The sequence below is a fragment of the Vipera berus genome (assembly GCF_964194415.1).
Source record: "Vipera berus genome assembly, chromosome: Z".
NCBI classification, from domain to species: domain Eukaryota; kingdom Metazoa; phylum Chordata; class Lepidosauria; order Squamata; family Viperidae; genus Vipera; species Vipera berus.
In genome coordinates this window covers 26,428,864-26,495,466 of record NC_138205.1, presented here as the reverse complement: position 1 = coordinate 26,495,466, position 66,603 = coordinate 26,428,864, and the positions used below count along the sequence as shown (strand labels likewise).

General features: G+C 37.5%; 7 protein-coding genes across 7 annotated transcripts; 5 read left to right on the top strand and 2 right to left on the bottom strand.

Annotated features, from left to right (window-relative positions):
- Positions 1-530: 530 nt before the first annotated feature.
- On the bottom strand, positions 531-1,653 carry LOC308678851 (olfactory receptor 5B21-like; the record flags this gene model as incomplete). Its single annotated transcript, XM_081346086.1, has 1 exon — positions 531-1,653. The coding sequence occupies exon 1, from the start codon at positions 1,560-1,562 to the stop codon at positions 531-533; it is 1,032 nt and encodes a 343-aa protein (XP_081202212.1). The 5' UTR covers positions 1,563-1,653.
- A 4,263-nt stretch (positions 1,654-5,916) lies between these two features.
- LOC308678850 (olfactory receptor 2AP1-like) lies at positions 5,917-6,954 on the bottom strand (the record flags this gene model as incomplete). The annotated part of the gene is made up of 1 exon (XM_081346085.1): positions 5,917-6,954. The coding sequence occupies one exon, from the start codon at positions 6,952-6,954 to the stop codon at positions 5,917-5,919; it is 1,038 nt and encodes a 345-aa protein (XP_081202211.1).
- Positions 6,955-17,721: 10,767 nt separating this feature from the next.
- Positions 17,722-18,687, top strand: LOC308678848 (olfactory receptor 6C74-like; the record flags this gene model as incomplete). Its single annotated transcript, XM_081346079.1, has 1 exon — positions 17,722-18,687. One exon carries the CDS (start codon positions 17,722-17,724, stop codon positions 18,685-18,687), a length of 966 nt encoding a protein of 321 aa, XP_081202205.1.
- Positions 18,688-23,563: 4,876 nt separating this feature from the next.
- Positions 23,564-27,806, top strand: LOC308678847 (olfactory receptor 6C75-like; the record flags this gene model as incomplete). Its single annotated transcript, XM_081346078.1, has 2 exons — positions 23,564-23,887; positions 26,841-27,806. 2 exons carry the CDS (start codon positions 23,564-23,566, stop codon positions 27,804-27,806), a joined length of 1,290 nt encoding a protein of 429 aa, XP_081202204.1.
- A 9,358-nt stretch (positions 27,807-37,164) lies between these two features.
- LOC308678846 (olfactory receptor 6N1-like) lies at positions 37,165-38,103 on the top strand (the record flags this gene model as incomplete). Its single annotated transcript, XM_081346077.1, has 1 exon — positions 37,165-38,103. One exon carries the CDS (start codon positions 37,165-37,167, stop codon positions 38,101-38,103), a length of 939 nt encoding a protein of 312 aa, XP_081202203.1.
- Positions 38,104-54,845: 16,742 nt separating this feature from the next.
- On the top strand, positions 54,846-55,679 carry LOC308678845 (olfactory receptor 6E1-like; the record flags this gene model as incomplete). The annotated part of the gene is made up of 1 exon (XM_081346076.1): positions 54,846-55,679. A coding segment is annotated over one exon (834 nt), but the record flags the coding sequence as incomplete, so codon positions are not given.
- A 9,336-nt stretch (positions 55,680-65,015) lies between these two features.
- LOC308678844 (olfactory receptor 6F1-like) lies at positions 65,016-65,954 on the top strand (the record flags this gene model as incomplete). Its single annotated transcript, XM_081346075.1, has 1 exon — positions 65,016-65,954. One exon carries the CDS (start codon positions 65,016-65,018, stop codon positions 65,952-65,954), a length of 939 nt encoding a protein of 312 aa, XP_081202201.1.
- Between the last annotated feature and the right edge of the window lie 649 nt (positions 65,955-66,603).

Genomic DNA, 66,603 nt, shown 5'->3' with positions numbered 1-66,603 from the left:
TAATCATAAGTTTTATAATTTAACAGAAACAATGAAGTTGATCAGAGATTATAATTATTGCATAATTAATATAATTTGAATATGATTGAAATGGTCATATAGTAATACTGCATTTACTAGTTGATATCTGTGTAATTTATAAGAGATTGACAGAATTTTTCAATTGATCCACTTAACTCCCTTTAAAAAATGACAATAATGAAAATTTGGAACAACAGAAATGAAATTTTGAATGTGAATTTAATATTGTGATATGCAAAAGCTAAATTGATGAATTCAGAATTTAAAAATCGACTAGTTGGTTAATTTCTGTAGTAGGAACATGTATACAGACTGGACATCACAAGTTAATATCTGCCTATTCTGACATAAGAATTCCTGGGTAAGAGGGCTCATATTTACTTTCTATGCTTTTTAAAAATTTCTGAAAAGAAATATTTAGTAGTAGTATCAATATTATTATCACTATTGTTATTATTTATATGGAGTTTAATAAGCAAACATTTGATTTAATAAGTATCAAGAAAGATTTATTTCCTTTTTGAGAAATTTTCCAATTGCCTAGTGATGTTTGTTTGCAGAATCCTACTATTATGACTGCTTAACTGATTTCTAACCCATGCTATGACTATAGACCTCTGAAGAGAATCTTTTACCTCTTTATTTCTTAGGCTGTATATGAGAGGGTTGATCAAAGGTGTTACGATTGTATAAAAGGCAGAAATGAGTTTGTTCCAGTCTCTCAAGGTCTTTGAATCTGGCAAAGTATATGCAAGAGTGATAGATCCATAATAAATAGTTACCACAATGAGATGAGAAGAACAGGTAGAAAAGGCCTTTTGTTTTCCAATAGTAGATGGGATTTTAAGAATAGTATATATTATATATGTATATGACAATAATGTTAGTGTAAAGGGAGGTAGGGTGAACAAAGATACAAAAGTTAAAATTAGGATTTTTAAAAGAAGAGTATTGCTACAAGACAACTGCATAATTGGGTAGGTGTCACAAAAGAAATGGTCAATTTCATTTGGACCACAGAAGACTAACCGTGACATTAATATAATTGTTATAGTACTGGCAATGAACCCAGTTACCCATGATCCTGCTGCCATATGGAGGCACAACTTACCATTCATTACAGACACATAATGAAGTGGTTTACATATAGCCACATATCGATCATAGGACATTGCTGAAAGGAGATAACATTCCACAGCTGCTAGGTAAGCAAAGAAATAATGTTGTACAAAGCAGCCATTGACTGATATTGATCTATCTCCATTGAAGAAACTAGCCAGCATTCTGGGTAAAATAGCAGAACTATAGAAAGACTCTAAGCAGGATAAATTCCCAAGGAAAAAATACATAGGAGTATGAAGATGTCGATCAGTTGCTACCAGTAGAACAATAAGGACATTTCCAGCAATGGTCATGATGTAGATTATAAGGAACGCCAGTGGCAAAATAATCCTTATGTTCTGAAGATGCCTAAATCCCAGCAGAATGAATTCTTTGATAACAGTTTGATTTTGCAGTCCTAGAGTTTCAGCAACCTGCATCTGTGAAAAACAACAGAGTAGCAATCTTTAATTGCTGCATTACATAATGTCACTGCTTCTTTCCATTACTCATTAATAGAAAACACCTTCAATCTGTAAATAAAACAAACAAAAAAATAATAAGTCAGTTGTTATCAGTAGTGGCACAAAGTATTAGAATTATAGGTAAAATCCTTTATATGTAGCTTTAAAAAAAGTTGTTTCAGAAGACAAAACTCTGAATAAATAAACAAGCAAATAAATAAGAGTACCAAATTAATAAATAGAACTCATATTTTTATTGTATTATGGTTATTGATCAAAGGTTTCCCCTCCTCTGGAAACTTCAACATATTTGTATAATAGGAAAATATGCTGATTAAATCAAATTTCTATTTAATAAGCTTATTTAGATGTTACCATATGCCTTTTCCTTTCTTACAGGAATTATTTAATAGTCAGTTGCTGCTAATGAATTCATAGACACTGCTAAGTTTTCTGAAGAATGACCAAAACATTTATTACACTTTAAACAGAAAATAGTGATAAGCAACTAGAAAATAAGCTATGGGTAAAGTAACTATCAACTCTTTATTTTATATTGAGTTATAGTATATATTACAAAGAAGACTTCTATTTTAATATAGTTTTCAACAAAAGAAGTGCTTCCTTGGGAATTCAATATGGATATAGAAAGGGAAATTACAAAATCCAATGGGAATTTACTGTTCATGGGAGAGATTGTTATGCCATAATGAGTACAGCAAAAAATATCCTTTCGTTCCTTAATTTTTTGAAATGACAACAATATATTAACAATCTAGTGGACAGTTAAGAATAATTTACAATTCCTTGTTTCTGACTCAGAACATTAACCTTTTCTAAGTCATAGGGAACTATGACTCATTGATAATATAAATACCGGGTGAGGCATTTGAAATTATAAAGATGCCATAATTTTAAGCAGTCACAGTCACAGAAGAGAATTCCCAAACATTATAGAAAATAATATATAGGGATATATATCAAATTTTTATTTTGATCATAGAGCAACATAAAGTAGAAGTAAGAAAAAACCAATTTAATAATACCCCTGGAACTTAAAAGAGGTGAAAAGCAACTAAAAGTTAGAGTTCCTAACATAATACTATATAATTAAAGTTAAAATATACTGTATTTTTAAAATAGAATAAAAAATAAATTTTCAGTTTACTCATGCATAATACCCTTCCCTCCGCCCAGTACGCTCCCACAGAGAGGGCCTCCTCAGGGTGCCACCGGTCAGAGAATGCCGGCTGGTGACCCCCAGGGGGAGAGCATTCTCGATGGGTGCGCCAATCCTCTGGAACCGCTTACCAGCCGAAATCCGGATGGCCCCCGACCATCGCACCTTTCGGCGAGATTTAAAAACCTATCTATTCCAGCAAGCCGGCCTGGCCTGATAGATTTGGGGTTTTATTTGTAGATCTGGGGTTTTATTTGTTTTATTGTTGGTTTATTGTATACTTACTTTGCTCTGTATACCGCCCTGAGACCTCCGGGAGAAGGGCGGTATATAAAATGAATAAATAAATAAATAAATAAATAGATAAATAAATAAATAAATAAATAAATTTAGCAGTTTGCAACTTTTAATTTCTGCTAGGCTAAATCTAGCAACATTAAATGTAATAAACAGTTCCTTATCTAACTAAAGAAAAGACCAAAAATGGGGGTCCTCTCCCAAGATGGCTGCTGAATAGTAGGATTTTTTTTTCTGCTGACAGTCTGCTGATTTTGCTGCCAAAGTTGGTTCTTTTGCAGCATTGCTCCCCAGATTTAAATATGAGTGCTAAGGAATAACTCAGGACAACTTTTGGATGGCTGTGGACCCATCCAGGAAGGAGAATCTTGAAGACAGCAGTTCCCTGTAGGAGGAGCCAGAAAATCAGGGTTTTCTATCCATCTTTTCCTCTCAGCAGAATGTACTCTTAAGGAAATCTGGGTTTTAATTACACTCTTTGAAGCTTCTGTTTTGTTTGTGCTTTGTCTCTAAAAGTTAACTGGTTCATTGAATGCTGATTTATTTTAACCCTTGTTGGATTGTATCAGTTCTTTTGTCTCTTTTTTGTTTCTTTTCTTTTCTTTTGTTTTTCCTTTGATCTATTTGGCTTTCTATAAGGAAGTCATCTCAAGTTTCTGGGTAGTGAAAGTGCTTGAATTTGATTTACATTTATATATGACTTTCCCTACAGGTGTTTTGCATTTTATTAACTTGCAAAAAATGTGGTTTGTTTTTTTAAAAAAAAATCTTGGATCAAAATAACAAAAATATCCTCCCTATTTTTCTATTTATTTTTCTCACTGTGAGAAATATTACTTTAATGTTAATTGTTTTCTCTCTCTGAAGACTTTTTAAAAAATCTTTCATCACTAAGTTGCAAGAGAGCAACAGTGTATCAGTTTACAGACATGGAAACGTGGCTGGCATTTGAAAAAAGAACATTTGGTAACTTAAAATACCAAGGACAAAACATCTTTAAAAAGTTTGGCAAAATAAATATTCAGATGCAAGTAATCATAGATAAACCAGATTCACAAAAGGAATTTGATTTGAAAATAACAAGATTTGGTGAAGACTGAAAGATATATGGAGCTACAGAATTCCTATACAACAGCCTACCACTGATAAATTGGTTTACCCTAAGAAGATTGATGAAGACTGGGAAATGAATTTATCACATTTAACTGGACAACTTCATTTAGACTCTTTTGGGAAGATAGATCAAATTTGGAGAATCGATTTATTATATTTAATCAAACAGCAATTGATAAGAAATGGTATTAAAAACTAACATAAACATTTGGTCCAGGATGAATTAGTGTTAATTTTTGGGATAGATAAGAAGCTGTGATAAGCCTTTTATGAGTTTATGGAATAATAGTTTATTAACAAAGGGTTTTGAAATTTTACTCTTGTCTTTGTTGTTGCTGTTGGTCTACTTTTAACTATTTTGTCATATATGGTAGATAAATGACAGGTTAATAATTAGGAAATAGAATTAGAAATTTAAAAACTTTTGGGGACTACTTTGTAAGTGGTGGGAAATTAATATTCTTACAATATATTTATCAGTATTCAACTAGGGGAACAATATGTGCACATGTGTTTGTGTGTTTTTAATGCATATTTTTAATGTTTTATTTGTTTGTTCCTGTAAAAAGTAATTTTGTATTTTAATTTTATTTGAATAAAATAAAAAAATATGTTAAAAAGTCAAAAACATTCATTATGATCTGTAACACATAAAGGAGAATACAATTTTCTGAACTATATTGGTAATAAGAGCACTATGAAAAACATGTGTGATGGTCTTGATGGTATTAACATATGGACAGGTTCTCAGATACATGCTGTAAGTACTTTGATAAACTTCCATTAAGAATTTCAGAAGAAAAAACCATGCATTTCTTTTAAGAAATAACCTATAACCATTTATACATTTTCAGGATTCTGAAAATTCAACTGTATTGGAAATGCACATAGAGAATATACAATATATTTCCAGAGTATGGAAAGAATCTGTTTTCTTTTGAAGACAGCAATCTTCATAATCTTGAGCATTTTCTGTTTTGTTTCTCTACATCAGGGGTGTCAAACGGGCAGCCCATGGCCCTTATGTGTCATGGCGAAACCACGCCCACTCCATTTTCGGCAATGGAAAAAAAGTCACGATACGTTGTGACATGTCACGTGATGTTGCGAGTTTGACACCCCTACTCTATGTTATTAATTAAATATTTTTGTCAGATAAAGAAAAAATAGGGTGTTTTTTAAAAAAATAACTTGTTTAAGAACACAGTTTGCATTTACTGTGAAGATCTGTTTAGTACTTCCTGAATAAATGGATGCACATCTTTGTTTCTGAAATGTGAGGTTTCATTTTCCAAAGAACAGAAAGGTGCTAAAATTCATAATTAAGGATTGTGTTGCCAAAATATACTTTCCCTTTTCTCTCTCTATCTGTATATTGACGCACAAAAACAAATAGACATCTTTAATATATAAAAGGGACTTTATTAGGAGAAAGAGTCATGAACGTGTATATAAATTTGAATTTTTTGTAGAATTACAAAATAATTCAGAAGCATGATATCACAAAAAACTGCAAAAACTCAAATTTGTCCATGCCTCCTTCCTACCTTTACTTATGATGTGGTGTTATGAATGGATAAAGGAAAATATTCAATAATAAATTATAACCAAAGTCTAAAATAGGGTGGATCTAGTTCTACACACCCACTGTTGATATTGAAAAATAGATGGGCCAACATTTCACAATTTCAGCTAGAAAAATTCATATCAATAACAAAAAAAGGTGAACTATGAAAAGGGCTAATTTTCATATTGAGGACAGACAATTCTTAAAGGCATAGACCTGCATAGCTTTGTTGATAAGGATAACAAATTGATAAATAACTGACATATATGTTTTTTCAGTGCTTTCTTTACTTCATTGTTTCTCAGGCTGTAGACAAGTGGATTTATCATGGGTGTCAAAACAGCATAGAAGACAGAAAACACTTTATTAAGGTTCCTCAGTGTATTAGTATTGGGTAAGATATAGACAATTGTTATGGTGCCATAAAAGAGGGTAACCACAATAAGGTGAGAAGAACATGTAGAAAAAGCTTTTTGTCTACTACTGCTGGAGGTGATTTTCAGGACAGCAGTGATAATGCAACCATATGAAATTACAGTAAGCAAAAATGGAGGTACAGTAAACAAAAAGGAAATAAGATAAATTAGAATTTTAAGGAGATGGGTATCACTGCAAGACAATTCTATGAGTGGGAAGACATCACAAAAGAAATGATTAATTTCATTTGGCCCACAAAAATCTAAGTTGGACAGTATTGCCATTGTTGTAGAAATAGCCAAAAATCCACTAAGAAAAGAGCTGCCAACTAACTGTACACAGAATTTACAACTCATTTGGTTTGCATAATGTAAAGGGTGACAAATAGCTAAATACCGATCATATGACATTACAGATAAGAGATAACATTCAACAGCTCCTAGTGAGGCAAAGAAATAGTGTTGAATAAAACACAGTTGGAATGAAATGGATCTGTCCCCAGTTTGAAGACTGATCAAAGCTTTGGGAAGAACAGTAGAACTATAGAATGTCTCTATGCAGGAAAAATTTCCAAGAAAGAAATACATCGGTGTATGAAGATGTTTATCTTTTATAACAAGCACAACTATCAGAATATTCCCAGCCAAAGTTATCATATAGATTAAAAGAAAGAGAGAGAACAAAAGAAGTTGTAGCTCTTGGGGATTCCTGAATCCTGTAAGGATGAACTTGGTAACATTTGTTGACTTTTCTATACCAATTTTCTTTAGGAGTTGCATCTGTGGATAAAACATATTTACATACAGTGTGATATTAGTATGAAAGAAATATCTTAGAAATAGCACAGAATCATCTTTCACTGACCTAATCATTAATTATTATATTAGGTACAGATTCATATAAGGATGCAAATGAAGGTAAATACTGCAGAGAAACCAGATTTCTTTTTATTGGGACTAATGGATAAGCAATACAGCAGAAGGAATTGTGAAAATGCCAGAATTCACAGAAATGTCAAAACTGACACGTTTCATCAGATAAAAAAAATAACAAATACTTTTTCTAAAAGATTAGAACTATGAAAGATTAGATTTTTTTGCTGAATGAAAGAAAATGAAATTATTATTTATAGATTTGAAGGTTAAGAAAGGTGTGTATTAAATGAGGGATGAAGGGACTTCCATCTAAGAAGAAAGGAGTGTTATGTCTTGAAAGACAGTCAGAATTCATTTATTTATTTTTTAACTTTTTTTTTCTTCTTTTCTTCCTTCCTTCCTTCCTTCCTTCCTTCCTTCCTTCCTTCCTTCCTTCCTTCCTTTTTAACTTGTAGATTCTTTTCTACTCTATGAAAGAATTCTTAATAAATATTTTTAAAAAGATAAGTTCATAGCAATCACAGTAGATTAATTAATTATAATATCTGTATTGTAAGCTACTAAGTGTATAATGCAATACACTTGCCCTGAGAAAATATTATTTTTGTGTCATAATGTTTCATAATGAGTTGCTTTTTTTTGCTGCTTGTGTATTATTTCCTAGTTTTATAATTTCAGATTGTGTATTATTTCCTAGTTTTATAGTTTCAATTTTTTTTATCACTAGATCAACTTCATTGTTGAAAATACATTTCTTTTTTTTTAAAAAAAAAAAATCTTTATATCATATACAGTAGTTTCTTTGTTTCTTTGAACTCCAAGCTCAGAAATTGGGTGGTCTTTATTTTTAAATACCCCAGGAAGAGAGAACCAAGATCTGGCTGCTTCCCAGTCTTTTTGACTCCATTCTATTATAAAACTGTATTCCTTAGTCAGTGAAGGATTTAAATCTTATTTGACTTGCTAAATAATCCCTATATGTTATCAATTATATTACAAAAACTTTAAAGCAGTATTTATTAGGTTACAACATCTGTTTAAATTCACATTGATTTTTAGCTAAGGTCCTTTCTACAGTTTCATTTAGCAAATATTAACAATTTACTTCTTTAAAACTTAATAAACCTGATAAGATTTTTTTTAAAAAAATTGATTGAGTGATTAATTGTCTTACCTTGTTTGTTGGTTCTATTCTACAATTTTGCATTTTGGAAAAAAATCCCTGTAATATTTTGATCTTATGATATACATCAAAAAAGTACATCTTGCAACATCATGTAGAATATAACTTAGTCATTTCTACAAATTCACTTTGAAATATATACATATCCAATGGGCTACACTACATTTAAATATATTCACTGAAATAGTGCAGTCTTTTATACTCCAGCTGTTTTACGGTCACTTTTCTTACACACAGGTTTGATTTAAAACTACTATATGCAATGGCACCAGTTATCACAAAGGATGAAATGTAGGGTGTGGGGAAGAAATCCCATTGGACCTAAGCAAAGTCTAATTAATAAAGGAAGAGGAAAGAAAAGTTAATGATGAAACTTAGACAAATTAAATATATATTAACTAAGGGGAATATGATCTAGGGTAGGGTTCCCCAGGTAGTCAGATGGGATGATCCACTATTGTCATTATTGTTATTATTCTTATTCATTGTGCTACTAATTAAAGAAGTATTTATTGAATTATTTTAGTATCATAAATGTTTGGGGGTGTCAATAAATAATCTGAAACTTTATGAAGGGATCAATGAGCTGAAGAGTTTGGGAAATACTGATCTAGAATGGGCAATAATTTTTCCCTCTAGGTCTGCACATTTAAAAAAAAAAATATTTTAAAGAATTTACCGGAGATGGGTGGCCAATAAATGTAAGTAAGAAAGCAGATGATAGATGACAGACAGACAGACAGACAAAATGGAGGGCTATATTGATGATCACTTTTTGGAGTGATGGAAAGTAATAGCTGAATTTAATGTAGTAAAACATTTAAAATTAGTTTACTATTATCCTGTAATAATAAATAATAAAATTTTGCCAGTACATCAAAACCAAAAAGTACAAGACAGGGCTTGATTGTTTTTCTTCTGGTGCCTTCTCCCATACCAGTAGCCCAAAACTATTCAATGTCACCTGTATTGCTTTATTGGTGTGAATCAGAACAGCCATAGATTACATAGATACAAACACTTCAACAAAATATATTTGAAGTTTGTGGTATGGTCTGTAGGAATCTCATTGGTATGCCCATTCTACTGAACTATTTTATTAATTCATTTTCAACAACTGTAGTTGCATATGTATTGACCTTTTATCTTTATTATTTTCTTTTGTTAACTTTGGTAAAGCATCATCTGGGTTCATAACAGTTTTAGAAAATGGATAAAAGGAAAAAAAAAATATTTCCATAATGCCCTGGTCCACATTTTTTGTGTGTGTTTGACATATCAGTAATTTGGACAGGATTTATCATGAGGTTTCTCATCTTTAATTATTCCTGACTTTAAAATATTTGTTTTAAACAACTACTTGTCCTGAATGATATGAAAACTAGTTTCAGTATGAGTTTCAATAAATTTGCTTTGAAACTTTGTGAAACAATCACTTTTGTTTCAACCAGAGCTGAGGTATCTGTTGACACAGAACCACAGTTTTCTTTGCCAAAACAAATAACTTCTCCTTCTCATCACTATCATCCTATAATTCACAAAGGAAGAGATTTTTTAAAAAACAACAACAATATGCCCTCCTTACAGTCTTTTTATGAGGTTAGTTCCAAGGAACAATAAAACTGTTTCAGATGGCAAGATTTTCAAGTAATGCCTCTTGACTCTTATTCTTCTTTCTTCCATTCTTATAATTGACTTTTGTTGTGAGAACTAAAGTATCTCTACTCTGCTCCTCATTATCATCTTCTCAACATACAGTAGTTTTTGTTTTAGTGTCTTCATAGAATTTTGAATACATGACAAGACAGCAAAGCCATGGTGGTCCTGAAGTTCCTCTATTATTATTATTATTATTATTATTATTATTTTGCTTTTTGAGTTAGCCTGTGAGGTAGGCTAGGCTAAGAGGAAATGGCTAGTACTAAGTTACCAAATAAGCTTCAGAGCTGAATTAAATATTATGAAGACATATGTGGTTTTACTGGAGATAAAATGGTAAGACTAGGAAAACTGGACTCATTTTTATTGATTTTACAAATATTAATATAGCACATTTTATTTGAGAAAATCTCAAAGAGATGAGAGAACAATACTACAAGCAGTTATGAAAAATTAAGACTCCTAAGCTATCTGTTTTCAAATGGATCCTGCAGAAAACTACTATATCAATCAATGCACAAATTAGCAAGTAAGCAACAATCCTTTTAAAAAATAGAGTAAACCTTGCTAGATAAAGAAGAATGGGGTTGACTTTTCATTTATGCTAATTTACCAAGCATAATCTTAAAGGAAAATTTCTTCAAACTTATCAGGGTTAGGGTCTTATAAATGTCTATATAGATGTTTATTGTCACCTGACAATATAAAGGTCCTCATTACTTATTAGGAGGACCACCTCTTACTGATTATCTGATCAGAATTGGCAGAAGAAACACATTAAGGGTTCTATCAGGAATTGTTTTCCAGTGGGACTGAGGAAGTGAGTCTTTTCATGACTTGAAGTATGCCCTCTGGAACACTATTTTCCCAAAGATTAGATTGTCCTTTACCATGCTTGCTTTTTGCAAGGACCCAAAAATGTGGATGAGTGCTCAAATGTGAAGTTTGGATTGTCAGTTAGAGCCCATGAGATGATTATGTTAATCATAATTTGATTAATCATATTTTGTGGCGACAATTATGCATTTATTTTTGTTGTTGGTTTTGTTTCACCTTCTCTTAGCTGCTCAAAGTCACAATATGTGTGGCTGTACCAATTAAATTGGTTTGCTTCATTATATAGGCTACACATAATTAAGGATTGAAAGTCCCTCTGTAAGAGACATGGGTAATTTAAAACTGTTTAAATAAATAAAACAAGTGCTTTTTAATAGTTAATGTTAAATTATTCCAGGCTGCAATCTCAACACATTCGCAGTGTAAAGCACTGTTAAGCAGTTAAGAACCTTTATAAGGTCTTATCTTGCGGCAATAAGGACGGCGAAGTCTAACTACTTTGCCGCCCTTATCGCATCCACAGATAATCGCCCGGCCGCCCTGTTTAGGGTGACCCGCTCCCTCCTTAACCAGGAGGTGGGAGAGGATCCCTTGCAGGGACGACCCGAGGAGTTTAGTCATCATCTGGCGGACAAAATCGCTCGGATCCGGACCGGCCTGGACTCTGACTGGGCAGAGTCTGATGTGGAGGAATCAGGCGGTCTTGAGCACGTTATCTGGACTGAGTTTGACCCTGTTTCCCCTGATGATGTGGACAGGATCATGGGGAGACTGAGCACCACCACCTGTTTGTTGGATCCGTGCCCCTCCTGGCTAGCTTATGCGGCTCGGGAGGGAACACGAGGCTGGTTCCATGCAGTAATAACTGCTTCTTTGAAGGAGGGTGTCTTCCCTGCCGCCTTGAAGGAGGCGGTGGTGAGACCCCTTCTCAAGAAGCCTGCTTTGGACCCGGCTGCTTTAGACAACTACCGTCCAGTCTCCAACCTTCGCTTTCTGGCGAATGTTGTTGAGAGTGTGGTGGCGCATCAGCTCCCTCTGTTCCTGGAGGAAACTGATTATCCGGACCCATACCAATCGGGTTTCAGGCCCGGACACAGCACGGAGATGGCATTGGTCGTGCTGGTGAATGATCTCTGGAGGGCAAGGGACAGGGGTTGCTCCTCTGTCCTGGTCCTATTAGATCTCTCAGCGGCTTTCGATACCATCGACCATGGTATCCTGCTGCGGCGTCTCAGGGGGTTGGGAGTGGGAGGCACCGTTTTACGGTGGTTCTCCTCCTACCTCCAGGGCCGCTCGCAGTCGGTGTTGACGGGAGGGCAGAGATCCGCCCCGAGGCCTCTCATTTGTGGAGTCCCTCAGGGGTCGGTTCTCTCGCCTCTCCTGTTCAACATCTATATGAAGCCGCTGGGCGAGATCATTCGTGGTTTCGGGGTGGGGTATCACCAGTACGCTGATGATACCCAACTTTTTCTTTCCACCCCGAACCAACCCAGTGATGGCCTCTCCGTGATGTCCCGGTGCCTGGAGGCGGTTCAGGTCTGGATGGGGAGAAATAGGCTTCATCTCAATCCCGCCAAGACTGAGTGGCTGTGCATATCGGCATCTCGGGTTAACCAAGTTATTCCACCTCTAACGATGGGGGGTGAGGTGTTACCCCCCGTTGATAGGGCTCACAACTTGGGCGTCCTCCTGGATTCACGGCTCAATTTTGAAGATCACATAGGAGCCGTGACCAGGGGGGCTTTTGCACAGGTTCGCCTGGTGCGCCAGTTGCGTCCCTATCTGGACCGAGATGCCCTACGCACAGTTACTCATGCGCTTGTGACCTCCCGTTTGGACTACTGTAACGCTCTCTACATGGGGCTGCCCTTGAAGACCACTCGGAGGCTTCAACTGGTGCAGAATGCGGCCGCGCGAGTTGTAATGGGGGTCTCCCGATACTCCCATGTAACACCTCTACTCCGCGAGCTGCATTGGCTTCCGGTTGCCCTCTGGGTGAAATTCAAGGTGCTGGTTATCACCTATAAAGCCCTACATGGCCTGGGTCCGGGGTATTTGGGGGAACACCTGCTGCCGGCATCAAACACCCTTCGCCCAGTGCGCTCCCACAGGGAGGGTCTGCTCAGGGTCCCGCCGGTAAGAGATTGCCGGCGGGTGACACCCAGGGATAGGGCCTTCTCAGTGGGGGCGCCTGCCCTCTGGAACCAGCTGCCGGTGGAGCTGAGGACTGCCCCCGACCTCTGATCATTCCACCGGGGCCTGAAGACCTGGCTCTTTGAGCTCTCGGGCCCAGGCTGAGGAGACATTCATTTTAATTGGGGTTTTTAATAGTACAGGGTTGATTTAATATTTTTTAAATTGGGTTTTAACTTTTGTATGGTTGATTTTTAACTCCCTGTAAACCGCCCTGAGTCCTCAGGGAAAGGGCGGTATATAAATGCAATAAAATAAAATAAAATAAATAAATAAATAAATAAATTCACTTTAAATCACTATATTTAGCATCTTATCATACATACTGTAACACTGTTTTTGGGCTATTTAAAAATATTTGCCATTGCTTTGCTGGTCACTGAATAATGGCTGAAAACAACTGTATCATCCAAACTTAACGTCAGACTTTGAAGAATCTAGGAATGAATTTTTCAGATATAATCAATTTTATGATAATTTAGCAGAATTCTGATAAGAAAAGAATTGTATTAACAGTTAAGTTAATTGTTCATTAACTTTTAGAATGATGGATTTCAATTAGATAGATAGCTTATCTTTATTCCAATTTCTGACCAATGAAATTTATTGCAGTTATGATACAGCTTTATGTACTGTAAGTAAAGAGAGAAACCTATCTTAGGATAAGTTATGATTCAGGATGTGCTGACGGAAGTCAAAATGTTGGATGGGAATAATGTTTATGGTTTGTATTCCCTTTTATGCAGTCAAAGAATGATAATAAATATTCATTGTTGCAAAAATTCTCAGTATAGTTTACAAAAGAAGTTGGAGAAAGGTAGGACACTAATAGTGAAAGTTGTTATATTTTAGGTTCTTTAAGAATTAAGCAAGATAAAGTGTTGAAACAGCAAACAGGTTTATTAACTCAGAACAGAAGTAGCCCTAAGGGCTGGTGTGCAGCTATTCATATGGTTAGCCTCTAGGCAGCGACCAATAGGTTTAAAGTAACAGTTTCCCGCCCCAAACCTAATTATCATCCTGGAGACAGCAAGTCTGGCCCTCAGTAACAGCAACCATTACATAACAGAGAAATCTAGGCCATACATTAAGCAAGTGATCAGACATTAAACAAGTAATTTAAAACAGTTATGGCCAATACATTACACCCCTTCCCCCTAAATAGCTCAAAGTCTTAATTGTTTGACATAATGTTGCAGATATTTAGGCAGCCTTCTTGACCGTTCAGAATGTCTAAGCTTTGCAGGGATCTCCCGGTCTACCTGCTTGCCAGCCAGGCTGGGTCAACCAGGGGTCTGAGGTTCAGTGGAGTCAGATTGACTTGAGTCCCTTTGGCCAGCCAGTCCCAGTTGGACCAAACCAAAGTCCAATTGTGCAGGAAAGTCTGCAGGGCTGTCTCTCAGCACAGTTTGCCTGTCCTGGTCAGTGGATACAGTCTGTATGTCTGGGGGAAACTCTTCTACAGCCATCCCCTGTCTCCTTGAGCAGGAGTTCTATCAGAACATGCAAGCTGCTCTGTTGGACCGCTGATGTGGGCCCTGTGTTTGGCCCTCCTTCCATTATATATTCAAGGTGGACAGTATTTAACATTTTATTGTTATGTATATATAGGGGGTTGAGTCTATACATATGTTGCTTATAGTATGTTTTAGGTGTCATGTATGTGTCATGTATGTGTTCCACTTTGAGAGCGGGCAACTAAATTTCATTTTTGATGTGTGCCTTTGTGCCCACAGTAAAAGAAAAATGACAATAAAGATTATCTTCAGTTTGATATGAGACCCTTACTCTTTACTTTTTTTCTTTCATCACCAGACATCTTTTTCCTTATTACCAGAATCCAGTTTATTTTTTTCCTCATCTATGGTGTCCCCATTTTGTTGTGACTGTTCTCATCTATTTCTTTAACAACTGCAGTATTAATGTCTTTTCAAATCCTGCCTGCAAGCAACCCCCCCCCTATATTCCACTTCTCTATTTCTTATCCTCTGTTCTCCATTCCTATTTCAAACCAAGAACACCTCTTCTGGGAGGGTCACCCACAAAAGGGAGAGGGGCCCTATTCTCACATATTTTAGCCCTGCACAGATAACTCCACAACCTTTGGAAGTAGAGCACACTGACCCAGATGCTGCCTCCAGAGGAGACCCTCCATTCATTTGAGCCAGGAAATTGCGTTTGGATCCAGCCATCCACTAGAAAGTCACCATGCAGTGGAACAGATCTTCCCAGATCCTACATCATCCAGATGCCTGTGAAAGCTGCAGATAAAAGAAGGCTTTCTGGATCCATTCCGCCCCCCCATGTAAAGCCTAAGAAAACAACTGGAAAGACTATGAGGGGAAGATGGAAACTCATTGTTAGTTTTTCTTTCTTGCGTTATTTATATTATAATTATCCAGTTGAATGGATTTATGGAGGGGTGGCATTTGGGAGTGGTTAGCACAGCAAGTGCTGAAACCCTTGACTTCTGTCTGGTGAGAGGGAAATATGGGAAGAATGTTTGTATTACCTGCCTTGTAGAAGTAACTGCACACACACACACACACACACACAAACACACACACACAAATTCAGAACCACACTGAGGCTATCCCCTTCACCTACCTCCATGCACAGCTCCCCTAGGCTGGTTCTTGCTTTGTGGCACTAAGGCCTATGTATGCATACCTTCTTGCCAATTCCAATTCCATGGGAGGGCATGCCCTCACTGAGGAGGTAGCAGGAAAGAGATCTCAAAACCTCAAGCCATGATTGGGACTAACAAATGATGCTGCCCAGTAAGGCAGAATATGTTGCACTGGTGGTTTCATTAGTGGGAGTCCTAGGGTTTGCTGTGTGCAATTTAAGAAATATTGATAGTCTGGCTTGCACATTGGCTAACCCTAATTTGATATTACAAACCCTAGATGCACTAAACTAAGAGCTAAGGCAGGTTCAGGAAAATGGGCAGCCAGTAATTATTTACTAAGGCAAAATCATGGCTGTAAAGAATTGTTTGCTTCAACCTGACTGAAAGCTCACCGAAAGTGACATCAAACACCTAAAGATAATTAGCACAGAATAATAATAGGGCACAGATGTAACACTTGATCATGTCACATGATGCTTTTGCTTTTGCGAAGCCAGAGTAGGCTTGGCCTACATGTGACACATCTGGTCCGTGGGTCGCCAGTTTGACACCCCTGCCTTACGATGCCATAAAAAAAGCAATCTTAACCTGCATTGGCAGAAAAAATAATATTACAATTAAGGGAACTCATTATTTTTAATTGATGAAGCCATACCTAGATCATTGTCTCTAGCTCTGTGTGCTATGTTTTAGGACACTGAAAATACTGAACCATAGTAAAAAAAAATTTTTTTAAAAAAGGACTGGAAGGAGAAATGCAGGATGAAAAGTCATAGATATTAAAGGTATTTAGCTACGGAAAGAGAGAACTTTAAAATGATCATGTAGTGTTTGAAAGGCTACCCTGCAGAAAAAGAACTGTGCAGAGACACAAGAAAAGACAACAAGAAACAATGGGTTTAAACTACAAACAAAGTTGATTTTAAATGCACCTTAAGAAAATAAATCCTGATTATGTGAGTTGTTAGATAATGGAACATAATGTTTTAAGAGCCACTGAACTGTCCAAAGGATGTGCTGGAATGCTGTAACAATGGATTTCTGTCCTGATCAGGAGGTTGGCTAGAATCAAAATCCATGCCAAAATCTATTCTATTATTCTTTTATTTTATTCCTACCATCTCCTTCTTTGGGTGAATGTCATCTGTACTTTATCTTGTTTTTTTTAAAAAACAATACAATACAAATAAAGTGATTCATATTAAAAGAAATGGATTTTTTTAAACGTTCAAATATTAATACTCTGTAGTATTCTCTTTGAGTCAACTTTTTTAAGTAATTGCTGACTGATTGGAGAAGCAACATTATCCCTTAATAGGCAGATATTGCAAATGTTCTCTCTCTCTCTCTCTCTGTGTGTGTGTGTGTGTGTCTGTGTGGGCATGCGCACATGCACATGTTCTTTAGCCTTCAAAAGTTTGTCCCCATTATGGAAAGATCTTCTGGAAGAAAATATTTCTCTCAGGAACATTTGATTTGTTTTCTATTTGATTTAAACTACTAGAAAAACAGAAGGGTGAGACTGACTTGAATGACAATATCATATCCTCCAAAGATAACAGAAATACTGTCTTCTTTTTAAAGAACCTGAACCAGAGGTAGGCTGCTTACATGCCTTTTTATTCCATATCTTTATTAGTGATTTCTTATATTTTCTATTAGCAGAATTAACTTGAAATGGATAATTTTATATAAAGGCTTAGCATCATTTTTTTAAAAAAATCAATGAAATAACTTAATTCAAAAATAGTTGCAAGTTTTTCCCCCTTTCCCCTCTCCTTCTCCCTTCTCCCTCTCCTTCTCTATCTTCTCCTTCCCACTCATTCACTTTTCCCTTTCTCTTTCTACTTTTCCTTTCTAGCAACACATTCCCTTTAAAAAAAACATATAGCAAACATTCATCAAATCTGAAGGAAATATTTAAATTCAAAGAAATTAATCCAGTCACAATTATCAGTTACTCAGGATATCAGTGGGTTTATGTGAATGTGATTTATTATTATCTATTTTCCATACTAATGTGGCAGATTTGCTAAAGCTAAACTGAAGTGATTGCATTTGCAAAGAAATGGTTTTACTCATGTATACTAGTTTTGAATTAATCCAATATTGGTAGATATGTGGATATGCCTACATAAACTATAAATTTCCAGATCATCAACTTTTGATATTTTATTAATAGATGCAGTCTATAAAATCTTCAGTATGCCAGAACACAACAAGAATAAAAGAATTCATCCTCCTGGGATTTGGGAATGCTGAAAACTTAAATGTTCTTCTCTTTGTATTATTTATAATCATTTATACTATAACTTTATCTGGGAATCTTCTCATCATTGTATTAGTTGTGACAAAGAAATATCTCCACACTCCTATGTACTTCTTTCTTTCTAATCTATCTTGTTTGGAGATCTGCTACACCTCAGCAATATTACCCAAAATGATGGCCAATTGTCTTACAGGAAAAAAAAGAATATCTTTTTGGGGCTGTATATTACAAATGCAATTCTTCTTTATTCCAGGAGCTACTGAATGTTACCTTTTGGCAGCAATGTCATATGATCGCTATCTAGCCATATGTAGACCCTTGCATTATGTTACACTTATGAATGACAAAACATGTATCTTGTTAGTTTTGATGTCTTGGCTTATAGCATTTCTTCTTATTGAAATTTTGACATCCTTGTTGGCCCAACTCACATTCTGCAAACTATATGAAATTGACCATTTCTTCTGTGATTTCACACCATTAGTACAACTTTCCTGCAATGATACTTGGGTGATTGAAAATGCTTGTTTGATAACATCATCTATAACAATTTTACCTACATTTTTCATAACTGTATCATCTTACACTTTTATCATCAGTGTAATTCTGAAGATTCCATCTGTGGATGGGAGACAAAAGGCATTTTCCACCTGTTCTTCCCATCTCATGGTTGTTTCCATTTTCTATGGATCCTTATTATTTGTATACATTTTACCAGCCACTGGAAAATTCAAAGTTATGAAAAAGGGCTTCTTTTTCTTTTATTCAGCTCTTACCCCCATGGTCAATCCCTTCATTTATTGTCTAAGAAACAAAGAGATAAAAGAAATCCTCAGAAAACTATTCTTCAAGTGTGGGAAATTTTCTGAGTCCCTTTAATATTATTACATGCAATATAAATATGTCCTTCCATTGGATGTGCTGAATATTTACTTTGTATTATACAATTTTTCCTGGCTATTTGAAGACCGCCTCTTTGTGACCACATTTACTACCAATCCCATCAAGTCCTGCAGGAGGGTTATGTTGCAGGCCTTGTATATGAAAACAGTTTCATCTGATAGGACATAGATATGTCTTTTCTACTGTAAGTTCTGTCTTCTGGGACATCATCAGCTCCTCACACAAGCATCCCACCTCTAAGGTGAGATAAGCCCCATCACTCTTAATCTTTCAGAATGGCTTGAAATTGTAACTTTTTTGGAAGCTTAGGGATCCATAAAGATTTATAGGGAGCCTGCACAGAAGACCTAATCTATTTTTATTGATGTTCTTTTCCTACAAACTTGCTTTTATTTATATTTTCATTTTTAACAGCTCCGACATTATTTTAACTCTGCTACCCAGAGTTATGTTCATTGAAATGGGAAGCCATATACAATAAATAAATAAACCTCTCCTATGGATATCACATATATTTTGCTATTTTGAAATAATGAAATATTATTTTTTTAATCCAGCATTGCAGGATGTCATTCTTTAACAATGAAGTTTTATAATTTTACGTCCAGGGTTTGTAAATCAAATTTTTATAAAGAATTAACAAATAGCATGTTCTACCTTCTCATGCTCTGCCATCACAGGTAACTGCCTTTCTTCCTGTTAATAACACCAAATACTAAAATACTAAATACTGACATCCTTTTGACACTAATGTTTATCCAAGGAAACAGATAACTAGTTCAAGTCTGCCTCAAACTCCTTAAGGAAATTCATCTGCTGCCATGCACTCTCAATTTTCTATGTTAGAGAAGTAATGGGTCATTATTTTCCTTGGTAGGAACAGGTAAAATTGTATTGGATGTGCATTATTTCACAGATATGTGTAACAAAGTCTGTTGTTTATTTTAAAAAAAACTGTTTGTTCAAGACACAATTCCATGGATTTCTGATATCTTAAAATTGAGCTGTGCTGTTTGGCATTTTTGGTCTTCGCTGCTGCATTAGTACTGTGACCTTATGCTTCCACTATTGGTCTCATTGATTGTCCAGCTTCTGTATCTGTATTGGCATATCTTAGATACTTGTAACATCTGGTTTCTGTATAATGAATATGAAATAAATTTGTATATAAAAAGTTAAAAGAACTGGAATGGGTATATATGAAGAGTCAACAAAGAGCTTAAAAGTTAATATTCCTTTCTTGCATTTTCTTGGAATTAGTTATGTTGCAAGTTCTGTTCTGAGGATCTGTTTCAGGGTATCATAAAAACATCACTGTCTTAAAAAGCAAAAATGTTTATTTGTTTAAAAGCAATGCCTTTATTTATTTCAGCTACAGATTTTACTTTCTAAAAAAATCATTAATATAATAATTTATCACTTTGTTGTTGTTTTTTTTGAAATTCATGGATGTCACCCAAGTTCCTCAATAAGACAAATGAATACTTTGAAGCTAGATTAAAAAGAAAAAGTCTAACATTTCAATGCTGAATTGGTAGACTTAAGTAGAAAGATTCCCCCTCTTAGTTCTCCAGATACAACTATCCTTCCACTAAGCTGATAGTAATACCAATAGCCATAGCCATAGACTATACTGCTCCATAGTGCTTTACAGCATTCTCTGAGTGGTTTACAATATCAGCATATTGCTCTCAACAAGCTGTGTCCGCATTTTATCAACCTTGGAAGGATAGAAGGCTTGAACTCCAGGATGGAGCTCTGTCAGGATTGAACTCCAGACTGTAGACAGATTTAGTTTGCAATACTGCATTCTACCAGGGCTCTTCACTGATTTCTCACTGGCCAACAGGGGACAGAATATACTCACTAATCCCCTCCAACTGATACTCCCTCTCGATTGCATGCAACCATTCACCTCCAAATGTACAGGTTCACCCAGGTTTCCATCCTAGAAGCAGACTTCCCAGTCATCGTGGGGCACTACCTTCCTCCAGCACTGAGGCTCACTACCCAGTCCTCTACTGAATTTCCAGAATCGCCTCCTTGGGATTGTTTCCAGGCCTCTCCTAAGGGCCAGCTGCAGCCTCCAGGTCTGGTGTCCAACCATCAGTTCTGACTCTCCTCTGTCCACCAGCCCTGCAGCTGCACCTTTGCTATAGCTGATGTTATGGTCCAGCTTTGGATTTTTCCATCTCTACCCTAGTTTCCACTGTTGCCACAGCCACTGTCATTACCACCTTTATTCTCAACGTGGAACCCATGAGGCTCAGCAGAATAGCAGCCAATTCCATCTCTAGCTGTGGCTCTATGTCCAATAGTTTCGGCCCTGGTTATGATCATGGATATGAATCCAGCCCTCCTCTGTATCCACAAGTGCCAGATCCTTGCCCTTGCTGTTACTGAACCAAACTCTTGGACACTGTTGATATTCTTTGTATGGTCAGGCAGGGACATATGGTAGGGCATTCGACAAGAGCACTATAGGGAGAAAGACCCCACTTGCTTTTCTTCAATATTGAGGGAATGTTATTAGGACCCTTACATCAGGCATCCACTCCCATCCAGTATCTTGTTTTGGATCTCCAAAAGTGCCTGTTGAAACCTTGAAGAAGCCTGTGAAGTGGAATGAAAAAGAACTGAAGAGAAATAAAATCCTACTATATTTGAATGAGCTAAGTATTAAAACTGTTAAAATATAAAATTGGTTTATTTGATCAACGTTGCATACATTTACCTGCAAAGGTCTGATAACATTTCACAGACTTTCTTCTGATGACAGGTTGGAAAAAAAAACATTTTATAGTTTTTCACATTATACATTCTTTTATTGTAAATATTTTCTCCAAATGGAATTAATGGACTAGAAGATTAATTATAAATTGCATATGGTTCATACAATTAAAAAAAACATAATTGAAAATTATGTGTTTCATTGAAAATATTATTTTTCTAAAAAAAATGTCTTAACATTTCCAGGTTTTGCTGGAAATATTAAGAAAAAAAGTAGATAGAGATGAGTGAGAAGATAAAAAAGAGCCATTTATTCCCTGCTTGCTCCTTTCTCTTACCTCCTCTAAATTTTCATTTCCACCAGGCAAATTATCTTCTGGAAATATTTTTTTTTTCCTCTTGGGACTATTGTGATTATTTTATCCTTAGTGTAGGTTCATACCATTGAGAACAAAAGAAGGCTACAACTGAGTTGAATGATGATATTTACTACCAATAGCTAATAAAACAATGTCTGTTTCTTTTAAATGGCAATCTGCTACTGCCACAAAGAAGAGGGGTCATGTTATTCACCAAAGCACCAGAGGGCAGGAGAAGAAACAATGGTTAGAAACTGATCAAAGAGAGAAGCAACCTGGAATTAAGGAAAAACCTCCTGACAATGAGGACAATTAACCAGTGGAATAGCTCAGTAGTGGTAACTGTTTAATGATCTTGGAGTCCTAGCCCACAATCACTTGAATATAAGCCAGCAATGTGCTGCAGCTGCCAAAAAGCAAAGGCTGCAGTAACAGAGGAATAGAACTTCATGTGAAGTGTTGGCACACTTTATAATGTCTTGGTAAGACATATTCCAAATGTGGTCTTGTTAAGACCATACTTGGAATATTGCATCCACAATATAAAAAGATGTTGAAAGAGTGCAGAGAAGAACAATAAAGAGGACTAGACAACTGGAGGCTAAAGTCTATAACAAGTTGTAAGGCAACTTGTTGCTAATTCTTTTAGAAGTTTTCTCAAATCATCCTCTGCCTAAATATTTCTTATTATGTCCAATGCATTGTAGTGATCCTACTGCTTCTTCTAAACAATGTGTAGTAAAAACACTCATCCATTTATTCAGGATATGTGCTGTCCAGTAACATGAAATTCAGCTCCAAAGATTCTCCACTGAGCATGGCCATTGGTAGGAATTATGGGAATTAAACTCCACATATCCATTTCAAACCATGTTTGTTTGTTTGTTTAATTCTTGTTATTGTATTGTTAACATAAGTACAACAACATACACCCGCAGAGGGTTTCACATGTTGTCAAGTATGGCAATTTACGATTTTCACCGACCACAAGCCTCTATTAGGACTCTTTACAGTTAACAAACAAACCCCCCAGATTCTGTCCCCAAGAGTCCTGCTCTGGTCCACATTCCTGTCAGCTTATACCTTCAAATTAATACAAAAGCCGGGTAGGAAAATGTGTCACGGAGACAGACTAAGTAGACTCCCCATTACAGAATGAGACCCAGACCCTGCTCTGGGGGGACAAATCCTGGCCATCAATGAACTTCCAGATTGCCCTCTTCAGGTTAAAGACATAGCGTCAGCAACAGCCTCTGACAAACCTCTGAGCAGAGTTTTAGCATGGGTAACTTCGGGCTGGCAAAACCACTGCCCAGGCACCGAATTCCAAGCATTTTACAATAGGAGAAATGAATTATCAACACACCAGGGATGTGTGTTATGGGGAAGCAGGGTAGTAATTCCCGAAAAAACACAGGACCAAAACTCTCTTAAGTTTGCATGAAGGTCATCCTGGCATAGTAAAAATGAAAGCCTTAGCCAGAAGCTATTTGTGGTGGCCAGGCATAGACAGAGACATTGAAAATTATGTTGCAGGCTGCTTCCCATGCCAGCAATCCAGACCAGGACACCCCCACACACCACTACACAAGTGGGAGCACTCACAGAGACCCTGGGCAAGGATACATATAGATTATGCCGGACTCTTCCAAGAGCAGCTGTTCCTCATAGTAGTGGACAGCTATTCAAGGTGGCTAGAGGTCATCCCCATTAGGAGTCTCACCAAAACCAGCACGATACAAGTGCTTAGGGGGCTCTTCGCTATGCACGGTCTCCCAGATGTTATAGTATCAGACAACGGACCGCAATTCACTTCTGCTACTTTCCAGATTTTCATCAAGGCCAACTTAATTAAACACGTCACCACGGCTCCCTTCCGGCCATCTACTAATGGCCTGGCAGAAATTATGGTACAGACTACCAATGACTCTTTGCGGCGTATCATCTCCGGCGACTGGCACCAGCGGCTTGCACAATTCCTGCTCGCACAGCACTCAACCCCTTGCACAGCTACTGGCAAAAGCCTGGCAGAATTACGTTGGGGGCGTCGATTAACAACCAGGCTGGACAGACTGCACCCCGATAGGGTAACTACTGCACCCGAGCTACCACCCCTGCCACGACAATTTAACTCTGGGGATCTTGTCTGGGCCAGGAATTTCGGGCAAGGGGACAAATGGCTGCCAGGGACCATTATTCTGTGCACAGGACCCATTTCTTATCTAGTTGAGGGGGAAGGGGGCTGACAGATGAGGTGACACCTTGACCAGCTAAGGAAAAGAGGACTAAGCAACCCCAGACATGAAGCAGACCCAGTTGCAGCAGACCCTGTTCACATCACCCCCAAAACTGCAGAATCGACATCGCTCAAAGGGAACAGGACCCACCCAGATCCCGAGGAAACGCCAAGCACCCCAGCAAGCCCTGCTACCGCTCCCAACCATCCAGACGATCCCGAACCCGCAGAGACTATCTCCCTCCCCAGGGAGAAAGCTTCGGACCAACCCCTCCGACGCTCCAGCAGAGCAAGGAAACCGCCAGCATACTTGCGAGACTATGTTTGGCTGAAACCCCTAGGGTCAGGCGGAATGAACGTCTGCACACAGCCATTATAATGTAAATAGTTAAATTGTTACTTGTGGGGGGGAAAGGGATGTATTGTATGTAATTATCAACACTGTTCAAAATAAGAAACGCGTGTCAGCTCCCTTTGACAGCTGACAGCCGCACACACGGTTTCCGTTGACAGCTCCACACGCGGCTACAATTGACAGCTGAGTTTGACAGCTGCACACATGGTCCACGCAGATTGGAAGGAGCCAAAATGGCGGGAAGTGTTCTAGGACAGGGATTGGCTAGCCACCCGCTGGCATCCCTATATAAGGGGAGATTGTCCCCTACTTGTTCGTTCCTGTGAGGTAAATAAAACAACTGCTGTGTTAAGCCAGCTGTCCTGCTTTCTTACCAGGAACCCGCCGCGAACACCACGATTTGAATATCCTGTGGTAAAGAAAAAGCAAGTGAACAAACTTTTAGGACATACTGATTTCATGGTAATAACTCTTTAGCATAAAGCTAATGGCCGTCAGAGAGTCTAAGTAGAACACTAAAAATTTTTTTTTATATTTACTAATCCTTGAGATATTATTTTTAAATTAAACTATTTATTTACTTATTTAAGGAATATAATGTTTCTCACTAGAGTAACATCTCAATAATTGGAGGCATTATCAAGAAGTGTAAGAAGAAATTTCATTAGAGTGGCACATATATCTACTGTACAAAGTTTGCCAACATACTTTTTTATTATAAAACTAGCATTTTTATCACAATTACCTGAATCCATTCACCTAGCAACTCTGTAAGGCGACTTGTTGCTAATTCTTTTAGAAGTTTTCTCAAATCATCCTCTGCCTAAATATTTCTTATTATGTCCAATGCATTGTAGTGTTCCTACTGCTTCTTCTAAACAATGTGTAGTAAAAACACTCATCCATTTATTCAGGATATGTGCTGTCCAGTAACATGAAATTCGGCTCCAAAGATTCTCCACTGAGCATGGCCATTGGTAGGAATTATGGGAATTAAACTCCACATATCCATTTCAAACCATGTTTGTTTGTTTGTTTGTTTAATTCTTGTTATTGTATTGTTAACATAACTACAACAACATACACCCGCAGAGGGTTTCACATGTTGTCAAGTATGGCATATAATTAAAATGAATAGAGAAATTGACATGCACATGTTTTAAAATTATTTTTATGAACTTTAATTTGGTATATTGTATTGTGAAATAATAAGAAACGGTAAAATCAAATTTGGGAAAACATTATTTAAGATGATTCACAGAATTTTAAAGACTGAATTAGTGACTAAATTTTCAATAAAGTTCCTTACTTTTATACTTTTATAATTAGACCCTGCTAACCTAAGTCTTTCCTTATACTTAGAGCAGGCATGTCAAACTCACAACGTCACGTGACATCACGTGATTTATCATGACTTTTTCCCCATTGCCGGCAATGGGCTTTTTGTTTGAGTTTTATGTGCTGCAGAAGACCAGGTTCTAAAACCTAGCAGAGAAGTCTGCATGTTATCAGCAATTAGTCAAGTCTCAGCAGAACTCTTTACTCTTTGTGAGTTTTGTTTTTGTTTTCCTCCTTTCACCTCCCTCCCCCAAACCTTCATTTCCATGAGGTCAATAATGTTCTAGAAGCATTTTTTACCCTCTTGGGACCATTCTTGTTATTTTGCACTTAGTATAGCTTCATATCACTGTGAACAAAAGGAGGATGCAACAGAGGTGAACTAAAAGATAGCCTGCCAAGATTTAGTAAAACATTGTCTGTTTCTTTTGAAATGTCACATCCTGGAAAACTAAGGATAAGGATAAAGATAAGTTAGTTAATTGGTTAAAAATAACTGGACAGTGGAACTACATTTGAAAACAAGAACCATAAGTATTCTTCTTATATTTGTTTTTCATTTCATTATTAATATTTCCTGTAAGCAGAAATAATACTTAGAAAACATTTCTTGTTATTTAAGTATTTAAGCTCAGAATTTTTAAAATAGCAAAATTTACAATGAAATTAATAATTTTCATGTTTCTTAATTGTTAATATTTTAATAGCATATTTTTTATATTATATATTATTAATGTTAATATCTTACTAGCATATATTCCAATAGGAATACTTCCCCCCCCCCCGCTCGCTTTAAATCCAACACATATGCAATTTGTAAATAATCTGGTCCATTAATTCCATTTGGGTGAAATATTTCCAAACAAAGAAATCAACGTAGTCCTGACTAACAGTTTGTCATAACTTTAGTTGGTCTTATCTGAATGTTCTACATTTTTTGTGTGGAATCTATGCAATTTTTGCTATAATTCATGAAAAGTGAATATATGTACAAAAATAGTTTCACAAAATTCAACAAGTTCTGACTTTATACAAAACTGATAAGATATTTCAGTACGCTTATATGGTCCATATGCTTCCAGATAATTAATGCCTGATGTCTTATTAATAGATGCAGCTTGAAAAATCTTCAGAATGGCAGAATACATCAAGGATAAAAGAGTTCATCCTTCTTGGATTTGGAAACACTAAAAACTTTAATCCTCTCCTCTTCATATTATTTCTAATAATTTATACTGTAACATTATCTGGGAACCTTCTCATAATTACATTGGTTGTGCTGGAAAAGCATCTCCACACCCCTATGTACTTCTTCCTTGCTAATCTTTCCTATTTGGAGATATGCTACACTTCAGTTATAATACCTAAAATGCTGGCCACTTTTCTTTCTGGAAAGAAAACAATTTCTCTTTGGGGCTGTATTTTACAGATGCATTTCTTTTGCACTCTGGCAGCTACAGAGTGTTACCTCTTGGCAGCAATGTCATATGACTGTTATTTAGCCATATGTAGACCCTTACATTATGTCCTTATTATGAACAACAAAACATGTATCTTGCTAGTTACAATATCTTGGATAAATGGTTCATTTCTTATCACAATTTTAACATCCTTGCTGACACAACTCACATTCTGTAGTCAATATATAATTGACCATTTCTTTTGTGATTTCACACCCCTGGTAAGACTTTCTTGCAGTGACACTTGGATGATTGAAAGTGTTGCTTTGATAACATCATCTATAGGACTTCTATCTACATTTTTCATAACGGTTTCATCCTATGCACTTATTATTAGAGCAATTCTGAAAATACCATCTGTGGATGGGAGAAAAAAGGCATTTTCCACTTGTTCTTCCCATCTGACTGTAGTTTCTATTTTTTATGGATCCTTAATGTTTGTTTACATTTTGCCAACCAATGGAAAATTTGAAGATATGAAAAAGGGCTTTTCTTTTGTATATTCTGTTCTTACCCCCATTGTCAATCCCTTCATTTACACTCTACGAAATAAAGACATAAAAGAAATCCTTAGAAAAGAATTCTTCAAATATGGGAAATTTTCTGAATTTCATTAATATCAAGAGATACAGTTTGAAAACATTTCCATTGTACATATTTAATGATTCTATTTAAAATGATTTCTAGAAACAATTTTCCCCTTAGGCATAAATATATTAATTTATTTACTATTGGATAAATAAATATTCAGTAAATTTCTATTCAATCCAGTTGTACCTCTTTTGGTTCCTTTGGTTCATGGGATATTGCTTTTTAACAATAACATTTTTGCAATTTGTCACCTGTTAATTTCAAACCACTGCATTATGAAGTATTAATGAGTAACAGGTTCAACCTTCATTGATTATATATCACAGAAAACTGCATCTATTGTACTTGATATCATAGTAATACTAGTCTCTTTATCACATTATTGGGTATTTAAGGAGACTATCATTTCTTCCCTGTGGGTTTTTTCCTTTCTTTCTTTCTTTTGCTCTTAAAGCTTTAGAATTGGATTCTAATGTGTTTTAAGAAAATTCTGCTAGATTGAGATGTGACAGCAATGATTTGCCAGTTTTCAGTCCAAGGTGCTGACTAACAAAGACCTACTTTGAATAATTTACCTCTTTCTGGCCTCTCTTAATTTTCAACTGACAGCTGCTTTCCTTTCTATAAAAAGAACATAATGAGTGGAACAATTGAGAGAAGGAAAAAAGTAGCAATCAAAATTCAATAAAAACACGGTTACGGTTTATCTTTTTTCCATGTATTATTTTATTTTTATTATTTTTCATCTGTTGAATTAGACAAGTGATATTTAAGAGCTGTTGAGAAGTTTGTGGAGGTAAACCTGGAGCACATGGACCTGCAATCACAGGCTGTTACTTTTGATATGTGGCACAACCCTGGAACAGCAATATGATAAAAATGATAATTCAAGTGCAGATGACAAAGAGCTGGAGGCAGTGGTGGGATTCCAATATGCGAAAAACTGGTTCTCTGTGTGGATGCCACTTCTAGAAGTCCATTCTGGGTGTGGGCAACAAAAAAATAGCTACTGGTTCTGCCAAAGTGCTGCAAACGGGCTGAATTCCACCACTGCTGGAGGGTAGCAAACACCTTAGATACCAACAAGGGGTCCCTGACAAGCTATAATAATAGCCCAAACCCAAAAAGATTAACTTCAACAGGGACAAATGAAGAGTTTTTACACAGGTAAGAAGATAATAAAATCCAAGAGTGCAGGTTCATGATAAAGAACCACATTACACAGCATTGCATGTGAAAAGGACCTGGGTACTTTAGTGCTTTGTAAGCTGAATATGAGCCAATGATGAGTCACAGCTGCAAAAATAAACAAACAAACAAACAAACAAACAAACAAGAAAGCCATTTGAATTTGCATTGACAAAAATAGAGTATCATGATCAAGAGCTGTTAATTAGGACTTCTGGGTGGCAAGGGACTTCCGGGTGGCAAGGCTCCGTCAATGGCGGTTATTTCTGACCGTCAGCCCCATTGTTCTGTTTGAATCGCAAAAACAGCGACAATCAGCTGTTTTGCAGTTTGGGAATCCTCCCTTTGGGAGAAGAGGGGAGGGTGTGCATTCAGGTAGAGGTAGAGCTCTCCTAGACCCCCAGAATTATTAATCTGGGGGTCGAAGGGTGAGAGCTCCCTCGGAGCCTGAATTAGATCCAGACTCGGGGACTCCTCTGTTTTAAGGTTTTAAAACAGAGCAGGACGCTGCAACCATCCCTGCACTCAATATTGTACTTTGGATTACTTGGACACAGGCAGAGCTGAGCAGGAGAATATTGAAATAGCAAGTATATGATCTTTAACTCCAGTTTAACTTAAAAGAAGGGGAGGAAGATACTGCCGGATTAAATTTTCTGGAGAAAGTGGGAAGAATAAAAAAAATGAGGAAAATAATATAAAAGATCAAGGAGGAAGACATCAAGTGGATTTTTAAACTTGTAAAAGACTTTGTTAAAACATTTGAAGTTGGTTTAAAAGAGATTTAAAAGATTTGGATATTTAACAGCTAAGCAACAAATTTGCAACTTGGGCAGAAAAGTGAAAGTGAGAAAATAAAGTTAATTGGGTGTTAAAATGGCTTCCAAACCACCTAGATTTACTGTTTCTAAAAGTGCGGGGGCATCACCAGTTCAACAATCTGGACTTCAGACATTGATCCCACCCCCTGCAGCACCTACACCCACATTAACACTAAAAGATTGAAAAGATGGTCTAAAACTTCAATCTGAACAAATATCTGAGCAAATGGCAGAGCTCATTAATGAGAAAAATAAGGAAATACGAGAGGATATTTTGCTGGCATTTCAGGGACTGACAGTTTGTATTGAGAGTCTGGATGAATGTGTGGAAGAAGTTAAGCAAAGCAATTTGATATTGGAGGCTAAAATATGTGAAGCTGAGAATAAAATGGATAAAATTGATGATGAGGTGGTAATGATACAATATAGAGACGTGGAGTTTGCCTTGAGGATAAGAGGTTTGAAAGAAAATCCACAAGAAAATTTGGAAGAGATACTGGCAAAAGCTGTGGTGCCTATTTTGGGTTGGCGTGCTGAAGATTTTATATTGGAAATAGATAAAATATTTCGTGTCAACTTCTGGATTGCTAGGCAAAGAAAATTACCAAGAGATGTGGTTGTTTATTTTACAAAGAGAACAATTAGAAATGTGATTATTCAAGCCTTTTATAATAACAGATTTAAAGTGGCTGATCAAGAGGTCTTAATTTTGAAAGAAATTCCACCAAGAATTTTAAGAAAAAGGAAAGAGTTTGTTTTTCTGACAGATGAATTAAAAAAACAACAGATCCAGTTTAGATGGGAGATACCTACTGGGATAGTGGTGAATTATGCTGGTACAAGATAGCATCTTAATACAGTTCTGAAGGCACAAGACTTTTATTGTAACATATTGAAAGCAGACCCACTGCCATCCCCAGAATTTAAAAGAGGGAAGGAAGAAGGAGTTCGACAGATACAATCGGAAGGTATTCAGTGAGGTGAAGAAACCACCTCGCTGATTCCAAAAGAAGTACAGCAAACTCTGGAAATTGTGCAGCCCTTGGCCCCATTAGAAGAATCAAAGGCTCAAAGAATGACACGGGCTGCAACCAGATAAAAGGAACAACAACAACAGCAATAGAAACAGTATCCTACAATTACAACTCAAGAATCTAATAGTGAAGCAGTGGGAGGAGTGAGACCAAAGAAGCAGATGCTTTTGGATCTGCAAGATACGCTTCGAAAGCTTCAAGTCACAAAAGATGGCGACAAAGTTTCTAATATGGAATGTTAATGGTTTAAACTCACCGCAAAAGAGAAAGAAAATATTTCAGTATTTGAAACAATCTAAAAATGATGTTATATGTTTGCAGAAAACGCATATCTGTGTATCTGATTAAAAATGTTTGATAAATTCCAGACTGGGTATACAATTTATAGCATCTGCTCCAGAAAAGAAAAATGGTGTAGTTATTTATGTGAAGAAGACTTTAACAGCTAACCTAATTGAAGCAGATAAACAAGGAAGATATATTATAATTGAACTTTTAATAGAAGGGAAGAAAATACTTTTAATCGGATTATATGCACCTAATCAACAACAAGGAGAATTTTACAAACTTCTACATAATAAAATAATTGAATGGGATTATAAATCGTGTATTTTAATGGGAGATTGGAATGGAGTGCTGGACACACAGAAAAATAAAAAGGACCTTTTAAAAGTACTCCAAATCATGCTAGATTACCTAAATCATTTTTCGATATGAAAGATGATTTGGAACTGAGAGATGTTTGGAGAGAATGAAATGTGGAAGAAAGGGATTTTACTTTTTTTTCTGATAGACATCAATCTTTTTCCAGGATTGACTTTGTATTAACTACTAATGATTTTTTTCTAGGGTTAAGAAGATTAAGATATGTCCAAGAACTTTATCAGATCACAGTCCAGTATGGATGGAATTGGACCAGGGGAAGGGAGATAGGAGATCCTGGAGATTAAATGAAAATTTGTTTAGATATGAGGAAAATGTGGAAGAATGTAAAAAAAACAAATGATTTTTTTTACTATAAATATGCATAAGGGTACTCCAATTGAAATGGTCTGGGACGCAAGTAAAGCTTATATGAGAGGAGTTTTATTATATTTGAATAATAAACATAGACGTAGATTGGAATATAAGTGTAAGGAGCTAGAGGAGGAAATAAAGATGAAAGAGAGGGCTTTTATTTTGAACCCATCTAACAAGAGGGTGAAAGAAGCAATTAATTTGTTAAGAGAGCAGTTTAACATGCTGATGGCAGATCAAGTGGCAACTAATTTACGATATGCTAAACATAATACCTTCTACAATGGTAATAAACCAGATAGGTGGCTAGCTTATCTGTTAAGGAAAAAACAAAAATCACGTAATATAGATAAGATAGAATGTAAGAGTAAAGAGGTGTTTCAGCAAAATCTTATTAAAAAGGCTTTTGTTGAATTTTATTCCAAATTACCCCTTCATGGATTACTGCCTTGTCGTGGCGAAGGGGCTTGCGTAATTCAATGAAGCTATGAGCTATGCCGTGCAGGGCCACCCAAGACGGACAGGTCATAGCAGAGAGTTCTGACAAAACGTGATCCACTGGAGAAGGAAATGGCAACCCACTCCAGTATCTTTGCCATGAAAACCCTATGGACAGTACCAAAAGGCAAAATGATATGACGCTGGAAGATGAGCCCCTCAGGTCGGAAGGCGTCCAATATGCTACTGAGGAAGAGCAGAGGGCTAGTACTAGTAGCGCCAGAAAGAATGAAGCAACTGGGCCAAAGCCGAAAGGACGCTCAGCTGTGGATATGTCTGGTGGTGAAAGGAAAGTCCGATGCTGTAAAGATTTTTTCTCCATAGGAACCTGGAATGTAAGATCCATGAATCAAGGCAAGCTGGACGTGGTCAAACAAGAGATGACAAGACTGAACATCGACATCTTAGGTATCAGCGAACTAAAATGGACAGGAATGGGTGAATTTAATTCAGATGACCATCAGGTATACTACTGCGGGCATGAATCCCTCAGAAGAAATGGAGTAGCCTTCATAGTCAATAAAAGAGTAAGAAAAGCAATACTGGGATACAATCCTCAAAATGACAGAATGATCTCAGTTCGAATCCAAGGCAAACCATTCAATATCACAGTAGTCCAAGTCTATGCCCAAACCACCGGTGCTGAAGAGGATGAAATTGACCGGTTCTATGAAGCCCTACAGCACCTTATAGAACTAACACCAAAAAATGATGTCCTTATCATCATGGGGGATTGGAATGCTAAAGAAGGAAGCCAAAAGATAACCGGAATAACAGGCAAGTTTGGCCTTGGAGTACAAAATGAAGCAGGGCACAGGCTGATAGAATTTTGTCAAGAGAATACGATGGTCATAGCAAACACTCTTTTCCAACAACCCAAGAGACGGCTCTACACATGGACATCACCAGACGGTCAACACAGAAATCAGATTGACTATATGCTCTGCAGCCAAAGATGGAGAAGCTCTATACAGTCAGTAAAAACAAGACCAGGAGCTGACTGTGGCTCAGACCATGAGCTTCTTGTTGCAAAGTTTAGGCTTAAACTGAAGAAAGTAGGGAAAAACACTAGGCCAGTCAGGTATGAATTAAATCATATCCCTGTTGAATATACAGTAGAGGTGACAAATAGATTTAAGGAATTACATCTGATAGACAGGGTGCCTGAAGAACTATGGACAGAGGTTCGCAACATTGTACAAGAGGTAGCAACCAAAACCATCCCAAAGAAAAAGAAATGCAAGAAAACAAAATGGCTGTCTGAGGAAGCTTTGCAAATAGCTGAGGAAAGGAGGGAAGCAAAAGGCAAGGGAGAAAAAGATACGCCCAATTGAATGCAGAATTCCAGAGAATAGCTAGAAGAGATAAGAATGCCTTCTTAAATGAACAGTGCAAAGAAATAGAAGAAAACAATAGAATAGGGAGGACCAGAGATCTTTTCAAGAAAATTGGAGAGATGAAGGGAACATTCAATGCAAAAATGGGCATGATAAAGGACCAAAATGGCAGGGACCTAACAGAGGTAGAAGAGATTAAGAAGAGATGGCAAAATTACACAGAAGAACTATACAAGAATGAGCTTAACGTCCCTGATAATCACAATGAGGTGGTCACTGACCTCGAGCCAGACATCCTAGAATGTGAAGTGAAGTGGGCCTTAGAAAAGCTGAGCAACAACAAAGCTAGTGGAGGTGACAGTATTCCAGCTGAGCTATTCAAAATCTTAAAAGACGATGCAGTAAAAGTGCTACACTCAATTTGTCAGCAAATTTGGAAAACTCAACAGTGGCCACAGGATTGGAAAAGATCAGTTTACATTCCAATTCCAAAGAAAGGCAGTGCCAAAGAATGTTCAAACTATCGCACCATTGCACTCATTTCTCATGCTAGTAAAGTTATGCTTAAAATCCTACAAGCTAGACTTCAGCAGTATGTGGATCGAGAACTACCAGAAGTACAGGCAGGATTTCGAAGAGGCAGAGGAACTAGAGATCAAATTGCCAACATATGCTGGATCATGGAGAAAGCTAGAGAGTTCCAGAAAAACATCTACTTCTGCTTCATTGACTATGCTAAAGCCTTTGATTGTGTGGATCATAACAAACTGTGGCAAGTTCTTAAAGAGATGGGAGTACCAGAACATCTTATTTGTCTCTTGAGAAACCTATATTCGGGCCAAGAAGCAACAGTGAGAACTGGACACGGAACCACTGATTGGTTCAAAATTGGGAAAGGAGTCCGGCAAGGCTGTATACTGTCGCCTTGCCTATTTAACTTATATGCAGAGCACATCATGAGAAAGGCAGGGCTAGATGAATCAAAAGTTGGAATTAAGATTGCTGGAAGAAATATCAACAAGCTAAGATATGCAGATGATACCACTCTAATGGCAGAAAGTGAAGAGGAACTGAAGAGTCTCTTGTTGAGAGTGAAGAAGGAGAGTGCAAAAGTTGGGTTGAAACTAAACATTAAGAAAACCAAGATCATGGCATCCGGCCCTCTCAATTCCTGGCAAATAGATGGGGAAGAAATGGAGGTAGTGACAGATTTTATTTTCCTGGGCTCCAAGATCACTGCAGATGGGGACTGTAGTCAAGAAATTAAAAGACGCTTGCTCCTCGGGAGGAAAGCCATGGCAAATCTAGACAGCACACTAAAAAGCAGAGACATCACCCTGTCAACAAAAGTGCGTATAGTCAAGGCTATGGTCTTCCCAGTTGCAATGTATGGCAGTGAAAGTTGGACCATAAGAAAGGCTGAGCGCAAAAGAATTGAGGCCTTTGAACTATGGTGCTGGAGAAGACTCCTGTGAGTCCCTTGGACTGCAAGGCGATCAAACTGGTCAGTCCTAGAGGAGATCAACCCTGACTGCTCTTTAGAAGGCCAGATCCTGAAGCTAAAACTCAAATACTTTGGCCACCTAATGAGGAGGAAGGACTCACTGGAGAAGAGCCTAATGCTTGGAAAGATTGAGGGCAATAGAAGAAGGGGACGACAGAGAATGAGGTGGCTGGATGGAGTTACTGAAGCAGTAGGCATGAGCTTAAATGGACTCCAGAAGATGGTAGAGGACAGGAAAGCCTGGAGGAACATTGTCCATAGGGTCGTGATGGGTCGGACACGACTTCGCAACTAACAACAACAACAACAATTCCAAATTATATGCTAGGGATATAATCCGAGGTTTAGATACAGATAGGTATTTACAAGAAGTGAATATCCCTATACTTACACAAGAACAAAGGAAAGGGATGAATCAACTGATAACTGCTGAAGAAATTATTTTAGCAATTAAATATCTAAAAGTGGATAAGGCACCTGTAACAGATGGTTTGACAGCCATTTATTATAAAAACTTACAATTAGAGTTGGTGGAACCTTTAAAAGAATTATTTAGAACAATTCAATCTGGGGGAGAAGTGCCTCCATCATGGAAAACAGCATTTATAGCATTGATTCCAAAGGAAGATCAAGATCTTACCCAATCTAAAAATTACAGACCAATATTGAGGGAATGTTATTAGGACCCTTACATCAGGCATCCACTCCCATCCAGTATCTTGTTTTGGATCTCCAAAAGTGCCTGTTGAAACCTTGAAGAAGCCTGTGAAGTGGAATGAAAAAGAACTGAAGAGAAATAAAATCCTACTATATTTGAATGAGCTAAGTATTAAAACTGTTAAAATCAAAAGGGAGAAATATAAAATTGATTTATTTGATCAATGTTGCATACATTTACCTGCAAAGGTCTGACAACATTTTACAGACTTTCTTCTGATGACAGGTTGAAAAAAAAACATTTTATAGTTTTTCACATTATACATTCTTTTATTGTAAATATTTTCTCCAAATGGAATTAATGGACTAGAAGATTAATTATAAATTGCATATGGTTCATACAATTAAAAAAAACATAATTGAAAATTATGTGTTTCATTGAAAATATTATTTTTCTAAAAAAAATGTCTTAACATTTCCAGGTTTTGCTGGAAATATTAAGAAAAAAAGTAGATAGAGATGAGTGAGAAGATAAAAAAGAGCCATTTATTCCCTGCTTGCTCCTTTCTCTTACCTCCTCTAAATTTTCATTTCCACCAGGCAAATTATCTTCTGGAAATATTTTTTTTTCCCTCTTGGGACTATTGTGATTATTTTATCCTTAGTGTAGGTTCATACCATTGAGAACAAAAGAAGGCTACAACTGAGTTGAATGATGATATTTACTACCAATAGCTAATAAAACAATGTGTTTCTTTTAAATGGCACATTCTTGGGAGAATTATTTCTTATGACAACTGGAACATTAGAACTTTAGCTTTTAAATCAAGAATCATAGGTATTCTCCTTATGTATCTTTTTTTTTTTAAAAAAAAATCACTATTATTATATTTTTACCTTTTCGATCAACAGAAATAAACTAGAAAGGTATTTTTTTTATTATTTCAAGATTTAAGCTCAGAAAGTTTTTAAATGTAATATTTTCAATGAAATGCATAATTTTCAATTATGGTGTTTAACTGCACGACACAAGTGCAATTTGTAAATAACTGAGTATATTAATTCCATTTGCAGGAAATATTTACAATAAAAGAAATCAACATAGTCCTGGCTATCAGTTCTTCATAATTTCTGTGGGCCTTAAGTGAATGTGACTTGATGTGGAGGAAGCTCTATGTTTTTTCTGGAATTAAATGCAAATTTTGCTGCATCCCGTGGAAAATGAATATATATTTAAATGTTTCTTTTCATGCATTACAGTAAGTTATATAGGAACCTACATGCACCATAAATTACAAAATCAGCAACATTTGACATTTTGCTAATAGATGAAGTTTGAAAACCGTTCAGAATGGCAGAACACAACAAGGATAAAAGAGTTCATCCTTCTTGGATTTGGGAATACTGAGAACTTGGACACTATTTTCTTCTTATTATTTTTAATCTTTTATACTGTAACACTGTCTGGAAACCTTCTCATAATTATATTGGTTATGATGGAGAAGCATCTTCATACTCCTATGTACTTTTTCCTTTCTAATCTAGCCTGTTTGGAAATCTGCTACACCTCAACAATAATACCTAAAATGCTGGCCATTTTTCTCTCTGGAAAGAAAACAATTTCTCTTTGGGGCTGTATTTTACAGATGCATTTCTTTTCCACTTTGGGAGCTACTGAATGTTATCTTTTGGCAGCAATGTCTTACGATCGTTATCTAGCCATATGTAGACCCTTGCATTATGTCACACTTATGAATGACAAAACATGTATTTTGCTGGTTTTAACATCAGGGATAATAGGATTTGTGCTTATCAGTGTTTTGACATCCTTGTTGACACAACTCACATTCTGTAATCAATACAAAATTGACCATTTCTTTTGTGATTTCACACCCTTAATACGTCTTTCTTGCAGTGACACTTCAGTGATTGAAAGAGTTGCTTTGATAACATCATTTTTAGGAATTATACCTACATTTTTCATAACTGTCTCATCTTACGCTTTTATCATCCAAGCAATTATGAAAATCCAATCTGTGAATGGGAGACAAAAGGCATTTTCCACCTGTTCTTCCCATTTCACTGTAGTCTCCATTTTCTATGGCTCCTTAATGCTTGTCTACATTATGCCAACAACTGGAAAATTCAGAGATATGAATAAGAGCTTCTCTTTTCTATATTCCATTCTAACCCCTATGGTCAATCCCTTTATTTACAGTTTGAGAAACAGAGAGATAAAGATAATCATTAGAAACATTCTGTGCTAAGAAGGTTTTTTGGGAAATAATTATGTATGTGTGTTTGTGTTCCCACAAATTTGTGTGTCTGTGTGTGTTTATTTGTCTTTGAGTCAATCTTGACTCCTGGTAACTATAGGACTAGAAATAATGGTTTCCCAATCTTTAACCATATCCCCAAAATACTTCTCAATAAATATTGATATATAACATACAGTAAATATCCTTCCAATTATAGTTGGATTCAGTTGTATGGATAAATGATTTTTATTTACAATGAATTGGATCACCAGCATTTGGGATACCTTCTTGCCTTTAGCAATTTAAATTACTAGAATGGGCTTATTTTCATGATGAGAGGGTTTTATGATTCTGAGTTAACATTCTTTCCTATTCATTTCTATTTCAGAATTAGTATAACATTCTTCACTATCAAATAGGTACAGAAATACAGGTACCTAATAAAAATGTAATTTCTCCTTTCACTGGAGAGACAGAAATAGAGGAAACTATTTCCCTGCCCTGTTGACATTGAAATTGGAGCTTTTCATACACTAATACAATCCTAAACAGGCACTTAATCTACTTCTATACAGGTTTTTTTCCTGTCTCTTTTGTAGATAACTTTTACAGAAAGGAAATAAAGAGCAAAAATGTTTCTTTATTTTTTGGTTTCTTAAAGTTTGTAAAATATCTTTTATTAAAAAACAAGTCAAATACAATATAAAATAAACATAATTAATGATTTTATTTTTGTTGGTGAATCTTCATTTGAATATTAAAGCATCTGAGAATTCCAAATGAAATTGAACAGTCACATGGTGTCACATACCATTACACATATGGTAAATAGGTTTCTTAGAAGTTTCTTTCCTTGATATTGTAAAATTAAATACTGAGTAATTCTTTCATTAGCTGGAAAAGATTCAGTATTCATAACTTTCATGTCAGTAAGCTCAGTAAGAATTTTTTTTCTTAATGAAGCTTCAAGCAGATATCAAGTGAGGCATTATGTACAATACAAAAAAGTTTCAGAAACAGAATGGATTATTATATTATGTAAAAACTTTGCAAATATTAAGAAATGTGTATGAATTTGAAAATTCTATTTTTTTTAAAAAAAATACAACTTCTCATGTTCAGTTTGAAGAGTTCACGAAGTACAGAAATGACTTTGTTTACTGATTTAAACTATATAAACTATTATATTTTACGAAACTGATTTTAAGAGTCATACCTACAAGATTGAATAAGCTTTCATTATAATTATAGATAGTTAAGATCTATTAATAAAAATAGGGTACATACATAACAACTGCAGTTTTAGTATGGGTTCAATAATATTATTATCGTATGTCTTTAGTAAACAGAACAGAACATACAGAAATGCATGTTTTTTGGTAGCAAATACAGATTCTTTATCTTTAAAATAAATAGATGAACTATTTATTTTCAGACAGGCATTTAGTGTCTTTTGATTTAATGAAACCATTGGGAATTAACATTAGTAATATGGAAGTCATTATCTCCCAAGTTTAATATTTCAAACCATAATAGTTATGTTTGTTTAACTAAAATGTAAACAAATGTTATTCAATTTATTGGAAAGATATATCCATGTGTCATATTGGAATTTAGAATAATAAAGACATAATCAATAGTATAAAATCAAACTAGTGTCTTAGACTTTAATAGAAGTGATTTTAACACACTTAGAGCTTGGAAAGGATTCCATAGCTGAAATCTTAAAGGGGAAAACAACTCAAAAAGCTTAGGAAAATCTGAAAAATGTAATTATAAAAATCCAGTCCTTCACAATATTGCAAATAAATAAATAAAAATAAATAAGAAATTGAAGAATTGGTTTTATGGTTGCATAAACAATTTGCTGATAAACTGAAAGACAAAAAGGACACATATAAAAAATGGAAAGAGGGACACATAACTAAGGTACCAGAATACCAGAATACAGCCTGAATCTTCAAAACTGTGGTCAGGAAAGCTAAGGCTCAGAATGAAGTAAGATTTTCAACAAATGTCAGAATTAATTAAAAAAGAGTTTATTTCAACATGTCAAAAACAAACAAACAAACAAACAAAGCCAAGGAAACAGTGGGTCCCCTAATGGGATAAGATGGCAAGGAAGTGATGGGCATTAGGGAGAAAAAGGAACCTCATTCTTTGCAACTGTCTTTATGCAAAAAAAAAGTAGCCCGACCTATCAAAAGTAGTATCATAAAAAGCAGATTAGGAATACAAATCAAACCAGGTGCAAATGGATTACATACCAGGATTCTGAAAGAACTAGCATATATGATCTTAACCACTGAACCATATATTTTAAAGGTCCTGGAGCACCGGGGAAATACCAGAGCACTGGAAAAGAGCTGATGTGGTTTCCATCTTCAAAAAAGGAGGGGAAAATGGATCCACTACAGACCTCAGAGCCTCATATAGTATCTGGGAAGATTCTGAAAAAGATAGTTGAACATCTGTGAACATCTAGAGGAAAACAAAGTTTTAATCAGAAGTCAACATGACTTGTCAAAAACAGATCATTCTAGACAAATCTTAGTATATTCTTTGACAAGGTGACTAAGTTAGTGGACCAGCAAAATGCTATGGACCTAATTTACTTGGATTTCAGCAAGGTATTTAATAAAGTAGACTACAATCTGCTACTGCCACAAAGAAGAGGGTTCATGTTATTCACCAAAGCACCAGAGGGAAGGAGAAGAACAATGGTGTCAGAATCCATTTATATCACATTTCATAAATGTATAGGTAGAACAATGTGCTTATTCTGGGGATTCTGCCATCTCTCCGAAGGGGGGGGAGAGGATAGACTTAAGGCGATCTTCAAACAACAGGGGAATGGTTGAACTGGGGGAGGGAGGGGGAGACACACATCTGGATCGCATCTTCATTTACAACTGAAAAAGGAAGAAGCAATAACAATAAAACCAAGGAGAGTTTCCCTTTCCCACGGAAGGGCCTGACACCTAAGCAAATGATGAGAGCCTGACCAAATGGATGAGGGGAAGGGCTGAAATGGGAATGCTTTATATGGGATTGAAATGTAACTTTGTTAGATTCCGTCTTGTATTCCCACAATCGATTCCATCCTAGTAAACATTTTCCTTTTGGACTAAACTTGCATCCAAGAGTTCTTATTTCCTAAGATGTGGATTGAGGTGGGTCCTGACAGTAGACGGAATCTGCTATAAGAGTCAACCTGGAAGGGAAAACCTTACCGGGGGACTTTGCAACAAATACAATGTCTGGCGACGAAGCAAGAGAGGAGGGAAGCCCCATGGAGGGGGAGTCTTCCCCCCAAATGGAATCCCAGAGACGATGGGAAGCTGAAGTGGCATATTCCGCCGGGGAAGAAGCGGTGGAGCAGTACGACCGAAAACCCCGGTGGTCGATGGGCGTTGGAAGGAAAAATGAGTGGGAAAAGGCTTCGGGAGAAGCGACCCTGAGGCGGAGTAACCACCAACCGGAATGGAGGCAAGAGATGGAGAGTTCCCTGCACGCTAGTGAGGAGGAGTGGATCCTGGAAAAGGCCATTGATCTGATGAAAGCAACCCTGAGCTCACTGAGGGAGGAGAGAGCTGAAAATCGCAACCGAGGCAGCGCCTGGGGACGCAACTGGAAAGGTAACAGAGGGGATCCAGCACCTGAAACCCCGGGGCCGTCCAATGGAACAGGAATTGTTTCCTCAGCAGTACCCACGACCCCAGAACCACAGACGGGGACCAGGATAAGGAGCGATACCGGCCACGACGCAGACAACGCTCCAGCCAAAGACTCCCACCCCTGGAAGTCAAATTCAAGGGGGAGCCATCACGACTGGGATTTTTCCTAACCCAAGTCCTCAGCTACATGGAAGAGTACGGACGGGACATCCTCAGTGACAAAACACGCATCCGAATTGTGCAATCTGCCCTGGACGGGACGGCTGCAGACTGGGTGGTGAACTTGCATGACTCCAACGCCCCAGAACTCGACGACTTCAACCGATTCATGTCATCTTTGAGGCAGCAGTTCGAGGATCCTTTGGCTGACCGTAAGGCTCGGGAGAGAATCAAAATGGTGAGGCAGGGCAGGCTAGCAGTGGCTGATTATACCCAAGAATTCCGAGCCATTGCCAGCAAGCTGAACTGGCCAGAAGACATCCTCCTCAGCCACTCCAAAGACGGTCTAAACTACGACCTGTATGACGCTTGCCTGCCTCGAGGAGACCCACCCCATCTCGATGACTGGTACATCCTGGCGGAGGAAGTGGAAATAGACCTACTGAAGAGACACCACAGAGGAAAACCATGGGGCCGCCTGCCACCCAAGCAAATACGTGAGGGGGAAAAACCACCAGCCACAGCCAAAAAATCAACGGGTTGCTTCAACTGCGGGAGAGGGGGCCATGCTGCAGAATGTCGTTCAAAAGCCCCCCCACGAAAACCAGAGGCATCATCCTCCAAGAAGCCGGGGAAGCCCCAAGGCAACACAAAAGAATCTTCCATGAAGGGGACAGAGGCTGTAGAGTCCACAATTCCTGCCAGGAACTGGGATTGGACTCCGGCCTGCACTGCAGGGATGGTGGACAACTCGGAAGACAGCTCAGAGGGAGAACCATTGGTAAGTGGACCCCTTCCACCCATACTTAAGACAGTGACTATATTAGCTTCCCCTATGCCTGAAGAAGCCAAAATAAAAGCTCTGATAGACTCTGGGTGCATCCGCTGCCTTATCAGCCCAACGCTGGTGGAGAGATTGAACATCCCAGTGAGGAGGCTAAAACAACCAATCTCTTTTAGTCAATTAGATGGGACAATAGCAGGGGGAGGACCAGCCACCCTAGCCACTTTACCAATCCACCTATCACTGGGGCCCCATGAGGAGGACATAACGTTTATAGTGGCCCCAGGCATGGAATGCCCAATGATTCTAGGACTGGAACGGCTGAAGAAATGGAACCCCGGGATAAACTGGAGGACAGCAGAACTCAATTTCCTAAAGGGGGGGCAGAAGAACTTAAGACTCCAAAAGCACCCCCCCAACCCGGAGGGAGGAGGCAGCAGCAGTGGGGAAAGAGAAGGGGTTACCAGAGATACCGGAGGAATAGAGGGACCTGGCTGAGGTTTTCAGTGAGGAAAGAGCAGATGAGCTTCCCCCCCACCGCCCCACAGACTGCACCATAGAATTCAAACCTGGGGCAAAACTCCCCAAACCCAGGATGTATGCCATGAGCCCAAGGGAAATGGCAGAAATGGAAAGATTCATAAAGAAAAACTTAGAAAGAGGATTTATTGAGCCTGCCAAACCCAAAGTGGCCACCCCGGTTCTGTTCAGGGAGAAGAAGGATGGTTCTTTCCACTTGTGCGTGGATTACCGGAACCTAAATACGATTAGTGAATGTAATCTGTACCCCCTTCCCCTAATGAAGGATATGCTATCCCACCTATCGAAAGGGAAGATTTTTACCAAACTAGACCTGAGGGAAGCATACTACCGTATTAGGATTAAGGAAGGAGATGAATGGAAGACTGCATTGAACTGCCCAATGGGGTGCTATCAATTCAAAGTATTGCCATTCGGACTGCAAGGGGCCCCCGCAGTCTTTATGCAAATAATTAATGACGTGCTGAGAGAGCAACTATATAAGGGGGTCCTGGTTTACCTCGATGACATCCTTATCTTCACAGAAACCAAAGAGGAACATATCAAACTAGTCAGAGCAGTCCTGAAGAAGTTGCGAGCTGCCCATTTATATGCTAAATTATCGAAGTGTGAATTCCATCAAGAAAAAATTGACTACCTGGGATATTGCATATCTCCAGAGGGCATCGAAATGGACCCTGAGAAGGTCAGGGCAGTACTAGAGTGGGCACCCCCCCACACATGGAAGCAATTGCAAAGTTTCCTGGGGTTTGCAAATTTCTACCGCCAATTCATCCCCACATTTGGCCAAATAGCCATGCCTCTCACAAATTTGTTGAAAACAAAGGGGGGGGGGTCACCGGTGAAACCCAGCCAACCTCTAAAATGGTCAATGGAATGTCAAGCAGCATTTGAGAGGCTAAAGAGACTTTTTTCTGCTGAACCTGTCCTAAAACACCCAGATCCCGACAAACCTTTTGTAATACAGGCAGATGCGAGTGATGTAGCGGTAGGAGCCGTACTATTACAAGAAAATGATGGGGGGGGCTTTGCAACCATGCGCATACACATCCAGAAAACTCACAGAAACAGAACAATGCTGGCCAATATGGGAAAAAGAGGCATTCTCGTTGAGGTGGGCATTACTAACATGGCGCCAATTTTTAGAAGGAAATAAAATACCTTTCCAGGTCTGGACAGACCACAAGAATTTGGAAGCACTAAAAACGCCCAGGAAGCTCACTCCTAAGCAAGCCCGCTGGTCCCAACATTTTCACCGATTCAATTTCACTCTCAAACACTTACCGGGGGGAAAGAACTTCCTGGCAGATGCATTATCCCGCATGCCCCAATATAACAGCACAAGAGTTACTGACTTTAAACCACTTGTACCGGAACAACAACTGGCAGCACCAGTTACCACAAGGGCACAAGAAAAAATGAAGCCGAAGGTAGATAGTCAAACTGGAATAGAATTCAGGAAATCTTTGGAAAGTGATGAATGGTTCCAGAAAAATAAACATGTGTGCACAATTAAAGATGGACTGCCATGGGTGGGGGAGAAGCTATATATACCAGCCACACAGAGAATCAATTTCATGCAACTGTGCCATGATACAAAATCAGCAGGACACTTTGGCTTTGTAAAAACCTTACACTTAACTAAAAGGCAATTTTGGTGGCCATCTATGAAAAAGGACATAGAAAGCTATGTGGGTAGCTGTCAAATTTGCGCGATGGCCAAAAGACTGCAAGGGAAACCACCAGGTCTGTTACAACCGGTGGCAAACCCCTCAGCCCCATGGAAAGAAATAGCCATGGATTTTATCGTAGAACTGCCAGAAAGTAATGGAAACACCGTAGTCTGGACTGTCACAGATCTGTTCTCTAAGCAAGTACATTTCATACCTTGCCAAAAAATCCCAACCGCAAAAGCATTAGCAAAACGTTTTGTACAGCATATTTACAGATTGCACGGGGTACCACAACGCATCATATCTGACAGAGGGGTGCAATTTACGTCGGCATTTTGGAAAGAATTTTTATCCCTCTTAGGAACCACCCAAGGACTGTCATCTAGTCACCATCCTCAGACAGACGGAGCTTCTGAAAGACTTAATAATATACTTGAACAATATCTGAGATGCTTTATTAATTTTCAGCAGTCCGACTGGACGGACCTACTGCCTTTCGCAGAAGTAGCATATAATAATGCAGTCCACTCAAGCACAGGTTACACTCCTTTTCAAGTAGCTACAGGCCAGAGTTTCAACCCAATACCCGAACTAACCCCAAAAGAACCGGTTATCCCTGATCTGAAGGAATGGATTGCTCAATTACAAAATACATGGCCAATCGTTAGGAAAGCATTGGAAGATGCCAGAAAAGCATACAAGACACAGGCCGACAAAAAAAGAACCGATCCCACACCATTTAGGGTAGGAGAGATGGTATATTTATCCACAAAATACCTGAAATCACTCCAACCCTGTAAAAAACTAGGACCAAAATTTATTGGACCCTTTCCAATTAAAAGAATCATAAACCCAGTAACAGTTGAATTAGAACTACCCAAAAATCTTAGACGAATACACCCAACCTTCCACTGCAGTCTATTAAAGAGAGAACAACAATCACCACTACGAGCAAAAATCCCACCACCACCACCACCCATCATGGTGGAAGGAGAACAACATTTTGAAGTGAAAGAAATCTTAGATTCCAGAAAACACCATGGAACGATACAATATTTAGTGGCATGGAAACACCTCCCCTCCTCAGAAAATGAGTGGGTTAACAAACTCCATGTTAAAGCACCTAAGTTGCTTAAGAGGTTTCCTACAGAATATCCGAACAAACCAGGCTAACATTTATATGTTTTCTTTCCCCACAGATGGACTCATCTTTTTTTCTGAAAGGAGAGCCGAATGTCAGAATCCATTTATATCACATTTCATAAATGTATAAGTAGAACAATGTGCTTATTCTGGGGATTCTGCCATCTCTCCGAAGGGGGGGGGGGAGAGAGGATAGACTTAAGGCAATCTTCAAACAACAGGGGAATGGTTGAACTGGGGGAGGGAGGGGGAGACACACATCTGGATCGCATCTTCATTTACAACTGAAAAAGGAAGAAGCAATAACAATAAAACCAAGGAGAGTTTCCCTTTCCCACGGAAGGGCCTGACACCTAAGCAAATGATGAGAGCCTGACCAAATTGATGAGGGGAGGGGCTGAAATGGGAATGCTTTATATGGGATTGAAATGTAACTTTGTTAGATTCCGTCTTGTATTGCCACAATCGATTCCATCCTAGTAAACATTTTCCTTTTGGACTAAACTTGCATCCAAGAGTTCTTATTTCCTAAGATGTGGATTGAGGTGGAGAGAAGCAACCTGGAATTAAGGAAAAACCTCCTGACAGTGAGGACAATTAGCCAGTGGAATAGCTCAATAGGGGTAACTGTTTAATGATCTTGGAGTCCTAGCCCACAATCACTTGAATATAAGCCAGCAATGTGCTGCAGCTGCCAAAAAGCAAAGGCTGCAGTAACAGAGGAATAGAATCAAGTTCATGTGAAGTGTTGGCACACTTTATAATGTCTTCGTAAGACATATTCCAAATGTGGTCTTGTTAAGACCATACTTGGAATATTGCATCCACAATATAAAAAGATGTTGAAAGAGTGCAGAGAAGAACAATAAAGATGACTAGACAACTGGAGGGTAAAGTCTATAGCCAGTTGCAGGAATTGGATGTGTCTTGTTTAATGAAAAGAAGAATCAGGGGTGACATGACAGCACTGTTCCAATATTTGAGGTGTTGCTACAAAAAGGGGTCAACCTATTCTCCAAAGCAGCTGAAGGAATTGACAAGAAGCAAAGAAAGAAAACTAATTAAAGAGAGATCCAATTTAGAAATAAGAAGAAATTTCCTGACAGTGAGAACAACTAATAAATGGAAGAACTCTTCAGAAGTTGTGGTTGCTTCATCACTGGAGGTTTTTAAGAAGTGATTGGTCAACCATTTATCTGAAATGGCTGAACAGAGAGTTGGACTAGAACACCTCCAAGGTCACACCTCTGAGGTCTCTTCCAATTCTTTTACTCTGTTAAGTCTTTACATCTATATTCTAATAAAAGTATCCATATTAACAGATTCAAGTTAGAAGTTCTGAAACATCAGTGCAGAATAGTCATCAACAGGATAGTTTCCAATAGTATCTATACTCAACAATTGTGTATTATAGGCCTCATACTTTTTTCATTTTTCCCCTGTAATTTGAATATCCTGTGGTGTAGTTATCCTAGACTCCCAAAGACTTTTTGCCTTCTATATTGAAAATTGTAAAGTTCTGCATTCCTGTCTTTAGTGATAAACCTCTGTCTCTTCCATTTACAATTGTATACAACAAATACCTCTGCCTCCTCCATTTACAATTGTATACAACAAGACTTGTCTCCTGTAATTGCCTTTGCCTCAAGATATGGCTTCCTGTCTCCTGTAATTGTCCTTGCCTCAAGTTATGCCTTCCTGTGATAATCCTTGTCTTCTCTGTTAGCATTTGTATACGATAAGTTATGCTTTATTGCTTCCTTGTCTTCTCTGTTAGCATTTGTATACGATAAGTTATGCTTTATTGCTTCCTTGTCTTCTCTGTTAGCATTTGTATACGATAAGTTATGCTTTATTGCTTCCTGTGATGACCTTTGCCCTCTCCATTAGCAGTTGTATGCAATGAGCTATGTTTTCCTATGACCTTCCATATGTTAATTCCTTATGTGTGTACTTCCCCCTCCCTGGTGAAACTGCTCAATAAAAGAGTGCTGTGCAAAGCTGTTCGGGGGGCAACACCATCCACCCCGGGCACTCTGTGCTCTCTCACCTTGAACAAACTTGTGTTGGTGCCTCAGTTTGTCCTAGGATTCTGTTCCTGCGCTATCGCAGTTCCCAAGTGTGACCGTCGGAACGTCCGGCACACTGGGTCGGTGGCAAAGGGCAAATCCTTCCATGTTCAAGGTGTTCACCCTTGCGAGGGTCCCTCTAAATTCTCACCCCTGTTACGGGGCTCTAAGAGTTGAGGCCGGAACCCTGATCGGTCGCTCGACGCGACAACTGGGGGCTCGTCCGGGATCGCGGCTTCAACTCCACAGTACGACAACTGTCCAGGGGTGTACTGCCTGCACTCCTGTTACCACGCACCTCGGAGAAGGCCTCTAATCGTGAGTAATGGGCTCCCCACTTTCCAAAGTTTCGTCAGGTCATAGGGACGAACTTTTTAATATAGTGCAGAATGCTAATTTTGTTCAAAAATACAATGGCACCATGGTCCATCCTGTAGGAAAGAGACTTTTTACAAAACTTTTACAATATATTAACAAAAATTGTCCGGCTTATCCGGAATCAGGCACTTTGTCTGTTATAACCTGGGAAAAGCTAGGTAAATATCTTCACAATCATCCCAGGGCGCCTGCTGACATTTTGTCCGCATGGCAAGCAGTGATGGCAGCATTAAAACTTTTGCCATCTCCTTTAGATCTGACATCTTCTACCTCTAAACCTCTTGATCACTCTTCTGATCTTCCGCCTTCATCTGAAACCCCCCCACCCTATCCTTCCGCACCATCTACAACATCTTCTGACAAACCTTCCCTACATTCTTCATCGTCATCTGAATTTCTAGCCTCCTCTTCTCCAAACTTATTGCCAGGAGGCCAATTAACAAATCTTCTTACTTCATCTGACTGCAGGAAGAAATAACAAGGCAAATAGACAACGAATATGCCCGAAATGAACTCCTGTTAGAATTGGCTTATGTGGGGCTTGAAAGAGCCTCTTGGGGCGAGCTGTTCTTAGTAAAGTCCAGGGGCGCGCCTGTTGATTTCAACTGCCTGGAGTTGTCTGAGATCTAGCTTCCCATTGCAGGCTCCGAGCCAAGCTAAATTGACAATTCTGGTCTACCAAATCAAAGAATAGGAAAGTAGTTGTTGTTGTAAACCTAAAGAAAAGAAAAATCAAAGAAATAAAATCATTTTTTTCTTCTATCTTTTTCTTTTAATATAGCTCTTTGGATTATTGTTTTGGCCTAAAACCCCAAATTGATATGTGTGTTTTGTTTTGTTATATATATATATATGGACATTTGGAACATTAAGCTTGGACTTGGAATGGTGAGAAAAATAGGAGATGGTTAAAGGGCCCTATAGAAACCATGTTCGGTTGGAATCACCTCATGATTTTTCTCACCTCTTGTAGGACAAGCCATATGTCTAAATAAATATTGTTTTAATAGTATCTGTGTATATATGTCTGTCTGTGTTGTTCTGTGTTATTTCCAAGACTTGGAAGAGGGTCAAAATCCTCTCTGATAACACCAAACAAAAAGGCCTTATTTAACAATGTATGGTTTGTCTGGAGAAAGTATGAAATGAAATTTTTGTATGTGAAATTGTTTATGCAAGCAGTCAGAATGGAAGTGAATGAGTTAATTTGCTGATATGTATATGTGAGTGTGTTAGCCCTCAAACCTACCTACCACCCCCCACCCCATCCCAGGCTGTGAAAGGAACGGTAAACTGCAGATTTTATTGTTGTAAAAGCCATGGATGATGTGTCCAACCTGCAGTAAACAAGCAACTGCAATCCCTATGGGTGTCAATCCCAGGGGATTGGAGCCTTGCCAAATTTGGCAAATGGATGTCACACAACATGCACCATTTGCCCCATGTATGTATTTGCATGTTTCAATTGACACCTTCTCAGGATTCATCATGGCCACCCCCCAAAGGGGTGAAGCCACTAAACATGTAATTAATCATTGTATTCGGACCTTTGCAGTGCTGGGATGTCCAAAAGAACTCAAAACAGATAATGGCCCTGCCTATAGCAGTCAAGCCATGGCAGAATTTTGTCATCATTGGCAAATAATACACAAATTCGGAATTCCATATAATAGCCAAGGCCAAGCCTTGGTGGAAAGGGCTAACCAAACCTTGAAACATGTTTTAGATCGTTATAAAAATCAGAACGGGGGAAAACGAAGCCCCAACCTCCCAGCAGTGCAAGAAACTCTTAACCTTTGCCTCTACACTCTGAACTTTTCAAACTTGACTGGCCATCCCTTAACCACAGCTGCAGAGCAGCATTTTTCATCTCCAGTTGCAGATCAGCCTAAACCCAAAGTGTGGTATCGCCAACTTCCAGACGTAACTTGGAAAGACCCTGCAGACCTTCTCACTTGGGGAAGAGGCTACGCAGCTGTTCAACTGCCAGACAAAGTGCTGTGGATCCCCGGTCGCCACGTTCGTCCGTATCATGCCTCCACAAACACAACTGCAGAACCCATTAAAGATGACAGCATGGTTTGTGACTTTTTTTCAGCTTTAACACCACTGACTGATGCCACTAAAACACAATTCCATCTGAAAGCTTACCCCAGACGTCAAAGTTTTGCCGCCTACTCAGCCTGCAGTATTTCATTGTGCCTCCACTTCACCAGCTATCCCATCCCGTTCTTTACAGTGACTCACACCTTTGACATTGCTTCCAGTCAAAAATGACTCTTTTCACACTGTTTTTGCCCCATCGCATGGACCCAGAAGGAACAACCTGTTGTTAACAACGAGTCTACCATCATCATCCATGTCGCCACTAATACTCAGACTGAGGGACTATGTGAACTCTGTAGCTCATGTTCCTGTCCAAACTTGAAATGGTTTCAACTTTCAGGAATTACTTGGCTCCTGGTTTCCCAAATTACCTGGTTTACCAGCTATTGTAGCTTTAATTGGTATGATTGTATTAGGATGCATTATTTTACCTTGTGTCTTGCCTATTTTTATCAGAAGTATTACTAACAGTATTTCTTTGGTAGCTGAACAGAGAGCTGTTAAACAAATTGATTCCTTATGGCACAGTAAGTATCAATCCCTTCCCCAGGAGGATTCAGAAGAGCCTAATGCTCAATTTGAACTAGAGACTCCTTTGTCTCCCAAAGAGGTAAATAAATATGTCTTTTGCCTCTTGACTCTCCCGAGGGTGCGTCTCTAAAGAACCCATCCCTCCTCAACATATTCCATAAATATGTTGCCTAAACCTTTGTCACTTGCTTTAAAATCTAGTCTTCCCAGCATTATACTTGGTATCAAGGAATGTTTAACTTCTCTCCCTGGCTGACCACCCTTTTCTCAGCCATAGTTGGTCCTTTAATTTTGTTATTACTTGCATGTGCAATTGGCCCATGTGTTATGGGTAAACTTTTAGATTTTCTACAACGAAGGCTGAGCAGCATTAGCGATGACATTCTGTTGATGAAACACACTGTTGACAGTGAATATAAACATCCTCTTTTAGAATTTACCTCTGACTCAGAGACTGATGAACCCTCACACCAACACTCTTTGAAAGGAACACTGGCGCCGGCACAGGAGGTATCGAAGGATTTCTCTTTTTCCCGCGTAAGTGTCCTAGAAGAGAAAGTTCTGGACTACATTGAGGGGCCTTCTCAGTAATTGGCCTTAAAAAACAGAAAAGGAGGAGTTGTAGTTATCCTAGACTCCCAAAGACTTTTTGCCTTCTATATTGAAAATTGTAAAGTTCTGCATTCCTGTCTTTAGTGATAAACCTCTGTCTCTTCCATTTACAATTGTATACAACAAATACCTCTGCCTCCTCCACTTACAATTGTATACAACAAGACTTGTCTCCTGTAATTGCCCTTGCCTCAAGATATGGCTTCCTGTCTCCTGTAATTGTCCTTGCCTCAAGTTATGCCTTCCTGTGATAATCCTTGTCTTCTCTGTTAGCATTTGTATACGATAAGTTATGCTTTATTGCTTCCTTGTCTTCTCTGTTAGCATTTGTATACGATAAGTTATGCTTTATTGCTTCCTTGTCTTCTCTGTTAGCATTTGTATACGATAGGTTATGCTTTATTGCTTCCTGTGATGACCTTTGCCCTCTCCATTAGCAGTTGTATGCAATGAGCTATGTTTTCTTATGACCTTCCATATGTTAATTCCTTATGTGTGTACTTCCCCCTCCCTGGTGAAACTGCTCAATAAAAGAGTGCTGTGCAAAGCTGTTCCGGGGGCAACACCATCCACCCCGGGCACTCTGTGCTCTCTCACCTTGAACAAACTTGTGTTGGTGCCTCAGTTTGTCCTAGGATTCTGTTCCTGCGCTATCGCAGTTCCCAAGTGTGACCGTCGGAACGTCTGGCACACTGGGTCGGTGGCAAAGGGCAAATCCTTCCATGTTCAAGGTGTTCACCCTTGCGAGGGTCGCTCTAAATTCTCACCCCTGTTACGGGGCTCTAAGAGTTGAGGCCGGAACCCTGATCGGTCGTTCGACGCGATACTGTGGTAAAGAAAAAGCAAGAGAACAAACTTTTAGGACATACTGATTTCATGGTAATAACTCTTTAGCATAAAGCTAATGGCCATCAGAGAGTCTAAGTAGAACACTAAAAAAATTCTTTTTTTTTAATATTTACTAATCCTTGAGGTATTATTTTTAAATTAAACTATTTATTTACTTATTTAAGGAATATAATGTTTCTCACTAGGGTCACATCAAATTAATTGGAGCCATTATCAAGAAGTGTAAGAAGAAATTTCATTAGAGTGGCACATATATCTACTGTACAAAGTTTGCCAACATACTTTTTTATTATAAAACTAGCATTTTTATCACAATTACCTGAATCCATTCACCTAGCAACTCTGTAAGGCAACTTGTTGCTAATTCTTTTAGAAGTTTTCTCAAATCATCCTCTGCCTAAATATTTCTTATTATGTCCAATGCATTGTAGTGTTCCTACTGCTTCTTCTAAACAATGTGTAGTAAAAACACTCATCCATTTATCAGGATATGTGCTGTCCAGTAACATGAAATTCGGCTCCAAAGATTACTCCACTGAGCATGGCCATTGGTAGAAATTATGGGAATTAAACTCCACATATCCATTTCAAACCATGTTTGTTTGTTTAATTCTTGTTATTGTATTGTTAACATAAGTACAACAACATACACCCGCAGAGGGTTTCACATGTTGTCAAGTATGGCATATAATTAAAATGAATAGAGAGATTGACATGCACATGTTTTAAAATTATTTTTTATGAACTTTAATTTGGTATATTGTATTGTGAAATAATAAGAAATGGTAAAATCAAATTTGGGAAAACATTATTTAAGATGATTCACAGAATTTTAAAGACTGAATTAGTGACTAAATTTTCACTATAGTTCATTACTTTTATACTTTTATAATTAGACCCTGCTAACCTAAGTCTTTCCTTATACTTAGAGCAGGCATGTCAAACTCACAACGTCACATGACATCACGTGATTTATCATGACTTTTTCCCCATTGCCGGCAATGGGGTGAGCACGGTTTCAGTATGATGCATCTGGCCCGCGGGTCAGCAGTTTGTCATGCCTGGCTTAGAGGAAACTCTCCTGTGGCCTGCTTTTTTTTGAGTTTTATGTGCTGCAGAAGACCAGGTTCTAAAACCTAACAGAGAAGTCTGCATGTTATCAGCAATTAGTCAAGTCTCAGCAGAACTCTTTACTCTTTGTGAGTTTTGTTTTTGTTTTCCTCCTTTCACCTCCCTCCCCCAAACCTTCATTTCCATGAGGTCAATAATGTTTTAGAAGCATTTTTTACCCTCTTGGGACCATTCTTGTTATTTTGCACTTAGTATAGCTTCATATCACTGTGAACAAAAGGAGGATGCAACAGAGGTGAACTAAAAGATAGCCTGCCAAGATTTAGTAAAACATTGTCTGTTTCTTTTGAAATGTCACATCCTGGAAAACTAAGGATAAGGATAAAGATAAGTTAGTTAATTAGTTAAACATAACTGGACAGTGGAACTACATTTGAAAACAAGAACCGTAAGTATTCTTCTTATATTTGTTTTTATTTCATTATTACTATTTCCTGTAAGCAGAAATAATACTTGGAAAACATTTCTTGTTATTTAAGTATTTAAGCTCAGAATTTTTAAAATAGCAAAATTTACAATGAAATTAATAATTTTCATGTTTCTTAATTGTTAATATTTTATTAGCATATTTTTGTATATTATATATTATTAATGTTAATATCTTACTAGCATATATTGCAATAGGAATACTTCCCCGCACCCGCTCGCTTTAAATCCAACACATATGCAATTTGTAAATAATCTGGTCCATGAATTCCATTTGGGGGAAATATTTCCAAACAAAGAAATCAATGTAGTCCTGACTAACAGTTTGTCATAACTTTAGTTGGTCTTATCTGAATGTTCTACATTTTTTGTGTGGAATCTATGCAATTTTTGCTATAATTCATGAAAAGTGAATATATGTACAAAAATAGTTTCACAAAATTCAACAAGTTCTGACTTTATACAAAACTGATAGATAATTCAGTATGCTTATATGGTCCATATGCTTCCAGATAATTAATGCCTGATATCTTATTAATAGATGCAGCTTGAAAAATCTTCAGAATGGCAGAATACATCAAGGATAAAAGAGTTCATCCTTCTTGGATTTGGAAACACTAAAAACTTTAATCCTCTCCTCTTCATATTATTTCTAATAATTTAAAATGTAACATTATCTGGGAACCTTCTCATAATTACATTGGTTGTGCTGGAAAAGCATCTCCACACCCCTATGTACTTCTTCCTTGCTAATCTTTCCTATTTGGAGATATGCTACACCTCAGTTATAATACCTAAAATGCTGGCCACTTTTCTTTCTGGAAAGAAAACAATTTCTCTTTGGGGCTGTATTTTACAGATGCATTTCTTTTGCACTCTGGGAGCTACAGAGTGTTACCTCTTGGCAGCAATGTCATATGATCGTTATTTAGCCATATGTAGACCCTTGCATTATGTCCTTATTATGAACAACAAAACATGTATCTTGCTAGTTACTATATCTTGGATAAATGGTTCATTTCTTATCACAATTTTAACATCCTTGCTGACACAACTCACATTCTGTAGTCAATATATAATTGACCATTTCTTTTGTGATTTCACACCCCTGGTAAGACTTTCTTGCAGTGACACTTGGATGATTGAAAGTGTTGCTTTGATAACATCATCTGTAGGACTTCTATCTACATTTTTCATAACTGTTTCATCCTATGCACTTATTATTAGAGCAATTCTGAAAATACCATCTGTGGATGGGAGAAAAAAGGCATTTTCCACTTGTTCTTCCCATCTGACTGTAGTTTCTATTTTTTATGGATCCTTAATGTTTGTTTACATTTTGCCAACCAATGGAAAATTTGAAGATATGAAAAAGGGCTTTTCTTTTGTATATACTGTTCTTACCCCCATTGTCAATCCCTTCATTTACACTCTACGAAATAAAGACATAAAAGAAATCCTTAGAAAAGAATTCTTCAAATATGGGAAATTTTCTGAATTTCATTGATATCAAGAGATACAGTTTGAAAACATTTCCATTGTACATATTTAATGATTCTATTTAAAATGATTTCTAGAAACAATTTTCCCCTTAGGCATAAATATATTAATTTATTTACTATTGGATAAATAAATATTCAGTAAATTTCTATTCAATCCAGTTGTACCTCTTTTGGTTCCTTTGGTTCATGGGATATTGCTTTTTAACAATAACATTTTTGCAATTTGTCACCTGTTAATTTCAAACCACTGCATTATGAAGTATTAATGAGTAACAGGTTCAACCTTCATTGATTATATATCACAGAAAACTGCATCTATTGTACTTGATATCATAGTAATACTAGTCTCTTTATCACATTATTGGGTATTTAAGGAGACTATCATTTCTTCCCTGTGGGTTTTTCCTTTCTTTCTTTCTTTTGCTCTTAAAGCTTTAGAATTGGATTCTAATGTGTTTTAAGAAAATTCTGCTAGATTGAGATGTGACAGCAATGATTTGCCAGTTTTCAGTCCAAGGTGCTGACTAACAAAGACCTACTTTGAATAATTTACCTCTTTCTGGCCTCTCTTAATTTTCAACTGACAGCTGCTTTCCTTTCTATAAAAAGAACATAATGAGTGGAACAATTGAGAGAAGGAAAAAAGTAGCAATCAAAATTCAATAAAAACACGGTTACGGTTTATCTTTTTTCCATGTATTATTTTATTTTTATTATTTTTCATCTGTTGAATTAGACAAGTGATATTTAAGAGCTGTTGAGAAGTTTGTGGAGGTAAACCTGGAGCACATGGACCTGCAATCACAGGCTGTTACTTTTGATATGTGGCACAACCCTGGAACAGCAATATGATAAAAATGATAATTCAAGTGCAGATGACAAAGAGCTGGAGGCAGTGGTGGGATTCCAATATGCGTTCTCTGTGTGGATGCCACTTCTAGAAGTCCATTCTGGGTGTGGGCAACAAAAAAATAGCTACTGGTTCTGCCAAAGTGCTGCAAACGGGCTGAATTCCACCACTGCTGGAGGGTAGCAAACACCTTAGATACCAACAAGGGGTCCCTGACAAGCTATAATAATAGCCCAAACCCAAAAAGATTAACTTCAACAGGGACAAATGAAGAGTTTTTACACAGGTAAGAAGATAATAAAATCCAAGAGTGCAGGTTCATGATAAAGAACCACATTACACAGCATTGCATGTGAAAAGGACCTGGGTACTTTAGTGCTTTGTAAGCTGAATATGAGCCAATGATGAGTCACAGCTGCAAAAATAAACAAACAAACAAACAAACAAACAAACAAACAAGAAAGCCATTTGAATTTGCATTGACAAAAATAGAGTATCATGATCAAGAGCTGTTAATTAGGACTTCCGGGTGGCAAGGGACTTCCGGGTGGCAAGGCTCCGTCGATGGTGGTTATTTCTGACCGTCAGCCCCATTGTTCTGTTTGAATCGCAAAAACAGCAACAATCAGCTGTTTTGCAGTTTGGGAATCCTCCCTTTGGGAGAAGAGGGGAGGGTGTGCATTCAGGTAGAGGTAGAGCTCTCCTAGACCCCCAGAATTATTAATCTGGGGGTCGAAGGGTGAGAGCTCCCTTGGAGCCTGAATTAGATCCAGACTCGGGGACTCCTCTGTTTTAAGGTTTTAAAACAGAGCAGGACGCTGCAACCATCCCTGCACTCAATATTGTACTTTGGATTACTTGGACACAGGCAGAGCTGAGCAGGAGAATATTGAAATAGCAAGTATATGATCTTTAACTCCAGTTTAACTTAAAAGAAGGGGAGGAAGATACTGCCGGATTAAATTTTCTGGAGAAAGTGGGAAGAATAAAAAAAATGAGGAAAATAATATAAAAGATCAAGGAGGAAGACATAAAGTGGATTTTTAAACTTGTAAAAGACTTTGTTAAAACATTTGAAGTTGGTTTAAAAGAGATTTAAAAGATTTGGATATTTAACAGCTAAGCAACAAAGTTGCAACTTGGGCAGAAAAGTGAAAGTGAGAAAATAAAGTTAATTGGGTGTTAAAATGGCTTCCAAACCACCTAGATTTACTGTTTCTAAAAGTGCGGGGGCATCACCAGTTCAACAATCTGGACTTCAGACATTGATCCCACCCCCTGCAGCACCTACACCCACATTAACACTAAAAGATTGAAAAGATGGTCTAAAACTTCAATCTGAACAAATATCTGAGCAAATGGCAGAGCTCATTAATGAGAAAAATAAGGAAATACGAGAGGATATTTTGCTGGCATTTCAGGGACTGACAGTTTGTATTGAGAGTCTGGATGAATGTGTGGAAGAAGTTAAGCAAAGCAATTTGATATTGGAGGCTAAAATATGTGAAGCTGAGAATAAAATGGATAAAATTGATGATGAGGTGGTAATGATACAATATAGAGACGTGGAGTTTGCCTTGAGGATAAGAGGTCTGAAAGAAAATCCACAAGAAAATTTGGAAGAGATACTGGCAAAAGCTGTGGTGCCTATTTTGGGTTGGCGTGCTGAAGATTTTATATTGGAAATAGATAAAATATTTCGTGTCAACTTCTGGATTGCTAGGCAAAGAAAATTACCAAGAGATGTGGTTGTTTATTTTACAAAGAGAACAATTAGAAATATGATTATTCAAGCCTTTTATAATAACAGATTTAAAGTGGCTGATCAAGAGGTCTTAATTTTGAAAGAAATTCCACCAAGAATTTTAAGAAAAAGGAAAGAGTTTGTTTTTCTGACAGATGAATTAAAAAAACAACAGATCCAGTTTAGATGGGAGATACCTACTGGGATAGTGGTGAATTATGCTGGTACAAGATAGCATCTTAATACAGTTCTGAAGGCACAAGACTTTTATTGTAACATATTGAAAGCAGACCCACTGCCATCCCCAGAATTTAAAAGAGGGAAGGAAGAAGGAGTTCGACAGATACAATCGGAAGGTATTCAGTGAGGTGAAGAAACCACCTCGCTGATTCCAAAAGAAGTACAGCAAACTCTGGAAATTGTGCAGCCCTTGGCCCCATTAGAAGAATCAAAGGCTCAAAGAATGACACGGGCTGCAACCAGATAAAAGGAACAACAACAACAGCAATAGAAACAGTATCCTACAATTACAACTCAAGAATCTAATAGTGAAGCAGTGGGAGGAGTGAGACCAAAGAAGCAGATGCTTTTGGATCTGCAAGATACGCTTCGAAAGCTTCAAGTCACAAAAGATGGCGACAAAGTTTCTAATATGGAATGTTAATGGTTTAAACTCACCGCAAAAGAGAAAGAAAATATTTCAGTATTTGAAACAATCTAAAAATGATGTTATATGTTTGCAGAAAACGCATATCTGTGTATCTGATTAAAAATGTTTGATAAATTCCAGACTGGGTATACAATTTATAGCATCTGCTCCAGAAAAGAAAAATGGTGTAGTTATTTATGTGAAGAAGACTTTAACAGCTAACCTAATTGAAGCAGACAAACAAGGAAGATATATTATAATTGAACTTTTAATAGAAGGGAAGAAAATACTTTTAATCGGATTATATGCACCTAATCAACAACAAGGAGAATTTTACAAACTTCTACATAATAAAATAATTGAATGGGATTATAAATCGTGTATTTTAATGGGAGATTGGAATGGAGTGCTGGACACACAGAAAAATAAAAAGGACCTTTTAAAAGTACTCCAAATCATGCTAGATTACCTAAATCATTTTTCTATATGAAAGATGATTTGGAACTGAGAGATGTTTGGAGAGAATGAAATGTGGAAGAAAGGGATTTTACTTTTTTTTCTGATAGACATCAATCTTTTTCCAGGATTGACTTTGTATTAACTACTAATGATTTTTTTCTAGGGTTAAGAAGATTAAGATATGTCCAAGAACTTTATCAGATCACAGTCCAGTATGGATGGAATTGGACCAGGGGAAGGGAGATAGGAGATCCTGGAGATTAAATGAAAATTTGTTTAGATATGAGGAAAATGTGGAAGAATGTAAAAAAAACAAATGATTTTTTTACTATAAATATGCATAAGGGTACTCCAATTGAAATGGTCTGGGACGCAAGTAAAGCTTATATGAGAGGAGTTTTAATATATTTGAATAATAAACATAGACGTAGATTGGAATATAAGTGTAAGGAGCTAGAGGAGGAAATAAAGATGAAAGAGAGGGCTTTTATTTTGAACCCATCTAACAAGAGGGTGAAAGAAGCAATTAATTTGTTAAGAGAGCAGTTTAACATGCTGATGGCAGATCAAGTGGCAACTAATTTACGATATGCTAAACATAATACCTTCTACAATGCTAATAAACCAGATAGGTGGCTAGCTTATCTGTTAAGGAAAAAACAAAAATCACGTAATATAGATAAGATAGAATGTAAGAGTAAAGAGGTGTTTTAGCAAAATCTTATTAAAAAGGCTTTTGTTGAATTTTATTCCAAATTACCCCTTCATGGATTACTGCCTTGTCGTGGCGAAGGGGCTTGCGTAATTCAATGAAGCTATGAGCTATGCCGTGCAGGGCCACCCAAGACGGACAGGTCATAGCAGAGAGTTCTGACAAAACGTGATCCACTGGAGAAGGAAATGGCAACCCACTCCAGTATCTTTGCCATGAAAACCCTATGGACAGTACCAAAAGGCAAAACGATATGACGCTGGAAGATGAGCCCCTCGGGTTGGAAGGTGTCCAATATGCTACTGAGGAAGAGCAGAGGGCTAGTACTAGTAGCGCCAGAAAGAATGAAGCGACTGGGCCAAAGCCGAAAGGACGCTCAGCTGTGGATATGTCTGGTGGTGAAAGGAAAGTCCGATGCTGTAAAGATTTTTTCTCCATAGGAACCTGGAATGTAAGATCCATGAATCAAGGCAAGCTGGACGTGGTCAAACAAGAGATGACAAGACTGAACATCGACATCTTAGGTATCAGCGAACTAAAATGGACAGGAATGGGTGAATTTAATTCAGATGACCATCAGGTATACTACTGCGGGCAAGAATCCCTCAGAAGAAATGGAGTAGCCTTCATAGTCAATAAAAGAGTAAGAAAAGCAATACTGGGATACAATCCTCAAAATGACAGAATGATCTCAGTTCGAATCCAAGGCAAACCATTCAATATCACAGTAGTCCAAGTCTATGCCCCAACCACCGGTGCTGAAGAGGATGAAATTGACCGGTTCTATGAAGCCCTACAGCACCTTATAGAACTAACACCAAAAAATGATGTCCTTATCATCATGGGGGATTGGAATGCTAAAGTAGGAAGCCAAAAGATAACTGGAATAACAGGCAAGTTTGGCCTTGGAGTACAAAATGAAGCAGGGCACAGGCTGATAGAATTTTGTCAAGAGAATACGATGGTCATAGCAAACACTCTTTTCCAACAACCCAAGAGACGGCTCTACACATGGACATCACCAGACAGTCAACACAGAAATCAGATTGACTATATGCTCTGCAGCCAAAGATGGAGAAGCTCTATACAGTCAGTAAAAACAAGACCAGGAGCTGACTGTGGCTCAGACCATGAGCTTCTTGTTGCAAAGTTTAGGCTTAAACTGAAGAAAGTAGGGAAAAGCACTAGGCCAGTCAGGTATGAATTAAATCATATCCCTGTTGAATATACAGTAGAGGTGACAAATAGATTTAAGGAATTAGATCTGATAGACAGGGTGCCTGAAGAACTATGGACAGAGGTTCGCAACATTGTACAAGAGGTAGCAACCAAAACCATCCCAAAGAAAAAGAAATGCAAGAAAACAAAATGGCTGTCTGAGGAAGCTTTGCAAATAGCTGAAGAAAGGAGGGAAGCAAAAGGCAAGGGAGAAAAAGAAAGATACGCCCAATTGAAAGCAGAATTCCAGAGAATAGCTAGAAGAGATAAGAATGCCTTCTTAAATGAACAGTGCAAAGAAATAGAAGAAAACAATAGAATAGGGAGGACCAGAGATCTTTTCAAGAAAATTGGAGAGATGAAGGGAACATTCAATGCAAAAATGGGCATGATAAAGGACCAAAATGGCAGGGACCTAACAGAGGCAGAAGAGATTAAGAAGAGATGGCAAAATTACACAGAAGAACTATACAAGAATGAGCTTAACGTCCCTGATAATCACAATGAGGTGGTCACTGACCTCGAGCCAGACATCCTAGAATGTGAAGTGAAGTGGGCCTTAGAAAAGCTGAGCAACAAGAAAGCTAGTGGAGGTGACAGTATTCCAGCTGAGCTATTCAAAATCTTAAAAGACGATGCAGTAAAAGTGCTACACTCAATTTGTCAGCAAATTTGGAAAACTCAACAGTGGCCACAGGATTGGAAAAGATCAGTTTACATTCCAATTCCAAAGAAAGGCAGTGCCAAAGAATGTTCAAACTATCGCACCATTGCACTCATTTCTCATGCTAGTAAAGTTATGCTTAAAATCCTACAAGCTAGACTTCAGCAGTATGTGGATCGAGAACTACCAGAAGTACAGGCAGGATTTCGAAGAGGCAGAGGAACTAGAGATCAAATTGCCAACATATGCTGGATCATGGAGAAAGCTAGAGAGTTCCAGAAAAACATCTACTTCTGCTTCATTGACTATGCTAAAGCCTTTGATTGTGTGGATCATAACAAACTGTGGCAAGTTCTTAAAGAGATGGGAGTACCAGAACATCTTATTTGTCTCTTGAGAAACCTATATTCGGGCGAAGAAGCAACAGTGAGAACTGGACACGGAAACACTGATTGGTTCAAAATTGGGAAAGGAGTCCGGCAAGGCTGTATACTGTCGCCTTGCCTATTTAACTTATAAGCAGAGCACATCATGAGAAAGGCAGGGCTAGATGAATCAAAAGTTGGAATTAAGATTGCCGGAAGAAATATCAACAACCTAAGATATGCAGATGATACCACTCTAATGGCAGAAAGTGAAGAGGAACTGAAGAGTCTCTTGTTGAGAGTGAAGAAGGAGAGTGCAAAAGTTGGGTTGAAACTAAACATTAAGAAAACCAAGATCATGGCATCCGGCCCTCTCAATTCCTGGCAAATAGATGGGGAAGAAATGGAGGTAGTGACAGATTTTATTTTCCTGGGCTCCAAGATCACTGCAGATGGGGACTGTAGTCAAGAAATTAAAAGACACTTGCTCCTCGGGAGGAAAGCCATGGCAAATCTAGACAGCACACTAAAAAGCAGAGACATCACCCTGTCAACAAAAGTGCGTATAGTCAAGGCTATGGTCTTCCCAGTTGCAATGTATGGCAGTGAAAGTTGGACCATAAGAAAGGCTGAGCGCCAAAGAATTGAGGCCTTTGAACTATGGTGCTGGAGAAGACTCCTGTGAGTCCCTTGGACTGCAAGGCGATCAAACTGGTCAGTCCTAGAGGAGATCAACCCTGACTGCTCTTTAGAAGGCCAGATCCTGAAGCTAAAACTCAAATACTTTGGCCACCTAATGAGGAGGAAGGACTCACTGGAGAAGAGCCTAATGCTTGGAAAGATTGAGGGCAATAGAAGAAGGGGACAACAGAGAATGAGGTGGCTGGATGGAGTTACTGAAGCAGTAGGCGTGAGCTTAAATGGACTCCAGAAGATGGTAGAGGACAGGAAAGCCTGGAGGAACATTGTCCATAGGGTCGCGATGGGTCGGACACGACTTCGCAACTAACAACAACAACAATTCCAAATTATATGCTAGGGATATAATCCAAGGTTTAGATACAGATAGGTATTTACAAGAAGTGAATATCCCTATACTTACACAAGAACAAAGGGAAGGGATGAATCAACTGATAACTGCTGAAGAAATTATTTTAGCAATTAAATATCTAAAAGTGGATAAGGCACCTGTAACAGATGGTTTGACAGCCATTTATTATAAAAACTTACAATTAGAGTTGGTGGAACCTTTAAAAGAATTATTTAGAACAATTCAATCTGGGGGAGAAGTGCCTCCATCATGGAAAACAGCATTTATAGCATTGATTCCAAAGGAAGATCAAGATCTTACCCAATCTAAAAATTACAGACCAATATTGAGGGAATGTTATTAGGACCCTTACATCAGGCATCCACTCCCATCCAGTATCTTGTTTTGGATCTCCAAAAGTGCCTGTTGAAACCTTGAAGAAGCCTGTGAAGTGGAATGAAAAAGAACTGAAGAGAAATAAAATCCTACTATATTTGAATGAGCTAAGTATTAAAACTATTAAAATATAAAATTGGTTTATTTGATCAACGTTGCATACATTTACCTGCAAAGGTCTGACAACATTTTACAGACTTTCTTCTGATGACAGGTTGAAAAAAAACATTTTATAGTTTTTCACATTATACATTATATTTATTGTAAATATTTTCTCCAAATGGAATTAATGGACTAGAAGATTAATTATAAATTGCATATGGTTCATACAATTAAAAAAAAACATAATTGAAAATTATTTGTTTCATTGAAAATATTATTTTTCTAAAAAAAATGTCTTAACATTTCCAGGTTTTGCTGGAAATATTAAGAAAAAAAGTAGATAGAGATGAGTGAGAAGATAAAAAGAGCCATTTATTCCCTGCTTGCTCCTTTCTCTTACCTCCTCTAAATTTTCATTTCCACCAGGCAAATTATCTTCTGGAAATATTTTTTTTTCCTCTTGGGACTATTGTGATTATTTTATCCTTAGTGTAGGTTCATACCATTGAGAACAAAAGAAGGCTACAACTGAGTTGAATGATGATATTTACTACCAATAGCTAATAAAACAATGTCTGTTTCTTTTAAATGGCACATTCTTGGGAGAATTATTTCTTATGACAACTGGAACATTAGAACTTTAGCTTTTAAATCAAGAATCATAGGTATTCTCCTTATGTATCTTTTTTTTTTAAAAAAAATCAGTATTATTATATTTTTACCTTTTCGATCAACAGAAATAAACTAGAAAGGTATTTTTTTATTATTTCAAGATTTAAGCTCAGAAAGTTTTTAAATGTAATATTTTCAATGAAATGCATAATTTTCAATTATGGTGTTTAACTGCACGACACAAGTGCAATTTGTAAATAACTGAGTATATTAATTCCATTTGCAGGAAATATTTACAATAAAAGAAATCAACATAGTCCTGGCTATCAGTTCTTCATAATTTCTGTGGGCCTTAAGTGAATGTGACTTGATGTGGAGGAAGCTCTATGTTTTTTCTGGAATTAAATGCAAATTTTGCTGCATCCCGTGGAAAATGAATATATATTTAAATGTTTCTTTTCATGCATTACAGTAAGTTATATAGGAACCTACATGCACCATAAATTACAAAATCAGCAACATTTGACATTTTGCTAATAGATGAAGTTTGAAAACCGTTCAGAATGGCAGAACACAACAAGGATAAAAGAGTTCATCCTTCTTGGATTTGGGAATACTGAGAACTTGGACACTATTTTCTTCTTATTATTTTTAATCTTTTATACTGTAACACTGTCTGGAAACCTTCTCATAATTATATTGGTTATGATGGAGAAGCATCTTCACACTCCTATGTACTTTTTCCTTTCTAATCTAGCCTGTTTGGAAATCTGCTACACCTCAACAATAATACCTAAAATGCTGGCCATTTTTCTCTCTGGAAAGAAAACAATTTCTCTTTGGGGCTGTATTTTACAGATGCATTTCTTTTCCACTTTGGGAGCTACTGAATGTTATCTTTTGGCAGCAATGTCTTACGATCGTTATCTAGCCATTTGTAGACCCTTGCATTATGTCACACTTATGAATGACAAAACATGTATTTTGCTGGTTTTAACATCAGGGATAATAGGATTTGTGCTTATCAGTGTTTTGACATCCTTGTTGACACAACTCACATTCTGTAATCAATACAAAATTGACCATTTCTTTTGTGATTTCACACCCTTAATACGTCTTTCTTGCAGTGACACTTCGGTGATTGAAAGAGTTGCTTTGATAACATCATTTTTAGGAATTATACCTACATTTTTCATAACTGTCTCATCTTACGCTTTTATCATCCAAGCAATTATGAAAATCCAATCTGTGAATGGGAGACAAAAGGCATTTTCCACCTGTTCTTCCCATCTCACTGTAGTCTCCATTTTCTATGGCTCCTTAATGCTAGTCTACATTATGCCAACAACTGGAAAATTCAGAGATATGAATAAGAGCTTCTCTTTTCTATATTCCATTCTAACCCCTATGGTCAATCCCTTTATTTACAGTTTGAGAAACAGAGAGATAAAGATAATCATTAGAAACATTCTGTGCTAAGAAGGTTTTTTGGGAAATAATTATGTATGTGTGTTTGTGTTCCCACAAATTTGTGTGTCTGTGTGTGTTTATTTGTCTTTGAGTCAATCTTGACTCCTGGTAACTATAGGACTAGAAATAATGGTTTCCCAATCTTTAACCATATCCCCCAAATACTTCTCAATAAATATTGATATATAACATACAGTAAATATCCTTCCAATTATAGTTGGATTCAGTTGTATGGATAAATGATTTTTATTTACAATGAATTGGATCACCAGCATTTGGGATACCTTCTTGCCTTTAGCAATTTAAATTACTAGAATGGGCTTATTTTCATGATGAGAGGGTTTTATGATTCTGAGTTAACATTCTTTCCTATTCATTTCTATTTCAGAATTAGTATAACATTCTTCACTATCAAATAGGTACAGAAATACAGGTACCTAATAAAAATGTAATTTCTCCTTTCACTGGAGAGACAGAAATAGAGGAAACTATTTCCCTGCCCTGTTGACATTGAAATTGGAGCTTTTCATACACTAATACAATCCTAAACAGGCACTTAATCTACTTCTATACAGGTTTTTTTCCTGTCTCTTTTGTAGATAACTTTTACAGAAAGGAAATAAAGAGCAAAAATGTTTCTTTATTTTTTGGTTTCTTA